The sequence below is a fragment of the Talpa europaea genome, assembly GCF_964194135.1.
Source record: "Talpa europaea genome assembly, chromosome: 4".
In the NCBI taxonomy this organism is placed as follows: domain Eukaryota; kingdom Metazoa; phylum Chordata; class Mammalia; order Eulipotyphla; family Talpidae; genus Talpa; species Talpa europaea.
Window position 1 is genome coordinate 37,876,044 of NC_140070.1, and position 72,089 is coordinate 37,948,132.

Here is a 72,089-nt window from a genome sequence, read left to right on the forward strand (position 1 = left end):
TGACTTAGTACAAAAATAAGGATACAAAATATTGCATTAATTATTTTTAAATTGAAAATATTGAAATGGTATTTTGGATATTGGGGAAAATAAAATATTATTAAAATTAACACCAAAAACTGTTTTAATCAAAACAGCATGGTACTGGAACAAAAACAGACATACAGACAAATGAAATAGCACTGAGAGCCCAGAACATCTAAACCCACACATCTATGAATAGTAAATCTATGATTAAAGAATCCAAAAGTATACATAGGAGAAAGGAGAGTTTCTTTAACACATAGTGTTGGGGAAACTGGACAGCCACATGTGAAAAAAAACAAAACTAAATTACCATCTCACACCTTACACAAAAGTTGACTCAAAAATTAGATTTGGATGTCAAGTATCAATACCAGAAAGTAAACTGAAAGAAACATAGACAAAACACTCTACCACATTGGCTTCCATGATGTCTTTGTGGATTCTTCTTTAAGGGCAAGAGAAGAAAAATAAATATAAAAAATGGGACTACATCAACCTAAATAGTGTCTTCGCAGTGAAAGAATCTCAGTAAGTGGGACAAAATATTTGCACATCATGCATCTGAGGATGGACTGATATCCGAGATCTATAAAGGACTCATGAAACTTAACAGAAAGAAAACAAAGAACCCAATCAAAAAATGGGTAGAAGAGTTAAATAGAAACTTCTTCAATGAAGACATACAGATGGCCAACAATTACATGAAAAAATGTTCATCATCACTTATCATAAGGGAAATGCATATCAAAACCACAAGGAGATACCATCTCACTCCTGCGAGAGTGGACCATATGAAAAAGACCAGAAACCAGAAGTAACAAGTGTTAGTGAGGATGTGGAGAAAATGGAATGCTTATTCATTGTTGGTGGGAATGTAGACTGGTCCAGCCCTATGGAAAACACTATGGAGGTTTCTCAAATTATTGAAAACCGATCTCCAGGGCTTCCCTGGTGGCTCAGCAGTTGAGCGCTGGGTTGTGAAGCTGCCCACAGTCTCTGCAGCGCTGGTTCGATCCCCGGCCAAGGGGTGAGGGTCTCACATGGCGTGCAGACCTCTCCTGTAGCCCGCTGCTCCCCTCAGCAGTGTACTTCATCAGTCTGCCTGTTCTGCTCCCTGCTCTGGCTCTGGTGAATTCGCTCACCCTCCCGTGCTTCTGACTGTACCCAGTGCTTGTATAAATAAATAAATAAATCTTTAAAAAAAAAAAAGATCTCTCATATAATCTAGCAATTCCACCCCTAGGTAACTACCTGCAGAATGTAAAAACATTAATTCAAAAGAATAATGTACACTTCTACATCCATTGATCACTACTTACAATAATGTTATGACAACAACCTAAGTGTCTGATACAGATGAGTGGATAGGAAGACGTGTATATGAACACAATGGTGTATGCAGTCATTGGTGACAGTAATAAGAATAGTTCTGGTGGAATAGGGTGGTGGTAGATGCTAGCTGGAATGGGTTTAAGAGATAACAAGGTGAGAGAAATATGAAACAGTATAGATAATATTTCAAGCAGATTTGCTACAAAGGGTAATAAAGGAATTAGGTATAAGTTGGTGGGGGAAGTGATGTCTAATTGCTTTTCTTCTCTTTTTTATGATGAGGAAGGTATTACATGCTGATTGGAATGAGTCAGTTGAGAATGAAAATGGATGATGTGAAAGAGCAATGGCAATTCAGTAGTGGAGTCTTAGAAGAGAGAGAGAGGATGGGATCTTCTGTCTGGGTAGAGGACATAAGAAGTTGACCCATAAATAGGTTGATCCATAATAGGTGCTATGGAAGTCTATGGAAGTTCAGTTCTGAGTGAAATAAGAAATAGCGTCAACAGCTGGGAGTGAAAATAATGAAGGAGTTGCTGTGGATTTCAGTAGACAAGGGAAGATTTGGAATGATCTTCTAGGAAAATGAGTAAATGAGTGGATTCTATACAGTGATGAGACTCCACAGCGAACAAACCAGATCTTATTGTCAAAGGACAATAAGTGACTGTTTCCATTGTTTTTTTTAACTGGGTGAAATATGTTATCTACTTAATTGAAATATCTTAAACACTGCTTGGTTGGGGCTGTTGGCAAAGGGGAAGGAAGGAGATAGGTTTTCAAAAGCTGAGCCAGAGCTGGGCATCAATGATTAAAATGGGAAGGTAATTCATCTTCTTTATTACACTTTTAGTAAATGCTGGGAAAGAGAGGAGGGGAGGGAGGCAGGGAGGCAGAGGGAGAGAGAGAATGGCACATGGCCATATTAGGATTTGGAGACCTGGAAAGATTCTGCAGAATTTAGCATCCTGGCTGGGGCCTGGCAGATTATAGAAATAGATGAAGAGCTTCCTAACTGATCACAGTGTGAAATGAAAAAGCTCTCCGAATGTTCTGCCTGCAGGTCTGTCATACTAAACTTTATTTCAAAGTTTGAAACTTTTATAACCTCTAAATACGAATGAAAAAGACTAAAAAGAAAGCTGGGATAAAAAATGATGATGACAGCATGATGAGGATAGTGTGTTTGCTCACTATCCACCACGCCTGATAAACCAGGACCTTTCCATTATGATTTCCAGAGGGCTTGACTGTGAGTGTGAGACATAAAGTAATATCAGAGGACTGAATGTTATCAGAAAATCTACTCTAATTCTCTGTAGAGAAGACAGGAGTGATTCTCAAGTTCCATTTACTTTTGGGAATTAGTGAAATTATAAGATCAGGCTTCTGAAATATGGATTCTGGCATATTTCTGGGACTGAATGTTTCATTATATATCTCACACTTAGTTTTCTAGATTTTTAAAATCCTTTTCTTAAAATTAATGAAAATGGATACTATGGATAAGCATTTCTTTATTCTCTTCACCTCTGTTCCTATAATTTTGCTTTTAGACCAAGAACTGTGGAGGACAATTTTCTGGACTATTAGACCCTCAACCAAGAACTGACAGCCTGGTCCACAACCTTTGGAGGAGCTGGTTGTATAGAGGCTCTACAGTCTTAGACAAGCATCTGTGTTTCTTTCTTTCAGAGCAAGAGTATAAGCTGATCTCTGGCCTCAGTCTTTGTCTGTTTTATATCAAAAATATGGAGACATTCAGGTAATCAACAGCATAGAGTATCTACCAGTCTGGAATGTGTTAGAGAACTCAGATTTGACCTGCTGCCCATCACACTGAGATTTTCCAAGCCTGGAAAAAAAAAACAAACAGGGGCAAACATTTTATTCTTCAAGTATGCATAGCACTGCTGGGGTTTATTGAGAACTTAAATTGGAGAGAAAGAAATAAGTAAGGCATAGTTTTCTGACTATATTTTCCCCTCCCCCCCTCAAGAATCCACCCTTCAATTTTAACCGGTGTTTATTTATTTATTTTTTTTATAGAGGCATGTTTTATTTATTTATTTATTTATTTGTTTGTTTTGTTTATACAAGCACTGGGTACAGTCAGAAGCGCGGGAGGGTGAGAGAATTCACCAGAGCCAGAGCGGGGAGCAGAGCAGGCAGAAGGACTGAAGTACACTGCTAAGGGGAGCAGCGGGCGGCAGGAGAGGTCTGCGCGCCATGTGGGACCCTCCTGCGGTGGCCGGGGAGCAGCCGGGGATCGAACCGGCGCCGCAGAGGCCACGGGCAGCTTCGCAACCCAACGCTCAACCGCTGCGCCACCTTAACCGGTGTTTATTGAGTACCCAATAGGTACTCAATAGGTTTATTGAGTACCCAATAGGCACCAAGTACTATTTCTTCAACTTAATCTGGCTCTTAGTAAGGGCTAGTGATAGGGCCATCTATTTGATGGAGTTAGGTTTAACTTGTTTTAAAAGATCGTCTTCCGGGACTGGAAAGAGATTGATACTCATACATTAACTAGTGTCCTCTACCATAAATGGGATAGATGATCATCATGTGGTACTAGAGAAGAAATTCCAAAATTACTTACCCAGTGGTTAAAATTCTACCATCAGGGAAAAAATACATATACTTGAGAAAGTATACTAATTGTCTATGAATCACTTTCAAGTATAAATATCTTTGGAAGAATAGGTAACTCTATTTTCACCATTTAGACTTTGCTGATAGACTACTTTCTCAGACAATTCCTTATAGCTCTGGAATGCAAAGAAAAAAGATCATGAAGGAGTGGAATATCACAAGTGGCAGTCTTTTTAGTGGGTGCAATAGACTGATCAAGGGATGGCATCACGCAAACGGTTTGGAAAAGGCACCTGGTTGCACCGAGGTTGTTTGGGTCAGAGGAAGAGGTTGTTTGGGTCTGAGGTCGTTTGAGCCATGAGGAAGAGGTGTGTGAGTGCATTGATTTTACATATCCTGAAAATCAACTTTTAATTACTCAACAATTTGACTTTCGGCTACTACTTATCTTGAAGCAGATTAGTTTTTCGTAACAGGCTTTAGGATTGTAAAAGGAATGTTCAACACTTAGCTTGTGTTAAAGATCAATAACTCAGGGTCTACAGATCAGTGTCAGGTTCAAGCCCTGATTTCACCACATGATATCTGTCCTTTGACAAATCCCTAACTTTTTAGAGTCTCATCTCCCAAACTGTGATAAGAGATAATTAGTACAATAGAGCCTTAATTAGTATTGCAGATCCTTGCGCTTAAATCTGGAGCAGGAAATTTGATGAAACCTTCACAAACCTCATATTTGGAAATACTGTTATATCATTTACCTCTCAAATTTTAATAAATGTACAGTAAATGTTTAACATTTAATTGACATATAGTTTGATAATTATATCTTTTGATGTATGTATCTACTTGTGGAATCATCATCAGCACAATTAAGATAACGAACATATCCACCATCCTCCAAAGTTTCATCAAATCACTTTGTAATCACTTCCTCCTAACCTTGTCCTAAGCTCCATCCCAACCTCATGTCATTAACATTTAGGTTATCCTTTACATTTTTAATGAGAATAGCCCATATTGGCATCAAGTAGACAACAAATTGCATCAGGATACAGTTGTTGAGCAATTGGTCAAGTTCACTCAGCTTTTAACAGCTGCTTTGCCGTTGTATTGTCATAACACAGGCAACTCAGATATATAACTCAGCAAAATTCAAAATTAATTTCTGTGATGTATCTTCAATGTTTCTTTTTTTTTTTTTGAGAAGGAGAGAGGGTACATTCCTGGTTAAAGTTCCCATTTCTTCTCTTTTCTTTTTTAAAGATTTATTTATTTATGCAAGTACTGGGTATAGTCAGAAGCACAGGAGGGTAAGAGAATTCACCAGAGCCAGAGCGGGGAACAGAACAGGCAGAACAATGAAATACACTGCTGAGGAGAGCAGTGGGAACACCAGGAGAGGTCTGCGTGCCATGTGGGATCCTCCCCCGTGGCTGGGAATCAAATAGGTGCTGCAGAGGCTGCTGGCAGCTTAGCTCAGCACGCAAGCGCTGCGCCACCAGGGGAGGCCCTCTTCAATGTTTCTTGTGACTATGTGGTTGCAACTGACAAAACCATGAAATGCTGATGTTTGATCACTGATTCATGGAATGTTTTCAGAATAAATTCAACAATGTATGTGAAAGTTCCTCATAAACTATAATATGCTAAACTAAGGAAAGGTGTAACTTTCATTATTAAGTTACTACTTTGCCCAAGTGACCCTAGCACTGCCATGCCTACCACTCTTTTGGTAGCAGACACAGTTTGTCTGGGTTTAGTATTAATTAGATATCTCTATCTAATTAATGGATCCAGAAGGTTTATTAACATTATAGAAATGCTTTGCATTGGCTTTCAGAAAATAAAACTAATATCACTATGAGGGAATTGTTTAAGGATTTTGGGACAGAGGGTGCATATATTTTAATTTTTTTAAAAGATTTATTTATTTATTTATACAAGCACTGAGTACAGTCAGAAGCGTGGGAGGGTGAGAGAATTCACCAGAGCCAGAGCAGGGAACAGAACAGGCAGACCGACAAAATACACTGCTGAGGGGAGCAGCGGGTGAGACAGGAGAGGTCTGTCGCACCATGTGGGACCCTTGCTGTAGTGCCTGGGGATCGAACCGGCACTGCAGAGGCTGTGGGCAGCTTCACAGCCCAGCGCTCAACTGCTGTGCCACCAGGGGAGGCCCAAATTTAAACATGACTTGAACTAATAATACCAGGTTAGAATATATAGTAAATTAAATCACCGTTAAGTATTTCCCTACTCTAATCAGACTCTGTTAATCCTCAGGTAGCACATTCAGAATTTATTTATTTATTTTATTATATTTTATTTTTATTTTTTAAAATTTTCTTTCTATTTATTTATTTATACAAGCACTGGGTACAGTCAGAAGCGCGGGAGGGTGAGAGGATTCACCAGAGCCAGAGCGGAGAGCAGAACAGGCAGACTGAGGAAATACACTGCTGAGGGGAGCAGCGGGCGGCAGGAGAGGTCTGTCGCGCTATGTGGGACCCTTGGCCGGTGGCCGGGGATCGAACCGGCGCTGCAGAGGCTGCAGGCAGCTTCGCAACCCAACGCTCAACCACTGCACCACCGGGGAGGCCCACATTCAGAATTTAAAAATCTCTTTTCCCTGTGATACTTATATGGAGAGTGTCGTGGGCCAAGGAGTATGGCATGATCAGAATTCCATGAAAATACCAGGAGTGTTTATCAGCCTTGGTTAAATATGATCTGGGTACCTGCCAGAACCTGTATTATCAATGAGCAAAGTATTATCTACCTTGAAGGTAAAACAAAACCCATTTACATTAATTGCATTTCAAGGCTTTCTCCCTGACCTTAAATAGTAATCTGTATATAGAAATCCTTCACCCATCTGAGTTTAGATTCTGAGGATTCTTGTAGTAGAATAATTCATGGTTGAGAAATCGATGGGGAAAAAGATTAAAGAACTAAAAAAAGTCATCTGAGGACCAATGAATTTTCTAAAATCCTTGTTAATACATTAAAATATTTAAGAAAATTAAAAGAAAAACTAGATAGAATGTCAAAGATCTTTAAAAATAATAAAATAGCTCTTAAAAATATTTACAATGGAAACTGCACAGTGCTTTTCAATTTAGATTCCAGACGGAGATGATTTCTGGAGGAGATGCGTGGAAGAGAGAGGGGAAGGGAGGTGGATTATAACTGGGAAGAGGAATCCTTGGCTCTCGCCTCTCCCATTTTCGGCATGTTCACACTCTGAGGTTTGTTTTGGAAGTGAATTTTGTGTTTGTGGCTTTAGCAGTAGACTGTGCCTCTTCAATAGCAGGAATGTGTGTGTGAAGGGGATTCCTGGGTGAGCTTTCTCCACCTTTGTGAAAAAAACATATTGAGCAAGCTAAGTAGTCTATTTAAAATAGCTTTTTTGTGCCTCTTTAATGGTTTGTCATCAATCCTTTACACTCAATCCTTTTTAAGTGTTGCTTTTACCTATGGTAAAAGTGGAGTCTTTAAGTGCTAAGCTTTAGTACATTGATTTCTTTGCAAAATTTTTGTCTCCTTGCACAGTGCTCCCCACAAGTGCTGGCCACCTGCTTTGTGAGTCACCAGGAAGATCTGGGTGATGGACAAACACCCCTCTAAAATGAGGATATGAAACGGGGCTATTTGGGTGCTATAGCTTCACACAACATCTGTCCTTGTTTTATTTTGCCTTTTGTCTCACTTTTTTCCTTATAAGCCTTGTCATACTTCCATACCATACTGGGTATATGGAATCCATTCTTTTACAAGGTGACTGAATAAATGAACTTCTACTTTCATAGCTCATTTGGAGAATAAACATGAAAATGGTTTTGAAGCAGTGAAATATTCATCTATTATAATTTATTGTTATTCCTCCCCTCCTAGAATGTCCTTTCCTCTAATGTAGACCTATCAGAGTCTGTTTTTTCACATATTCTATTATATTTGCTTAAGTTGTAATTACCAACTTTTTTTTTTTCTGGGCATACATGTTGATAGTTCTATGAACATAAATTAATTATTTCTTGTTTTGTTTTATGTTAATGTGTATGTGTTCTTGACCTCTCAACATTATAAAATTTTTCCTGGGAGTTCTTCCTTCCTTAACTCCTCATCCTATCCTCATTTCCTGACATAGCCTAACTTGTCCTGTGATCGTTCTTCTTTTCCCTCACAAAAGGAGAAAAATCAGAGCTGTTTGGAGATGTTTTCACCATTTCATCTCCATTCACTTTAAAAAAAAAATTATTTATTTATTTATTTATTTATTTATTTATTTATTTATTTATTTATACAAGCACTGGGTACAGTCAGAAGCACGGGAGGGTGAGAGAATTCACCAGAGCCAGGGTGGGGAGCAGAGCAGGCAGAAGGACCGAAGTACACTGCTGAGGGGAGCAGCGGGCGGCAGGAGAGGTCTGCGTGCCATGTGGGACCCTCCTCTGGTGGCAGGGGAGCAGCCGGGGATCGAACCAGCGCTGCACTGCAGAGGCTGCGGGCAGCTTCACAACCCAGCGCTCAACCACTGCGCCACCGGGGAGGCCCACATCTCCATTCACTTACAGAAAAGGAACCGTTACTTATTTTCTGTGATCAGAATAAAATCAGGTTTTCACCCTTTGGCACTTTTATATTGTTGGGAAATCACTCTGTTTATGAGTCTTTCACAGGACACTGCATCTCCATCACTGCAATTTTTTGAGAAAAGAACCTAACAGGACAATATAGGTTGAGAAAGTACCCTCATTGCACATGTTGCTCTTTATCATTCATGATTTTTCAGGGAGAAGTAACATATGTTGTCATTTAAGTCTTAGAGCAAATGTCTCAGAGGAAATGAGCAGAAGGGCCATTCCTCACACAGACTAGCAGATTGGGATTACTCTGTAATGTCCTGTGAGGTAATATTTTTAAAAGCGATGAAGAAATTTATGATTCTATTTTGCATTATTTTAATAAACATGAAGGTACTTAGTATTCTAAAAATTTGAATATGGATAAATATAGATAAAATTAAGCAATAATAAACTACAGTGCTAATGAAATCAAACATACTTGAATTTAGTAAGAAAGCCCAAGTGAGAAGTTTCTAAATGAAATTTTAAGAGATCTATTAAATCATGAATTTATTCCCTTGAAATGACTAAAGCAAAATAAGAAGACAGACAAGCAGGAAAGAACAAAGCCATGAAAATGTTCAAAATTGTAACTGTGGTTGCTCCCAAAGGTAACTGAGCTGCCTTAGTAGTTGACAAATTTGACACTGTATTTTTTGCAGAACACCACATTTGATGTTGGCATAAATCTCTTTTTAATGGAGTGATAGGAATCTGGTTCTCAAGAGTTTAAGAGGATACACTTTTATCATGTGTTCATAGGCACCTAAGTTAATTAATGTTTAGACAAAGTTAATCTCATTAATATAATTGTTCAACTCTATAAAATGAGGACACTGAAGGTGTGTAAAATAGAGTACTTTGGATTTTAAACCACCACTGGCCTCTTGAAAATGCTGGTTTTGGGGGGTGTATTTTACAGAGAGCTGTTTTTGCTCCATCTTACCCTTCTCTCAGATTCTTCTCTCTTCCTTAAGGTAGTAGATGTGGATGGGGCAGGCCACAGGCAGGACGCGAAGATACATCTGCCATAGTGGGTGAAATGCTAGACATCTGCCACATCTGCCTGCCCTTCCAGAATGTCAGGCAGATTCCCTCCACAAGGGAGATGATGGACACTGGGCTAATTTCATGCTGTCCCGATTTGGTGGGTCAGACTTTGTACAAAGGAGGAAGAAAGGCATTATGACTGAAAGCCAAAGGAAGCTGGAAGCCCTCCCACTTACTAGCTCTGTGACCCTCCGTGTAATTTGATCTTTAAACATTAATTTCCTCATCTATAAAATACTAACAGAATCAACTTCTAGGGTTGCAGTGAGGGCAAATGGAAATATTAAGTAATACTTACCTTAGCAGAGTAACTTGTGTTCAGCAAAAATTCAGAAATCATTGGTTATTGTTATCAATAATAACAGATCATTATTTATTATTACAAGTTTTATTATTATTATTGTATTATTGGACCACTTTGTCTCTTTGGCTTCTTTTGGTGTGAGACTCTATTTCTCATATATAATCTACTGCTGTTGATTTAAAAAATGGATAGTGATGGTTTTTTACTTGAGAATAATAGAGCTCATAAAACCAGAATTTTATAAACCTTAATAGAGTACATCCCACATGTATATGTGTTTGATATTCTATCTATCTACCATCTAGCTAGCTTTTTAGCTATCAATGACTCCTGCCCCCCACCCCTTTCTTTCTCATCTAATTTTTTTTCTAATAGTAAGATGTTTGAACTTGACCTCTTTATATATAAACTTGGAGAGGTGCTGACTTGGAACAGAAGTGAATCACCCAAGTGGGACTCAGATTTAGGTCCTTAAGGGTGCCTTGTTTCATTATCATCACTCATTCCTGACAGGTTTCCCCTCTCACCATCCTGGATGTAAGATTATCTCTAGGAAGGGAGCCAGTGCAGGGATTCCTCCAGGGTGGAGTGGGTAAGCACTGAGATGGAACGTGTTAGGATCTGAGAGGAGGAGGAGGCCACAAGGACTATTGATAGAATAGCAGATGGGACAAATGTCTCCAAACTGGACAAAGAGCTCTGGCCAAATTTCTTCACTGAGGTGGCCTTGATATGTGGTAAGGAGGACAGATTTATTAGAGGAAGTCCTATGCCACCCAGTAATGACACAGTGCTCCAAGGGAATTGTGTGCCTTATGGGGTATGTGAGTATGTGAGTCAGAAGGTGGCTGCAGAGTCATAGGTTGGACATGAATAAAGTTGGCAAGAGCAATACACTCTTTTTTTTTTTTTTTTTTAAAGATTTATTTATTTGTTTATACAAGCACTGGGTACAGTCAGAAGCACTGGAGGGTGAGAGAATTCACCAGAGCCAGAGCGGGGAGCAGAGCAGGCAGAAGGACCGAAGTACACTGCTGAGGGGAGCAGCGGGCTGCAGGAGAGGTCTGCGCGCCATGTGGGACCCTCCTCCGGTGGCCGGGGAGCAAACCAGGCGCTGCAGAGGCCGCGGGCGCTTTGCAACCCAGTGCTCAACTGCTGCACCACCCGGGAGGCCCAGAGCAATACACTCTTAAGAGGGTGCAAAAAAGTTCCCTTCTGCCAGGTCCTCAGGGCTGGGGGAATCAGTCATGTGATATGCTGTGCCCTTAGCTTGACCTTGGCAACAAATCACAAGGATGGGATTTTTATTGCTCAGCAATGCCAGCCTCTAGGGGGTTTCCCAGCAAGGACACAATCACCATTTCCCATTCTCTCTCTCTCCCCTTATTCAAAGCTCTTTACTGTATTATATGCTATAAACATTATAATCATATTAAGTATTTGACTTTGGAGACCATGCTATAGTACATATTATAACAATAAATCTGGCTTTATGTTTATTATACCCACAGGGTACCTAATGCCTCGGTAAACCTTTCCTTTTCTATTATGCTTTCTGTTTTGTCCTTCCCTAAATTTTGAAACCAGGTGGCTGTAACAAGGACTCCAATATTAGTTTGAAATTTATTAATTTATTGGTAACGCTGGTTTACAATACTATGATTTAGAGGTACAGGATCACCCACTTCAGGTGTTGTTAACACATCACACCCGCCACCAAAAGATCCATAATCCTCCACCATAGTCCATTGCGTTCCCTCTCCACTTTACTCTCCCCACTCCCTAACACACAGGTAGCCTCAGTTCTATAGTCTGAGTTCTAGTGGTTGTTATTCGTTTGGCTTTATCTGACCCTGTGTTTTGTTTCTCTATATTCCATGCATAAGTGATATCTTCTGGTATTTGTCTTTCTCCTTCTGACTTATTTCACTTAGCATAATCCCCTCCAGTTCCATCCATGCTGTTGCAAATGACAACAGTTTATCTTTTTTTTAACTGAGTAGCATTCCACTGTACATATATGCCACATCTTCCTAATCTACTCCTTTCTTTGGGCACTTAGGTTGATTCCATAAACTGGCTATTGTAAATAGTGCTGCAATGAACATAGGGTAGCATCTATCCCTTCAAATTAGTGGGTTTTTTGCATGCTTTGGGTAAATACCTAGGAGTGGAATTGTTAGATTATATGGGGGATCAATTTTTAATAATTTGAGAAACCTTCATACTGTTTTCCACAGGAACTGCACCAATCTCCATTCTTCTAAATTTCTGGGATGAGTGTAGCAATGTCTCTTTCATTTCTGATTCTATTTACTTGAGTTTTAACCCTTTTTTTTTTGGAAAAAAAAAAAAGCCAGTGAACTAGCTAGAGATTTGTCTGTTTATTCTTTCAACAAAGCAGCTATTGGCTTCATTAATTTTTTTATATAAATTAAAATATCTTTGATTTGGTCTTCACACTGAACTCATTTCCAAAGTTCTCTTTATTTCTCTGGGTTGCCTTTCCCCAAATGCAACTCGCAATTCTTTTATTTTTTTATATTTTATATATTTTTACATCATTTTTCATTTTTGCACAATGTATACATTTTCATCTTGGTTATATTCCCCATGCAATTACCACCCTCCTTATTTTGACTCTAATCCTGCCATCCTTATCCGCCCCCCCCCCCACCTCACCCCATAGTGTGTCTCTGGTCCATAGTTGCTTGTTGATTTTGATTTTTACTTTATTATAATTAGTCTTTTTCCTGGTTCCTTATTTAGGTTTTCTAGATTCCTGCTATGAGTGAGACCATCCGGTATTTTTTTTTTTTTCTTTCTGGCTTATTTCACTGAGCATGATCCCTTCCAGCTCCATCCATGTTGCTGCAAATTGCATGAGTTTATCTTTTTTGATTACTGAGTAATATTCCATTGTGTATATATACCACATCTTCTTGATCCAGTCACTTATTTTTGGGCATTTGGGTTGTTTCCATTGCTTAGCTATTGTAAATAGTGCTGCCATATACATAGGGGTGCTGGTGCCCTTTTGAATTAATGATTCTGTGTCCTCTGGGTAAATACCTAGGAATGGAATTGCTGGATCATATGGAAACTCCATCTTTAGCAGGCAACTTGCAATCCTTAAAACCTATTTTGTTGACATTGCAAGGATCAGTAAAGTAATATTATATGGCAGTTTTAAGATTGGAGCATGAGAGATATTACATTTTGTTTGTAGAAATGACACCACCTTCCCCTTCATATAGTTAGCTTCTACAGGAATACAGTTAATATAGCATCTGTTTCTCTTAATCTCTTCCTCTTCCCCATTCTTTCCCCATCCTATTCTCAATCTCTTGCTCAAAAATAGAGATACTTTCCTAAATCTCGAAGTGCACAATGCAAAATTCCATGTTGTTAAATAATATATATAAATCTTCCATAAATATAAAAAGCATTTGACATTCTAAATAAAATTAATTTCATGAAGTTAGGAAGTACACTATCATTAGACTTTCTGATGTTTTATGTTCTTATTTTTTAAATTATTTATTTTTAATGGAGTAATATTGGGATAACCCCCTCAGGTATTACCACCTGATGTAGTGCACCCACCACCCACTCACCCATAGTCACCCATATTCCACCACCATAGACCACTGTGCTGCTTTCCCTGTTTTTACCCCTTCCCTACTCTTTAATCCCCTTGGTGCTTCAGTTCTGTAGTCAGTTAGCAAGGACTAGTTTTAAAGCTTATCTTTATCTGACTATTAATTTAGTCACTTTATATTCCACATATTAGTGACACTATATGGTATTTATCTTTCTCTCTCTAAGTTAACTACCTTAGCATTATCCCTCCAAGCTCCATCCATGTTGCTACAAATGGCATGAATTCATCTTTTTTGATCACTGAGTAGTATTCCATTGTGTATATACTACATCTTGATCCACTCATCTGTTCTGGGGCACTTAGACTGTTTCCACAATTTATCTAGAGTAAACAGTGCTGCAATAAACATGGGACTGAAAGTTTCCTTTTGAATTTGTGTTTTTAAAGTTTTTGGGTAGTTGCCTAAGACTGAAATTACTGGCTGGAATAGCAGATCCACTTTAAATGTTTTGAGACAGCTCTATCCTGCTTTCCATAAGGACTGGACCAGTTTACATTCCCACCAGCATGAAGGAGTTTCCCTTGTTTCCACATCCACACCAGCACTTGCTGTTTCTGGTCTTTTGGACATGGATCATTCTCACAGGTGTGAGGTGGTATCTCATTGTGGTTTTGATTTGCATTTTTCTGATAATGAGTAATTGTGAACAATTTTTCATGTGCCAGCTGGCTAGTCAAATGTCTTCTTTAGAGAAGTGTCTGCTTAGTTCTTTTACCCATTTTTTGAGTGGGTTATTTGTTTTGTTTTTGTAGTTTTATGAGTTCTTTGCATATCTTTGATGTCAGTTGTCAGATGTATGGTGTGCAAATATTTTCTCCCATTCACTAATGTGTCTTTTTGTTTTAGTTGTGGTTCCTTTCACTGTACCAAAGCTTCTTAGTTTGACGTAGTTTCAGATGTTTATTTATTTTTTTGTTTTCCTTGCTGTTGGGAAATGTATCCTTAAAGTCATCACTAAAGCTTAGGTTTCGATAATCTTTAGGAGGTTTTTTTTTTTTTTTTACTTCTATTTCATTTATTTCTGCTCGAATTTTATTGTTTCTTTCCTTTTACTGGATTTTGGGTTTGTTTGATCATCTTTTGCTAGTTTATTAAGGGGATAGATAAGATTCTTATTTATTTTCTTTCTTGATTTGGCTTGTACTGTATTGATACACTTCCCTTATAGTACTGCTTTTACTCTGTCTCAGAGGTTCTGTTGTCTTCATTTTCATTTGTCTTGAGGTAGTTTTCTGATTTTTTTTTTTTTTAAAGATCTATTCATCCATGCACACAAGAGCTGGGGCACAAGCCAGAGGTGCAGGGGGTGGAGGGTAAAATGATTCACCAGAGACAGAGTGGGGCACAGAACAGGTAGATTGACCGAAGTAGACTGCTGAGGTAAACAGCAGGTGAGTCAGGAGAGGTCTGCCTCGCCATGTGGGCTGCTCCCTGGCCGGCGGGGCTCGAACTCATGCTGGAGAGGCTGTGGATTGCCCCACAGCGTGGTGACAAACCCCTTGTGCCAACAGGGAGGCCCAATTTTTTAATTTCTTATTTGATTTCCTCATTAATCAAATAGCCTTTTAGTAGTATGTTGTTTAGTCTCCACATACTAATGGGTTTTCCTGCTTCCTTTTTTGTGGTTGTTTACTAGTTTGGTGCTGTATAATCAGAAATTATACATGATATGATATCATTCTTGACGAACTTATTGATACTTACTTTGTGACCCAATGTGTGGTCAATCCTGGAGCATGTCCCATATGCATTTGAGATGAAAGTGTATTTAGTTTTTTTTTTTTTTTTAAGTGCACTGCCCTATAGATGTCTATTAAGTATATGTGGTCTAGCTTTTTGGTTTAAGGTTATTATTTCTTTGTCTATGTTCTGTTTTTTGGTGACAGTGAGGTGCTGAATTCTCTTACCATTATTGTGTTGCTACCAATAACTTTTTCAGCTTTCATATTTAATAATCATTTCCTTATATGTTTTTATGCTCCTTTATTTGGTGAATATATGTTGATAAGTGTTATACTTTTCTGATGTATTGTTTTCTGTTTCTTGTTTTCTTTTTTGTAGGGAAATGGATTTTATCTGATACATATATATATATATGTATATATATATATATGGCTGTCCTTGCCTTTCTTTGGGTCACTATTGTTTGTATGATTGTTTTTCAATCCTTTACTCTGAATCTGTGTTTATCTTTGGAGATTAGGTGTGTTTGCTGGAGATAGCAGAAAGTTGGATTTTGTTTTCCAATCCAATCACCCATTTTGTGTCTTTTTTTTGGGAGAGTTCAGTCCATTCACATTTAGGGTGATTATTGATATATGAGGGTCCACTACTGCTATTTTGTCCTCAGTTTTCTGGTTCTTGCTATTTCCTTGTTTAGTTTTTTTGTGGGTTTTCTTCTTTTTGGTTTGGATGAGATCTTTTATTAACATTTCTTAGAGGAGAAGTCTAGTGTTCCCATACTTCTTCAGTTACTTTTTTGTTTGAGAAGACCTTTATTTCTCCCTCAAATCTGAAGGATAGTCTTGAAGGATAGAGTGTTCTTAGCTGGCAGTTATTATCTTTAAGTGTATTGAATACCTCATCCCATTCTCTCCTTGCCCTTAGTGTTTCTTCAGAAAAGTCATATGTAAGCCTGATGGGGGTACCTTTTTAGGTTATCTGCTTCCCACCCCCCCCCAGCCAATTTCAATATTCTTTCTTTGTTTCGAATTCTTGGAAGTTTCACAGTTATGTTTTTTGGTATAGGTTTCTTTATATTTAGGTAGCCAAGTGTTCTTTTAGCTTCATGGACTTGCATATTTAGTTTGGTTTCTATGTGTGGAAGTTTCCCTTTATTGTTTCTTTGGATAAGTTTTCTGTTCCCTTCTCTCTCCCATTTATAGAATACCATTAGTCTTACATTGCCTTTTCTCAAGGAGTCAGAAAACTCTCAAAGTGTTTTTTGATCCCTCCCTGCCTCCATATTACTCTTTATTCTTCCACCTGAATTCTTTATGCATTATGATTTTCAAGGTCACTGATTTGGTCTATTTTGGTTCACTGATTTTGGTCCATTTGGTCTATTCTTCTATATCTTTCTCCACAATTTTTTTTATCTTTTTATATCCTACATCTCTGTTTATATCATACATACCTATTATTTTCTTATTTAAAATTTCAATTTCAATTTCTTTCCTCTGTTCATTAGTTTTATTTTTCAAAACATTCATTTTTTTTCTGAATTCTCTTGTGTATCTTTGATGACATTTTCTTTCCATTTCTTTGAACTTTTTTTATCATTACAGTTTTGAACTCTGTATCTGATAGGAAGAAATGATATTCCCTGTTTTGGTGGTTGACTTCTGGATACTTGTTCTTCCTATGTGGTAAATATTCCCTTGAGGACCCAAGGTGCCATGTGTTACATTTTCCTGTCTGCCTATTTTTTTTCTTTCAAGTCCCAAGGGTGCAGTAGTTCTACTTTTCCAGCAGATGGTGCTGTCGGTTTTTCTCTGACTTGGCCTTTTGGTATGTCGTATGGTGGTGTATGTTGGGGAGAATTAACCTGCTGTTGTTGAGTCAGGGGGTGGAAGAGTCAGGGGAGTGGGGGCGGGGCGCTTGTCACTGGTGAAATTGTTGCGTAGGGATGACTCGTGCCTGTGGTACCACTGATAGCCTTCCAGTTTCCAGGCCTGAGTCTCCAGCGTCTGGAGGCTGAACATTCATCACAGCTTCAGAGGATCAGCTGCAGTACCATTGGTGTGGTTGAGGGAGGTGCCTTCTGTTCCCTGTCCTCTCCTCTAGGGATCCTGCCCAACCTGACTCACCCCAGCACCTTTATAGGTACCACCCCGCAGTAAAGGGTGCGCCTCCACACCAATCAGCGCTCCCTTCCATAGAGCCACCAGACAAACTGGGAACATAGATTTGTAATGCTAGGTCCTGCCCCTGCCACAACCTCTAGGTGCCTCTCTCCACCCACCTTTTGTTGTATAGGGTTGAATTTCTGTAGTTTCTCTTCTGTCAAGTCAGTGCTAGTCTTTGATAATGGCCAAGAGATGCTCAAGTTTTGCCCCAAGTCCACAGGATCCTCTGGGTCCAGCGCTCCTCTAGGCTACCTTAGCTCATTCTTCAAGGTACAAAGCAAGGAACCTTCTCTGATGCCATCTTCCCTATTCTCTTAGAAAATTAAATTCCTCTAATCATTCAGATTTCAGCTGATGACATTTAGTGAATATTTTTGTTTCTTCTAAAAATAATTATCTGCCAAAGTAATAATATATGATTACTAAACTAGCTGTAAGTACAATAGAAATACTAGGGGAGGGGGAATCTGGCTAAATACATAATTGTGCCTTCTCTGATCACTCCTTTTCCAAATGAAGAACCTGGTTCTCTATTTTGTAAAATATGTACCTGACTCTTAAGAAATTGCTTGGAAAGGAGTGGATCTCTGAAATGGGGAATCAGGACATTGATTTAGTGTCTCCAGGGCCTTACTCTTGAGTAAGCTTCCTCATGTTAATTCAAGATCTGAGGTGTGTTGGAAAAGCAAATGAAGCTGGCCAGTAGAAAGAGAATAACATATATTAAGACAAAATGAGGGGAAGAAAGGGTCAAGACTTTCTAATCTCTTGTTCACTAGTCCCTCCTCTCTAAATTGGGCAGCGGTTGAAATTTGCCCTGAGGTTTTGTGATACACAACTGAGTTCGAATAACCAATTTCATTTCTTTGCTAGTTTTAATTATTATTTTTATTTCTGTTATTTGCTGCCAAAGTGACTTTAATGAATTGGGTAAATAGCCAGGTAAACTAAAATGACCACTATTATATGTGTTGGTGGGAGGGAGAGTGGGGAATAGGTCTCTGCTACTCCATTTCAGACTGTTTCTCATAAGACTCAGCTTATCTTACACCTGTACTTCAAAAGTGTGTTTCCCTTGAAGAGGCTTCTCAAGAGAGAAGAAAAGACTTTGACCTTGAATTCTCCTAAGGAATTGGCCCTAGATATGTGAAACCTAAGAAAAACAATGACTTTCTTTCCAGAATGTCAATGTTTCCTTGTGTTGTTAAGGCTAAATTGTGCCTTTGGGGGCTGACAGTTCTTTTGTTTTGGAAAAACACCCTATAGGTTTTGCAAAGTTAAAGCTCAGATCCTATGTTGGAAAGGTGACAAGGGGAAGCTGAGTTATGTCCACATAGTTATGTCAAAGGTTGTATTTCTCATGGGTAAAATAGCATGTTTGAGATTATGTGTGAGGAGAGTCTGGCCTGTGATGATAGGGAAGGAAAAGCTTACTTTACTTTTTGTTTGTATTTTTTCCTACTCATAGTTAAGGACACAGTCTCTGACACCAACCCTCCTGGCTTTGAGTCCCAGCTCTGACATTGTATCAATCACAACCTGGTCAGGAGGCAGAACCATAACTGTTACTTGCTGAAGAGAATTAATAGAAAGGATTATTAATTAGGGATAAATTTGTTAAGTTGGAGACTAAAACGGATTCATGGAGGTAGTAACAGAAAAAAAAGCAACTCTAGAGAAGAGGTTAGAATAATAAAATTTAAATTATTGAAGGAACAGTTCAATGATGATGACCTGAGACCTCTTAGGAGGGTCATTGCCTAACTACTGGTGGTGGGGTCGCTGAGTTGGAAACAGGGTTATAAGGAAGCCATAATTCCAACAAGGACATGTTGTTTGTCTAATGGTAGCATCTTGGGGGACTGGGAACAAAAGGAGAAGGTAATTCTGCTAAACCTGTGTGCACGTATATGTATACACATGTTTGTATGTATATGTATGTGTGCACACATGTGCATGTTGTACCACTCTTAGGCCTTCTCCCAGCTTTCAACCAGAGTCCATAGCATGGTATGTGATAACCTAATCTCAACTGTATTTTGAGAATACATGTCCATGCTTGGGCAACACATGATGGAAATAAAAAATCACCTGCTAAAGCTGCCTTTGAGATGGCTATAAGTGAACTGCAGAAGAATGTAGTTGAGAACCAGGTGTACACACAGATCTTACAGACAGCATGAGATCCATTTGTGAAACAATCATGTAAGAGGGGTTCCCAGAAGTATGTTGGGGAGGAGAACTGCATCAAATGGAATTGAATGGGGGAGGATTTAGACTTCTGTTTTTATTAAATCATTTATTATTTAATGAGAGAGTCAGTAAGACATTATGGCCACTTTGAAGAGCATTTAATAAATGAGGGTATTTATGCACAATTTAACAAGAAAATGTTAGGATAAGATTACAGAGTTAAATATAAATCTGTTTGATGTCTAACAAGCCATAATTTGCTGTGCTTCTCTCTTCCATCAGACAAAATTTGTTTGCATTTGTAACCAACAAAAATTAAGGGCTAACAAGTAATTTTACTAAGTCTGGAAATTTTAATTTCCAGATTAATGATAAATAATGAGATTATTTATCAAATCTATGATAAATAATGAGATACATTTAATATATTCCCTCTGGCAAACTTTGTGTGTCGATTGCCCCCATATGATACAGAAAAAATAAGCTACCCACCTTTTTGCCTTTATTTCAACTTATGGGGCCTCCCTGGTGGCCCAAGGGTTTAGCACCACACTATGAAGCAATCAGCAGCCTCTGCAGCACAAATTCGATCCCAAGCCAGGGTGAAACCCACATGGCGAGGCAGACCTCTCGGTTTACCCACTGCTCCCCTCAGTAGTGTATTTCAGTCAATCTGCCTGTTCTGTTCCCCACTCTGTCTCTGGTGGATCCTTTCACCCCCTCACATTTCGGCCTGTACCCCAGCTCTTGTATGCATAAATAAATAAATCTTTAAAAAAATAATTTCAACTCATAGATAAATTTCCTGACATTTTTTAGCCATGAAAAGAGGTAAAAAATTGATACCACAGATAACATTCATGTTTCACATGTTAGACATCTCCTAAAAGTCTGTCGTGCATTCTAAGCCAACTTCTCTTGTCTATCCTGTTACTCATGGAATTTTCTAGGTGCTTGCAGTTCACTCACTCCTCAGAACCATGTACTTGCTTTATCCCCAAACTGATTAGCTTGAAAAAGACCAGCTGTTTTGACATTGATCTTAAATAAACTGATAGGTAAAGACTTTAAGTTGTTGCCTTTGAGCATTATGTATAAATGTAATACAAATGGCATGCATATTAATTTAAGCAATAGGTGAATATGGTATATAAATCAATTAGTTATATACATCATATGAAACATATACACATATGTATATGTTTGTGTGTGTGTATGTCTAGATGAAAAGCTTTTAAGGGCAAAAGTTGGACTTAGATATATAAATTCAAGCTTCTAATCACTGAAATGAGATCACAATGGTGTAGTAGTATCCTTAGATAAACTTACAGCCATTCTACTGCCATTTCTCTTGGTGCTCCCAGCTGTTTGCATGTTGCTGCTGTTTGTTTAGCTCTCAAGCCCATTTCTGTAATCCTTATGGAGATTCTAAATACTCCTTTCAATAAATTCAATCAGTAAGATCCCTTTAATAAATTTTCAGCCAAGTGAGATAGAATGAGTTTTGTTTTTTTAAATAAGAAATGTGATTGTTATAGAGACAATGAAAAAGCTTGATTTTGTGATTACACAACCACTCTTACTGATCTTTGAGGAAATTAAATCACAGGAGATGCACTAAAAGAGTAAAGATAAACAAGAGGAAGGAAAGGGAGATTTCTGAGGTCATATACCAGAGAAAACATTTCTACTTCAGGATATTAAATAATTGATTTGTAATACTTAGAAAGTGGTTATCCTGAGGAACCCCTATGCGTTCAATAAGTCCAATCAAATGAATCTTTCTTCTTTTCTTTATGTGTTTTTAAACATATTCCTCACTGGTCAGGTTGTTTATTATGTACTTAAAAAAGAAAAAAAAAAAACAACTATGTGTGAGTACTTAAAGTACAGATGATCGACTTAATAATGGTTTTTAGTGATCGACTTAATAATGGTTTTTCAGGCCTCCCTAGTGGCGCAATGGTTGAGCGCTGGGCTGCAAAGCTTCCCGCAGCCTCTGCAGTGCTGGTTCGATCCCCGGCCGCCGGCGATGGTCCCACATGGTGTGCAGACCTCTCCTGCCACCCGCTGCTCCCCTCGGCAGTGTATATCGTCAGTCTGCCTGCTCTGCTCTCTGCTCTGACTCTGGTGAATTCTCTCACCCTCCCGCACTTCTGACTGTACCCAGTGCTTGTATAAATAAATAAATAAATCTAAAAAAAAAAAGAAATTAAAGAAAATAATGTTTTTTCAACTTTATAGTAGTATAAAAGTTATAAACATATGATTGAAACTGTACTGCAAATTTGAAGTAAAACATTCCATTTTTCATTTCAGTACAGTATTCAACAAATTGCATGAGACATGAAGGATCCTAATACACCTCCAACAAAAGATGTCTAAAGTAGTACTAGGAATATAGAAAGGAGGAAAGACTATAATTCTTAAAATGGAGGCTAATTTAATATTATTGTTTTGATTATACATTAATTTGGATTTCATTAATAATAATAATGAAAAATTTGAAGCAATTTTGATTGTTTCAAATAATGATATAAAAAATGCTAATATCATGTTATGTAAAAAAGGGGACACACAAAATTGCATGTGTAAAAAATGGCAAAATCAGCTGGGTAAAAATTATCCAGCAAATTGCTTCAGGGTCTTATGTCAAAATGTTGAAATGATTAATTTTGGGTTAAAGAATTTTTTATATATATGTGTGTGTACATGTATTCACACATATAATGCATATATAATTAATATATACAATATAATTATATATAATAAAGATTTCAAAAGTAGAGTTAAAGTCAAAAAAAGAAAAAGAAACTTTGGACATTCTCATAGCAGGAAAAATATGAAACACATTAATGTATAACTGCTGTGATTAGTTTGGGAAAGATGAGACAATTTTCCTGGAATTAAATTCTATGAGATTCTTTCCATGTGGAATTTCATAACAATGAAATAAATAATATTCCCAGTGCATCTTCATGTAAAGATTTATGTTTTTGTTGATAGTAGAATATTTCACATTATTAGAATAATTCATATTAAAAGAATATAATAATTCATATTATGAGAATATGGTTTTAGATTGCTCCTAGTAAAAATTAGAATATTTTATGTTATTGTTTCTTAAAATAGTTTTTCATAAAAATCAAGGGCATTGCATTAAAAGCAAAGTCAGTGAAGGTTAACGTTGGGAGGAACCACACTGCAATAAATAGGTAGGTTTTGAGTGGCTAACCTGGTCCAAGAATAGATCTTAGGGAATAATTGACTTAATCAAGGTCAATGAATATGTTAATGGCAGAGCCAGAATTAGACCTTATACTTGATGTTACCCACCCCCTTGCCTGGCCCAGAGGAAGAAATGTGGAATCTACATCATGGACTTTTGTTTTTTTTTTGTTTTTTTTTTTTAGATAATAAATTTTATTGTTATATTCCCCATACAATTGCAGCCCCCCCATTCTGACCCCAATCCCTCCCCTCCCGCCCCCGCCCCCCTAAAAGTGTCTCTGGTTCATAGTTTTTTGTTGATTTTGATTTTCACTTTCTTATAGTTATTCATTTTCCTGGTCCCTTATTTAAGTTTTCTAGATTCCTGCTATGAGTGAGACCATCCGGTATTTTTCTTTTTCTTTTTGGCTTATTTCGCTGAGCATGATCCCTTTCAGCACCATCCATGTTGCTGCAAATTGCATGTGTTTATCTTTTTTGAATGCTGAGTAATATTCCATGGTATATATGTACCACATCTTCTTTTTTTTTTTTTTTATAAATTTTATTGTTATATTCCCCATACAATTGCAGCCCCCCATTCTGACCCCAATCCCTCCCCTCCCGCCCCCGCCCCCCTAAAAGTGTCTCTGGTTCATAGTTTTTTGATGATTTTGATTTTCACTTTCTTATAGTTATTCATTTTCCTGGTCCATTATTTAAGTTTTCTAGATTCCTGCTATGAGTGAGACCATCCGGTATTTTTCTTTTTCTTTTTGGCTTATTTCGCTGAGCATGATCCCTTCCAGCGCCATCCATGTTGCAGCAAATTGCATGTGTTTATCTTTTTTGAATGCTGAGTAATATTCCATGGTATATATGTACCACATCTTCTTGATCCAGTCATCTATTTTTGGGCATTTGGGTTGTTTCCAAAGCTTAGCTATTGTAAACAGTGCTGCTATAAACATAGGGGTGCAGGTGTTCTTTGGAATTGATGTTTCTGTGTCCTTTGGGTAAATACCTAGGAGTGGAATTACTGGATCATATGGAAGCTCTATGTTTAGTAGGTCCAGAAATCTCCACACAGCTTTCCACAGTGGTTGGACCAGTTTGCACTCCCACCAACAGTGCAGAAGAGTTCCTTTTTCTCCACACCCTCGCCAACATTTGTTGTTGCTAGTTTTTTTAATATGTGCCATTCTCACTGGTGTAAGATGGTATCTCATAGTAGTTTTGATTTGCATTTCCCTGATTACAAGTGATGTTGAACATTTTTTCATATGCCTGTTGGCCATTTGCATTTCCTCTTCAGAGAAGTTTCTTTTTAGCTCTTCTGCCCATTTTTTGACTGGATTATTTTCTTTGTTGTTGTTGAGTCTCATCAGCTCTTTGCAGATTTTTGTGATCAGTCCTTTATCATTAGTGTTGGGTGCAAAAATGTTCTCCCAGTTGGTGGGGTTTCTCTTTGTTTTTGTTATTGTCTTTTTTGCTGTGCAGAAGCTCTTTAATTTGTACATCATGGACTTTTGAATCACTTACCCCTACATGTCTTTTGAATGTGTACTCATTCACCATTCCTCCATCTTACACCAAACTAATTTTTACAATTTCAAGCCCTGTCTTTCTTTGGGGGAAGGAAAGAAAGAAAGTGAGAGAGCAAAAGAGACTTGCTTGTTTATGTACGTGTCTTATATTGACAAATGTTTGAGGAGATTAAGACAGTCTATATGCAGACTTTAGTCATAATAGATCAAGCACTTAACCTTCAATGATTAATGGAGAGAAATTTGGTATAAATGGTGGGAAATTTATAAGATGCTTTTAATATAATTAAAAATAATGTCTCTATTGGCTCTAACTCTTCTCCAAGACTAATATTGTCTTCTTTCCAGAACTAGCACATTTCTAACAACTGGAGAATACATTTTAAGAAAAAGAAAAAAATCTTTCCATATTTGAATTCACCCTGATTGATCAGGACATAGTTTTTAATTAATTAGTTAATTAATTTTTATATTTTAAAAAGACAGGTTTCTTAGGAAAAGGAGAAAGAGAAGCACCTGTATAGTCACAGGTAGTCAGAAGAACTACAACTTTAGTTTATGAAATTTAATATTAGGTTATTAAGTCATGAAAGAGTCACTGGATTGCTCCTATTAAAAATCTTCCTAAAATCATGGAATATTTTAGAGCAAGAAGAAACACACAAGCCTCAGCTAAACTTGCCTCATCTTACAGACGAGGAAACTGAATCCAGGGAAGTTACACCATAGTTACCTGTTAATCCTGTGATTTTCCTTTTTTTTTCATGCTTTTATTTTTGAACATCAATTATGTGTCAAATGATGCAGTTCTTCGTGAAGACTTAGAAATCAAAATTCTTTGCTCATAACATTAAGAAAAAGGTAGGGGATGCACAACAAATATTAATAAATATTAAACTATCGTAGCACATTTTGAATTGTATTACAGTTATGTTCAAAAGAGGAGGAAATAGTGAGATTTGCCTGGTGGTCAGGAAAGCTTCTTTAGAATGGATGATGCTTAATTGGGCCCTGAAAGATGAATGAGAATAGACCAGCTTTAGAAACAGGAGAAGGAAAGTATTCAAGGAAGATGGAAATGAGAAATACAGGATAAAAGGATTAGGTTAATCTTTAGGGAGTAATAAAGATAAGATTGAATATTATTTAGATGGGAAAGTCTTTATAGAGTCAGTTAAGTTGTATAAAGCTTATTCTTCAGGTAATGGGAAATTATTGCATAATGTTAATCAATGAAATTATTTTTTACACCTTCTCATGGGTCTATATCTGAGAGGAATAACCATGAGCACTGTGGGGGAATGGCCTGGAAGGAGTGAGGGACTAGTCATGAGGCAAGTTTAGATGCAAATGATAGGTAATTATTGAGGCAAATGAGGGCTGTTTAACAATGAGGGCAGAGGTATTTCTGAGGTTAGCATTGACTTGTCCTGAGGATTATGAAGGACAAGAGACAGGGAGCAGTCAAAGAGGAAATGAAGTTTTGCGTTTGGAGGTTTAAGCTATGGGGATCCCATGTAACTAGGATATGAAGCATATGGAAAGAACAGGAGGGAAAGTGTGCATGCAGAATTAGGAATATTAATTTACCTATGGATAAATATTTGAAGAGAAGATGCACAAGAAATGATAAAAATCTGTGTTTTAAACTCAGAAAAGTCTGGCCTGGTGTTATTGATTTTGGAGTATTTAAGTAGGTGAAAGTTGAAGCTAAGGATAGGGATTAGAGAAAGAAAAGAAGCCTGACCATACCATCTTTAAGGAATGGATGAGAAAGTTGCACCTGCATTATGGACGCTAGAAAAGTGTGTGTTGTAAAAAAATAAGGAGAACAATTGTGGAAATCACTTTAGTATTATACTTTCAGCTGCAAGTAACAGATAATCTCTAGATAACTAATGATAAAGGTTTTTTTTTTTTAAAGGTTTATTTATTTTTATACAAGAGCTGGGCAACAGGCCAGAGGTGCTGGAGGGTGAGAAAATTCACCAGAGACAGAGCAGGGAGCAGAACAGGCAGACAACTGAAATACACTCTGAGGGGAGCAGCGGGCACAACAGGAGAAGTCTGCTGCGCCATTTAGGAATCTCTCTGGCCGGCTGGGATCCAACTTGCACACTGCAGAGGCCGCAGACAGTTTCACAGCATGGCTCTCAACCCTCTGAGCCACAGGGGAGGCCCTGGTAAAGTTTTTTTTGTATCAAAAAACTCCAGGGGTAAGTAGAGAAGAAAAAGTGGTTTGGCCATAACTATAGGTCCATTTCCTTCTGATTCTCTAAAAAATGTCCACTGGATGTTGGATTCATCCCTAGACTGCTGGGAAAATGATTATAGAAATTACAACCTCCGATTTCACACACAGCCAAGGCCTCTGTTCTGTGGTTCTGTCTCAATCATTCAGTTCCTATCAGTCTTACTCTTCCATTTCATTGGCTTGACATATCCATTCACAAATCAATCCTGTGACCAACAGAATTTCATATACTGGTTGCATCAGGTTTGGGTTTCTGAACAGATAGATCACTGGCACAGAAAGTAGAGATTGGACTTCACTGATCGCTCTTTTGTCTCATAAAGTGCAAGGCTGCTAACCAGAGAGTGAGTAGAATGGGTTTTAGATAGTGGAATGTGTGTTACAAAAGCCATAGCAGGAAAGAGTTTCAGAATGAAGGTGTGGTCACTTATACCAAAATGGCAGATCAAATAGGAATGTATTGTAAAGGGATCATTAAATCTGTCAATGATGTGGTCACTGGTGACCTTTGGAAGAGACTTTTCCAAGAGGTACTTGGAAAGCACTTGGGCAGCTCTTGCAGAATTCTTTTTGGACTCTGGCAGCAAAAAAGAGGAGAGAGACAGGGAATGTTAAATGAATTGAAATCCAATGAAGCATTGAATTTTGCTTGAAAATATTTTATTTCATTGATGTTTACATCAACTCAATCTCTCTCAGATTGAGGGAAAAAAACAAATCCTACAATGTGAAGAGTGTGATAAGATTGTGAACAAAGGAAGAGGATGTAAACAAAGTGATAAATGTCAATGTGGTAAGAGGTGATCACTAAAATTGTGGATGGAGAAAGAGGTGATACTCCATTTCCCTGGGATCAGAACCATGCTGTGGTTCTGGCATTTCTTGTTTAGTTTGTTTCTTTGCTGTGATGGATAAGCTTAATTTAAAAGGTTACCCTTAGCAATATCACGTGCACTTTGTAATTGAACTGTAACTATATTAAAAGGTAGAGGCAATTTTCTTCAAATGTGGCCAGTCACTGGTATAGGAAAGCAATAAGGCACAGTTGGTCAATGTCAATGTCAAGTTGGTCATTGAGTTTCTAAATTTTCAATGTTCAAAGTATAAAGTAATTTTAAAAACTCTAAGATCAATAAGAATTTAATGTTATTAATTATGTGATAATTTTTTTAAGATAGTAGTATATTCATTTTTTTAAAGATTTATTTATTTATACAAGAACCGGGGTATAGGCCAGATGTGCGGGAGGGTGAGAGGATTCACCAGAGACAGAGCGGGAAACAGAACAGGCAGACTGACGAAATACACTGCTGAGGGGAGCAGCGGGTGAGTCAGGAGAGGTCTATTTTGCCATGTGGGTTGCTCCACGGCCAGCGGGAATCGATCCGGCACTGCAGAGGCTGTAGACAGCTTCACAGCGTGTGCTCAACAGCCTGTGCCACCAGGGAGGCCCTATGTGATAATAATTTTAAGGCTCTGTTCATGTGGCTGGTTGATGTCTTTCTGTTTTTAGGAAGAAATAATTCTAGCAGTAGCCTCATTTCATTTTCATTTACATAACATTTTTCACAATTCATTCAATTTTCTCCTGAAGTCATGATAATCCTGTGAATTAAGAATAGGTGATATTATCTTTATTTCCAGGTAGGAAAACAGAGTCCTAAAAGAGTTCTAAATGACCAGCTGAAAGTTAGGCAGCTGTCTTGAGCAGTGACTTAGTGTCTGGGTCACAGCTGTCCCAGTGAGCGAGAGATATTAAGATATGTAGGCTGGGGCTCAAGGGACTATCATATTAGGATTGTGATGAGGCTGCAAGAGGTGAATTTTTGGGTAGATTTTCACTCAAATTGGACCAAGCAGACTGAGGGGAGGAAAAGCCTCACAAAGTAAATAGTTGGATTAATGATTGACCCACCCCCAGGCCAAGCACAAACATGCTTAAAAAGTTAATTTCACAGAATGCCAAATTTGGAAATGACTTTAGGTATTGTAATATTCCCACTCATTTTACCATGAAGATGACAAGGCCCAGAGAATTATGAGCTGGTGGTGTCTTCCCCACCAGCTCAGTGACTCCCAGCCCACTTCTCTCTAAGTCACAACTTGGAGTCCTCAACAGAAGGTGCATAAACCTCATGTAGAGGTAAAGAAAGAGAGATCATGCTCAGCGAAATAAGCCAGAAAGAAAAAGAAAAATACCGTATGGTCTCACTCTTAGCAGGAATTTAGAAAACCTAAATAAGGGATCAGGAAAAAGACTAATTAATACAAAGTTAAAATCAAAATCAACAAGCAACTATAAACCAGAGACACAATACGGGGGGAGGGGAGAGAAGGGAAGAGGAAGGACTAGGGTCAAAACAAGGGGAGGGGGTGCAATTGTATGGGGAATATAACCAAAATGAAAATACATACATTGTGCAAAAATGAAAAATGATGTAAGAATTATATAAAATAAAATATTAATTAAAAAAGTAAAAAAAATCAACACACACAAAAAAGAAAGATAGATAATGGGGTTCAGAGGTTCATCATCCATCAAAATTCAGAGCATAGGGGAGAGTCATTTCCCAAATGCCAAGGGAAAGATTGGTGTGTTTAGGTAACTGTGTGAAGGAACTGAAGTAGGATGAAGGACATTCAAAGCCGGCCGGGCTTCCCATGGTGTTCCTTGCTATGAACATATCTAAGGAATTACAAAACTAGACATATCCTATTTTGTTTGCAAAGATACTGAAATATTTGGGAATTTTCTGTAGTGTTGATGTAATTTGTCTTGATTTTTGGGAGACACAGTCAAATTTTTTAAATTGCAGATACTTTCCAGTAATAGATAACTCTCTTTTGGGGGTTAGGGGTGGAGAAGGGAATGCAACTTCTGGCTGATCTATTTCCTTTAGAGCAGGAAGCAAATAGCTTTGTTTATTATTAGTCATAGTTATCATACTATTTGTAATCTGTTTTCCTATAAGAGTAGTATTGCAATGATAAATGACAACGACACACACCCAGAAACACACACAAACACACACAGAACAAAGAGAATTTATTGCAGGATGCATTTCCAGTGACATGAACAAGAAATTAGGTCTGCAATATGTTTAAGCAGTGCTGGGCTACTCTGACTTTGTCCAAGAACTCACCTTTGAAGGATAAGAATGAACAGATACATTCCTAACTGATAATAGATTGCAAGCTCTCCCATCCAAAGATGGGGCCATGTTTATTCATGTTTTTAATATGGCTCAAAGACTTATTTGAATTGCACAATTAAGTGTAGAGTAGGATATGTTCAAGTGAAAGTGACTTTTTTTAATGATTTTTTTCTCTATCATGATGATTAACATATATTGAGTGCTAACTGTGTGTTAGAAACTGTTGTAAGTGCTTTATATGTTTTAATTCACTCGATCCTCAAAACAACCCCATAAAGTAAATACCACCGCTACCCCACTGTATATATAAGGGAAACACGACACAAAGAGATTGCATAACTTGCAAGATTAAATAACACAGCTAACTAAATAAATTGTAGCTCTGGGATTTAATCCCAGGAATCCTGGCTATGGAGGCTGCTGCCTTAATCACTGCTCTCTCTCTCTCTCTCTCTCTCTCTCTCTGTGTGTGTGTGTGTGTGTGTGTGAGAGAGAGAGAGAGAGAGAGAGAGAGAGAGTGTGTGTGTGTGTGTGAGTGTGTGTATGCTTGTCTATGGTGTGAGGGTGTGTTTTCCTCCAAATTGCTCATGATTTATACCAATATTATTTAACTTCCTTTCATTGTTGAATTACATTGCAAATGCTAAATTCTTACATTTATATTTTATTCCATTGATGTCCATCTAGTCTTGGCTCAGTACCATGACATAACGCCTTAAATTCTTTTAATATCTCTTTGTCCCAGACCGTCTCATTTCTCTTATTTTTAAAAAAAATTTGCTACTTTGCCACACTAGTCCATCTTATCCTTTTTGTTCTTAATGTGTGTTCCTGATTCATGAAAAACTTTTCCTCAGAGTCTGGAGATCTCAGGCCAGTAGTATTCTTTTGAAATGATGGACAGCAAAGTTCAAGAGGGAGCCTGAGGCAGACAAAGAAATATTAGGATGGGGACAGAAGTGTAGGAAATTAGAGGCATAGGGTGTGAATATCTGGGGTCTTATCATTCGAGCCTTATTCTACTCAGTGGTTATGTGTGTGTATACATACCTATACATATGTATACATATACATATACACATACACATACACATAATTTTTTCTGGGCTTCAATTGACATGTTCTCTGGGTGAAGGACTTAGCAAAGCACTTATTTTCACAAAATGGTTAGATTCTGTTTGTTCTCTAGGTGAACATGTCCAAGAAAAGACGCAAAAGCCAGTGGAATGGTAGCAACATGATTCAGAATACTTCGATTTCTCTCTCTTTCTTTCTTTCTCTCTTTCTTTGCTTTCCTTTCTTTCTTTCCTTCCTTCCTTCCTTCCTTCCTTCCTTCCTTCCTTCCTTCCTTCCTTCCTTCCTTCCTTCCTTCCTTCCTTCTTCCTTCCTTCCTTCCTTCCTTCCTTCCTTCCTTCCTTCCTTCCTTCCTTCCTTCCTTCCTTCTTTCTTCTTTCTTTCTTTCTTTCCTTCTTTCTTTCTTTCTTTCCTTTCTTTCTTTCTTTTCTTTCTTTCTTTCTTTCTTTCTTTCTTTCTTTCTTTCTTTCTTTCTTTTCTTTCTTTCTTTCTTTCTTTCTTTCTTTCTTTCTTTCTTTCTTTCTTTCTTTCTTTCTTTCTTTCTTTCTTTCTTTCTTTCTTTCTTTCTTTCTTTCTTTCTTTCTTTCTTTCTTTCTTTCCTTCCTTCTTTCCTTCTTTCCTTCCTTCCTTCCTTCCTTCCTTCCTTCCTTCCTTCCTTCCTTCCTTCCTTCCTTCCTTCCTTCCTTCCTTCCTTCCTTCCTTCCTTCCTTCCTTCCTTCCTTCCTTCCTTCCTTCCTTCCTTCCTTCCTTCCTTCCTTCCTTCCTTCCTTCTTTCTTTCTTTCTTTCTTTCTTTCTTTCTTTCTTTCTTTCTTTCTTTCTTTCTTTCTTTCTTTCCTCTGTACTTCTTAGAAAGATTGTATTATTTTTTATTGAGGTAACAGTGGTTTGCAATACTGTATATGACTTGGGTGTATTGAATCACACCCCTTCAGGTAAATGTTACCACATGATGCCTTCCACCAAAGCACCCATAGTGCTCTACTATAGTCCATTGGGTCCCTTTCCCCTATTTAGTTCACACCCTGACCCTTTAACTGTTAGGTTAAGGATCTGTGATACTCAGCAAAAAAACTTCTAGAGTTTGGGGACTGGGATTAGAAAAGATTGGATGGGGGAAGGGAGGTGGGAGTTTCCTCTGCTTTGAATATAATAACTACAATTCATTTCTAAAACCTCCACTTACCTTTCTATTTGAGCTCACTCAATGAAAGCACTGTCTTCCTTTCACAGATGAAGAATAGAGGATAAGATAAACTGGGTTACCTAACTCATCAGTGTAATACAATTGGTGACTCAGACCTGGTTACCATCTGAATCTTTGACGTGGTTTACAAGGTCACTACAATCTGGCCTTTCCCTACCTATCAGCCTCATCTCGTGCTACTTAAATTCACCACCAGCAGTTTTTCAGTTCTTCGTGTGTTGTTTGCTATGTCTTCCCCTAGCATTTCTTGTTCTTCCCAAGCATGCAGAAAACTTCCTTTCAGACCTTTCTCCTGACCCCTATGACCAATGGGATGAGGGTAAAAGTAACCTACAAGACTTCCAATCCCCGCCAGCTACAGAGCAACTCACATGGCGCAGCAGACCTCTCCTGTCTCGCCTCTGCTCCCCTCAGCATTGTATTCTGTTCCCCACTCTGTCTCTGGTGAACCCTCTTACCCCCTGCACCTCTGGCCTGCACCCCTGTTCTTGTATAAATAAATAAATCTTTAAAAAAAAGAGATTTTCAGACCTGGCCCCTAAGGAATTTCACAACTCTGATTATATTTTCTCTTTCTCTTCAGTACGGTTGGCTGTGCAGGACCCTGAGGGCACAGATGGCAGAACCTCAAAAGAGCCTCTGCTCTGTGACTTAAACAAGAGCTACCCAGATCAGCTCCTCAAAGAGGTGTGATATGAAAGAGAAACTTCCATTGAGTAAGTGCCTGAGACTTGAGGTGTCTAATGTTACTAACCATGTTAGTAACATGGTTAGTTATCACATGTTCTATCACATGTTCTAAAGGTTGGAGAAACTTTTTTTTAAGCCAGATTGTAAATATTTCAGGTTTTGCAGGCCATACAGTCTCTTTTGTAATTACCCCTCACATCTGGCATTGTAATGTGAAAATGGCCTCAGATCTTATGTAAGTGATTAGACATGATTGTGTTCTAATTATGCTTTATTCACAAAGCTAGATGTTGGCCAGATTTGCCAGCAGACCACAGTATACCCACTCCTGTTCTAGACTAAAGGACTAGAATAATATGCCGTTCTTTGTATTTTGACTTACCTGTCTTTCTCCATCACTCCCAGATATAACCCCTCTCTCCCCTCCTCTGCCTTGTCCCCCAACTTTGTCGAGCTCAACTGCTACTTATTCTTCACACCTTTGCTGTAATTTTAATTCCATAAAAAGATGCTTCTTATCAATCCTTTTTTCTTGGCCTCACTCATTCTTATTAGGTTAAGGCCTAATTATATGTTCAGGACCCATTATATGTTGGCTGAGTAGACATCTATACTTTCTTTTTCATAATTAGCCTCCCATTTACAATGAATTGTTCTTCCTCTCTATTCTGAGAAATTCATGTGACAAAGGAGCTATGTCTTTTTCATTCACTATATTATCTTTAGCACTTAGCAGAGGACCTGGCATGGAGTAGATGCTATAAATACCTATTGGGTCCATGGGTAACTTGAAGGCATATACTATCAACCACTGTCTTCAATATATAGAACTTGTGGAAACTTACCCTTTCTTCCCCTTCCCTCTCCATTTCCTCCTTGTCCTTTAGAAATTGGGCTCAATATAGCCAGAAGGAAATCAAACCCACAATGATGGTATTATAGTCATTCTTGAATGGAAAAAATACCACAAAGATATTCACTCTCAAGCATATTTCTTTGGTGTGAACACTGACCTTGTCTTAACCTCAGTCAATATATTTTCTTCAACATAATAAATCATGGGGTGTCTTCTCATAAAAGCTGATCTCTGTCACAGCTCTGAAAGTTAATTCTATCTTGAGTTCCATAAATGGAGAGAGCTATTTCTGAAGTTCTATAATCATATTGCTTTAACATCTATAAATCTGAAAAGCTTTCCAACTTTCTTCAGTTGTTTAGATATTAGGTAAGTGGACCACTCCAAATGGTTAAATATAATTCTACCATATGCAAAAATGAAATGAAGAAGAAATGATATTCCCTTTTCAGCATAAAGAACAAATGATATCACATTAATGATGTCTATATTTTAATAATACTGTATTGCATATTTGAAAGTTGCTAAGAGAGTAGATCTTAAAAGTTCTTATCACAAGAAAAATAATTGTAACTATACATGGTGATGGATGTTAACTAGACTCATTGTGGAGATCATTTTTTTAATATATGCAAATATTGAATTATTATGTTGTTCACTTCAAAATCACATATTGTCACAAGTTAAATTTACCTCAGTGGGAAAAAAAAAAGAAATAATGGCAACTTGGAACAGCATAAGAGCAAAAAGATATGCAAAGTTGGTAACAGAGCAAGTGATAAAGCCAGAAACTCCATTAAAATCAACTTGTAGTTTTGTTAAGTGTTTGGTTTGATTTTGGTAAAATGTGAGGGCAGGAGAACTCAAATACTGTCATAGGCACTTTCACAATGCAGTCAAAATAACTGGAGTTAGAAGCTGAGTAGAGAGCAGTGCTTGTAAGTTCCCCCTGCATCCCCAATGACATTTGTGAACCTAAGGCAGGAAATTCTGACAGTTTTGCTGATCTGGAAAAATCCAAAAGCATTTCACTCAAAAGGCAGCCTTAGCTTGCCTCCTCCCTTGTCATGTGGTCATGGAGAGTCAACAGATTTTGCAGGTCAGTGAGAGAAGCGGTTGGAGTGGGAAGTGTCAGTTCCTGAGGAACTGCAGTGCCAATTTAGTATCAAATGCAGAACTTATAGTCACAACTTTCCTTCTAAGATATAGTCTAAGAAGTAGTTTAAACATAATATACTTTGGGGAATAAAACTAAATTACTAACATTTTTCATATAGGAAAGTCTCACATGTCCTAGATTAGGAGTTCATGAAAAAAATATCTTTATATATAGAAATGAATCATCTCTGCAAACCTGATTTCTTAATAACAACCATAATATTTACTGCCACAAAGGAAGGTAAGCAATGTCTTCTAACTGCACTGTCATCATTTTTTTAAAAAGATTTATTTATTTATACATACAAGAGCTGGGGTACAGGCTAGAGATGCAGGGGGTGAGAGGATCCACCAGAGACAGAGTGGGGAACAGAACAGGCAGACTGACAGAAATACACTGCTGAGGGGAGCAGTGGGCATGACAGGAGAGGTCTGCTGAGCCATGTGGATTGCTCCCTGGCCGGGGACCAAACTCCTGCTGCAGAGGCTATGGATAGCTTCATAGTGTGGTGCTTAACCCCTTGCACGACCAGAGAGGCCCCTGCACTGTCATCATTCTGTCCCAAGAACCCAGCTTCTTGTAGTGTGCCATAAATATTTGCAGAATGTATGTCTGAATGACATGATGGACTGAATGAATGGATGAATGAATAATCAGAGCTGTCAGAGAGAACTCAGTTAACATTTGTTCCCAGGTCTATCTTTTAAACTTTTTCTAGTATTAAAATGATCATTTGTCAAATAATTTTATAATGATAACACAAAAGCTAACACTTACATAGCACATTTACATATCTAATTTTAAATGCTATAAAGCATTGACCTCAGTTTTCTGGCTGTATTTCATTTTCTCATTGTTCGCCCGGGGGTCAATCAACAAGTAATCACTACCTTTAGCTTCATATGAGTACGGGCCCTTGTGTGACCAGTGTCCTGCTCAGCTCTCAGCAGACAGTCATTATGAACACAGATAACTGGGTTAAAAAACCTTGGTCAGTTATATATAAATGCAGAACTTCGAATTAGGACTTATGATAGAATTCCTTGTAGTCATTAGGGTAAGTAAACACATTAACCATTCAGTATACATGCTGATCTAATTTTAATATAGAAAGAAAGAAACTTCCCTTCTGCTGTGCCATTTCATTTTGCAGCTCTTAATATTGGGGCATGTTATAATTCTCCAGAATAACACTTAATTTTTCAGCTATAATGTTGTATCAGACAAATTTCAGGCTAATTATTTGGCATTGCAAAATCATATTTTGTTCTCTAATAGCTTTGTAACATACTTTTTCATGAGCACATCAGTGATTTTCTTTTTTTTTTTTTTTTTTTTTTTTTTTATAGAGGCATGTTTTATCTATTTTATTCGTTTGTTTGTTTATCCATACATGCACTGGGCACAGTCAGAAGCGCGGGAGGGCGAGAGAACTCACCAGAGTCAGAGCGGGGAGCAGAGCAGGCAGAAGGACCGAGGCACACTGCTGAGGGGAGCAGCGGGCGGCAGGAGAGGTCCGCGCGCCATGCGGGACCCTCCTCCAGTGGCCGGGGAGCAGCCGGGGATCGAACCGGCGCCGCAGAGGCCGCAGGCAGCCTCGCAACCCAGCGCTCAACCGCTGAGCCACCGGGGAGGCCCACATCAGTGATTTTCAAAGATTAAAAATGATGACAAAAGACAATACTTATCTGGCTGGGTTGCCTGGGCTCATTGCTATAAGGGGCTGAGACTGCTTTGGGAAAATCATCTTTTGCCCTGCTGCTCTGATTCTGGGTTCTCCTGCTAATTAAGTGGCCATGATATCTTCTTTCTTGCTTGCTTTTTAAAAGCAAAGTTTATTATTTTTCTGTTATGGCAAATGGAGAGAGCATAAAATAGTAAATATAAGAATTAAAAGTCCACTCTCTCTCATCCTGCCCCCAGTCACCCATATTGTCGATATTTATTGAGTACCTGCTATGTATCAGGCACTGCTTTAGGCACTGATATGCTCATGAGTGTCTAAGTACTTATTTCAACTGAAATGAATAGGACTAATATGTAAAATATCCTTTAATGAAAGTATGACTAGGTAAGATATGTCTTTAGTTCTCTGGCCTTTTATTTTCTGCCTTAGTCTTTAGCAACTCACTTCCTTTCCTGCTTTTCAGAATTTCCCTTCCAGCACATTTGGACCCTGGAGTCTGCAGGCTGTCACAAAACTTGTTTTCAGGAAAGGTTCTGATAAGAGTTCATAACAAGCTAGAAATGATACTCGGTGTTGATAGCAGCCTGGAATTCTTAGGCTTCTTGAGCATTATGAAGGCAGTTTTTAAATCGAAAGACAAAAGAGACGCTATGTTTACCTCTGATAATGCTACTTGAACTAAACAAAACAGAAGACTTGCTTGGAATTTCTATTCTTTTTGATGTATAAAAGGAGGAGACATTATTATACAACTACAGTTTGGTAAATGAAATCTTTGAAGATAATGTGACCAAGTGGTAAAAATAAAAACTCATTCTCTTTATTGGTGAAATTTCCAGCTCAGAACTGAAGGCGGATATAAGGAAGTCTGTTAGTCAGGTTCCTACTGCTGCTGATGGTTGATATAGGCCTGGCCCAAACATTTCCTTTTTTCTAGAGCAGTGCAAAGAGGGGAGAGCAAGCTGAGTGTAGCGAGGGGAACTGTCACTTGCTTCTCTGGACACTGTACCCAATCCTCTGACAACATGGAAATTGGTCCAGCTTGTTTCATGGATACCACCGTGTTGGGCGAGTCAGGTAGGATGCCCATCATCTTGCTCGAAAACCTTCTGCACTTTGGGAATTGGAGTCTTGAGTTGCTTAGAGATCAAAGAGATCAAAAATTCCTTCAGATTTTGAATAGCAACATTTTGCTCTAAAGAGATTTGTCTTCGAGTCTTCTCTGGCCTGTTATTAATTTGCAACCCAAATGAGTGGGTTAAAAATGTCTTTTGGTCACATACCAACAAGTGGTCATCAGAACACTGGTGACATTCAACCATAGAGGAAAAAAAAACCATTAACAAGCCAGGGAAGGGGGGGTTCAAAGTGACATTGGTGGCAAAAGGGACTTCCGCAGTGAAGCAAGTATCTCAGGCGAGGGTAGCGCACAATGACCGAACTGTGACCGGCTGACATTTCATCAGTGAGTCGCTGCTGAAGTATTTGGAGAGGATGCATTGATCCCACTCTCCTGGAAACCCCCATAAGCTCTTATAAAATGCCTGCTTTCATTTAGTTTTTGTTAAAACAACTAAAATTCCCTTCTCATAATTGTTGGGACATCTCAACAACACAATCCTTTCTTTCCTAGCTTGCAACTCAAACATACATTGTTGCGTTTATTTCTTGTGGGTTTCCCAGCCTCATACCAATGTAAACAATTTTTCACATTGAAGGCATTCCCAGGACTCCCTGAGGGTGGCAGTATTGTTTGTGAGCCAATGACTAGTACAAGAAATTAGAAACCTGCTAGGGAAATGACTTAAGGGGTATGGTTTTACACTAGCAAATGAGCAAGGTGAAAATTGAGGGATGAGGATTAATTTGAGCACGCAATAAAACAAGTGCCCCCCCAAACCATTCACTGCAATGTGCTTATGAAGTGCAAAAATAAAAGATAAAACTGAAAGTGCTCATGTCAACAGAAATATATGGATAAAAGAGGCAATGCAAATATGATTCCCAATAGGTTCAATTTCAGATAGTTACTTAATACAAGCTTAATACTCACAATGCTCCAGGGTCTATGAGTTATCCACAGACAGACAGTTAGCCGGGCAAATTTAGATGAAATTAATTCCCCAGGAATTTTCTAAGAGGATACAGGTTGCTGTTGCTCTCATCCAACTTAAATTTCCAAGAATTTGCAATCAGTGTTACTTATTAATAAACACACTTCTATCCTTTGACCTGTCATTTAGTCATATAGCAAGACTGTTCTAACAATCTATTTCATACCTACACATATATAAATAAAACTTCTCAGAATGAGCCAAAGTGGAACTGAAATGCTAGAATTCAGTGAAACTCACTGGTAATTTTAAATGGGAAAAAAATCATTAAAATCAATCACTTCCTGTAACTATGATGTCTGTGATGGTGGTTGTGCATAGCTAGTGATGACATCATAATCTCACCTAGGAACTCGGTAAATGATTGATGTTAGACTTCAAGTAGAAATCTCAATGGGACACACTGATAGAGCCGAGAAGGCAAAGCGGCAGTTTAGTTTCTACAAACGGGACAGCGATGTGTGGAAAACCCCTGCCTGGGTATGGAAAGCTGGGAATATTCAGGTCTTTCCAGAAGATATCAGACTGAGAAAATTCCCAGACTTCAAACTGAGTCACTTCTACCTTTTGTTATGTATGGTCACTGGGGTTTTCCAGATGGTTAGAACTCTGAGAGAAAGGACACACAGGCAATTCTACTTGTATTTAAGCATGAAGTGGAGTAACTTTTGTACTTTGTATTGCTTGATATAGTAGTGAGTTGCCTGATATTATGTAACACTGAATCACTCAAGAGCTCTCCTACCAGGGGGCCACTAGTATTAATTTAGGGAGTTTTCTGGAAAGAAATACATTTATATATTCAAATTAATAATAAATTTACTAAGTGATTTACTAAATACCAGGCACTAATATAGGTGCTTTACGTGTATCATCTCTTGCAACCCTCACAACATCCTATGACAGTTTTTATTTGTTAGGCAATGAGATTGAAGTTCAAAGACACTCAGCTTACCCACAGTCATGCCTCATAAATGGCAAAGATGAGATTCATTATGTATGCTCTCCTCTTGGAGGTGAGAGCAAGTAAATTTGTAAAATCATTGAATGGGTTTGTGAATCTACTACTATACATGTTCTTTATCTTGTGATTTTAGTTGGTAAAGAGAAGTCATTTAACTGGTTATATGACTTCAGAAGAAATTCACTTACTTTGTAAATGCATCCTGTTGTCCAAAAGGGATCAGGTAGTAAGACTGTTGATGGATTGCCCTGAGTCAAATTATAAATGGAAAAGCAATAGCATCTTTTTTACCTTAGAGAACAATGTAGGAAGGTCTTCACATAGAGATGATCAATTGATGTAATGGCTGTCACTCAGCAACTCAACTTCCCACCAACGAACCCATCACCCAAAGCTGTCCCTGTTCAGTGCCAGAGTTACTTCTTCTTCCATTACTAGAGCCTCTACACTCCCTAGCAGAGTTCCCTCAATCAGATTTCTGTTTTTTTCCCCAAATGAGGATGGAATATGCACATTTGTCTAACCAGGGACCACATAGAAATGAGAAAATACCTGCCAACCACCTGATATGTAAACAAGAAAAGACCTTGTTACTCTTTTTTTTTTTTAAAGATTTATTTACTTATACAAGCACTGGGGTACATTCAGAAGCAGGGGAGGGTGAGAGAATTCACCAGAGCCAGAGTGGAGTGCAGAATAGGCAGACCGACGAGGCACACTGCTGAGAGGAGCAGCAGGCAGCAGGAGAGGTCTGCAAGCCAGGTGGGACCCTCGCCTCGTGGCTGGGGACCAAACCAGTGCTGCAGAGGCTGCTGGCAGCTTCGCAACCCAGCACTCAACTGCTGCGCCACCGGGGAGGCCCAGACCTTGTAACTCTTAAAGAGATAATCTTTAGGTCCACTGAAGTTAAGTCCCACGCAGCTTAGTAGATTGTACTTCCTGAGTATTCTCATCTCTGTGATATCCAGTGACCACCGGCCTGCCAATAATATTCAAGGGTCAATTCTGTAATCAATGATGGTGCTATCCCATTAGAGACTTCAACTGCCACTGGACACTCCAACTGATATTTTTTAAACTTAGATTTAGTTATTCTACAGTAACTGAAATTGGGGGACTCTCACTTAAAATCATTGTTAAGTCTAGGCATGGAATATGCAATTGCAAGCACCCGGGTCAGGAAGAAGGGATGGTGGGATCAGATTTTAGTGGAGCTTTAGATAGTAGGGACAGTCTGGAACAGGCCTTTGCTTTGCAACCACTTTGACATCACAAATATGTGCAGGCTTAGCAGGAAGCTAATATTATAAATATAATCAAAGAACAAAAGGCCCAAATTGGCAGTTAGCAATGTAATACGTGTATAGGAAACACCTGGGAAATTTGTTACAAATCCAAATTGAGTGGCACCTTTTGAGTTGGGGACTTAATCCCTTAGCACACAGGCAGAAATTAGAGGACTGGGTCACAATTTAAATGGAGCTGCGGTTCTGACAATATAGACCTCAGAGCAACATTATGGGTATCACCTGGGACCTTATTAGAATGAGAAATTCTTAAGTCCTAATCCCAGACCTACTTCCAGAAACTGGAGATTGGGCCCAGCAAGTTGTGTTTGACACGTCTTCTGGGTGATTCTGGTACATGCTAATGTTTGGGAATCACTGGGATAGAGTTCCTTATAGGCCTATAATGATACAAAGAAGCTGTTGAATCAGAAATATGTGGGAATGGGGCTCTGAGATCTGTAATTTTACTATGCTGTGCCAATGATTCTGTTGTACACTGGTTTGAGAACAATTGATCCAGAAGAACAAACTCTTTTTCCCCTGTCTTTTGCCAAGGAACTTCCTATTATCTCCAGGGCTGAGAATTAGGATTATTCCTCTGGTTACTGAAAGCATGCTTACTTGCACAAAGAACAGGATAGTAACAGAATCCTGTATATCCATTACAAACTTGGTGTAGATATACCTACATATGTGTATGTAAACATCTGAAGTAATGATCAACCTCTGCCCAAAAGATTATTCTACTATACCTAAAAAATAATTCTTCCTTTACATTATTACAAATATGAAATTTTATATTAGAGATATATTTGGGTTAATAACTATCTTTTTGGGCCTTCCTGTTGGCACAAGGTGATTAAGCACTGCGCTATGAAGCAATCCGCAGCCTCTGCAGCACGAGTTTGATCCCCAGCCAGGAAGCAACCCACATGGCTCAGCAGACCTCTCCTGACTCTCCTGCTGCTCCCCTTAGCAGTGTATTTCAGTCAATCTGCCTGTTCTGCTCCCCACTCTGTCTCTGGTGAATCCTCTCACCCCCCTGCGTCTCTGGTCTTTGGCCTGTACCCCAGCTTTTGTATGCATAAATAAATAAATCTTTAAAAAGGGCCTTTCCTGGTGGTGCAGTGCAGTGGTTGAGCACTGGGCTGCGAGGCTGCCCTCAGCCTCTGCAGCGCCGGTTTGTTCCCTGGCCACCGGTGGGGGTCCCACACAAAAACAAAAAACCAAAAAACCAAAAAAAAAAACAAACCAAAAAAAAAGTATCTTTTCAAGTTCAGATATGAAAGTAAACAGATTAACTTTAGAATTTTTAGTGCTCACCATTCTTACACATTTCTTGTGATGATGCCTGTTAAACATTCCAGCACTTTTTCTGTCTGTAACATTCTTATAAGTAAATTACTCCCAAATAAGGACTGCCTACCACCTTTGTACAGAAATTGACCACCAAAATGAGGTCCACACTGCCACTCATTGACTCCAGTAAGATTCTTTTGGAAGACAACAGCCCATTGTTATAACTCTGAGTTGAATAAACAGGCATGTCTTGTGGTGTTAACTTTTCAAGAACCACGGGGTACAGTATTACAAACTACCAGTGCTCTGTACCTCCAGTCTCGCTGAGTGGGGCTGTGGCATGTCTCTGTGGACCTAACGTGGTATATTTTGACAGAGCAAGCCATCTTGCTCTTAAGCATCTGAGATGTTTGGGCCAAGTGTAGCTGCTGGACTGTAGCCAGACAGCAAAAAGATTCAACCCATATCCCAAGCACCTTGCTCTCTGCAGGAACGTGAGAGGAGTATGCTTTATCTCTCCAGAATTGACACTGATATTCCAGTCAAGCATGAAAATCATGGGGTTTCTCGTGAAATCCAAGGGTCAATTCTTGGTCTGGCAGGCCCAGAAGCTTGCTTAATCCAAGGGCATGCCTGTGAATGAAATTTGCAGGTAGAGCAGCCATTCCTGGGGGAGGCATAGACCACTTTCAATAAATCATGTACAGAGGACATTCTAGAGCCTGCTGCTGCTTTTTATAATCCACGCTCTTCCCATTCCATGTTCTCCTCTGACAGGAAACTAAGACCCCTGTCTTAGCAATATCCATGCTAAACACTGAACCCCAGAACTCTACCACTAGCACTGCCCCTGTCCCTTTTAGGGGACCCCTCTCCTAGTCCATTGCACAACCTACTAGCAGATGTTTTCTTATCAGGAAGCAGTGGAGGTACATCTGTGAGACATTAGTGATACTTGTGTTCCTTCCAAATGTATAATCAACTTCTCTATGCTCTGAAGAGTTCCCTATAAATGAATATCTCCCAACCATTTGCATTTGCTACCTTCTTTTGCTGCTCCCTCATCTTCTGGAGTAGCATCAGGATGGACAGACCTTAATAAAGCCGGTGCATTAGGTTCCCACCAACTTATATGAATTAAGGGGAATGATGGGGAAAAAGTGACCTTCCTGAAGCACAAACACTGATAACAGTGCTCTCCAGCTTGCGTTGTGCTCTTACAGCTTTCTGGGCACAAAGATCCTTATCTATTTGGATATATTAAAGCATTACTTGAACAAATATTGAAGCTTGCACAGCAGTCTCTCTGGGAAAACCCCAAGGAATGTGAATTTGGGAGTTCATAAACACGACATTGTGTACAGGAAGGGCAATTTCTTGAGATAAGATGTCAGTGATTTCACTGTGAGACTCGGCCTCCTTCTTTATGTCATTAGACTTCACCAAGCTGTGTCCATCATCTACAGCTGTAGGGTTTGATGTGGTTGTAGGGTGTTTCCAAAGGTGAGTCTCTGCAGGAAAAATCTCTATCCTGAACATTTCGGTCCTTTTAAATGCATATAATATTTCCATCCAAACGACAGAGAAGTTATATTAAAAACTACTATTGAAATCAATTTTGGGTATTGGGTGAGTCTTCCAAGCTCTTCTCCCTTTATGCTGTCTGCTTACTGTCATCTTCTGCTCATTGCCTCCTCTGCTTTCTCCTCCCATTTTGGTTCTGAATCTTGGTTTCTATTTTTCTTTTGGCTACTTGAATTTGATTCTCTGGGGTTTTTTGTTTTGTTTTTGTAGTGCCAAAATATTCTGAATTGAACATTGATTTCCTTTTGGGACAAGACTTCAAAATTTCCTTATCTGTTCTACATGTTGAAACTATGTAGGGAGCAAGGGCTGTTTAGTGTTTTCATTTTCAGGCCCTTCAAATACACAGGGCAGAGTCATGAGTGCGGAGCAGGAGATTCCCAAGGAAAATCACTGCCACCTGCTGGCTCCCAAATTCCGTTGACTTGTCTCACCCCGTCTTCCTACTTCCGACTGCTTTGCTGTCCCTTGCTTGTTGGCTTTCTGGTTCTCTCTGATTACTTTGGCTTTGTGCCTTGGCTCCACCACCTCCTTCCTTTAAAAAAATTGCAACCTTGGACTTTGAAAACTTTAAAAAACTTTCTGTGCTGGCTCTGATAGTGATCATCCTTGAGATTATTTTGCCTTGGCTCTGGGCCTCACTCAGCACTGGCCTATCCCAGCCCCACTGGTTTCATCGACATTTGTCCACTTTAAGAGTAAAAATAGTGCTGATCTCTTTTCTGTAAGTTTAGCTTTCAAGTAATTGAAGGCAATGACCTTCCTGAACCTACTCTTTTCCTGGTAACCAACTCCAGTTCATTTGTTCCTTGTATGAACTAATCATTAAGTCTCTTGACTACGCTGAACCTTCTCTACTGGATTCGCTGTAGTTTGTCCATACCCATCCTTAGCGTGGTTCTCAGAACAAAACAAATCAGCATAGACTTGAGGGTAAAATGAAACCCTTTGTTTCATGTACTAATATATTTCATTAACAGAATGTAAATTCATATTTGAAATTCTGGCATCTTTCTCACATTAACATTAATGTTTAACATTTGGTTAGTGAAAAGCCAGAAGCTTTGCTGTACTGCTGTTTGGACATACTTCGGTCTCTTCTTTTTTTTTTTTTTGAGAAATGTCTTTAAACTCTTTATGCTAAAGAAAAAAAGACAAAAACAACTTGATACTAAGGACTGTTAAAATATAAATGAGGCATAGCAACAATTTTAAGAGTTTATTTGAGCAAAGCTGTATTTGAATCAGGCAGTATGTGATCTAGTGGATAGAAAGGAGTTTTGAGGGGCTGTGAAAATGAAAGACTTCATAGGCAGAAGAGAACAGGTGCAAGTTAAAAAATGTGGCTTGGTTACTGCAAAGTTTACTTTCAGTTAGAGGATTATAGGGGCCTACCAGGAAGATTACCTAACTGGTTCTGATCAGGTTATTTCTTTTTTTTTTCTTTTTAAAGATTTATTTATTTATGTATACAAGAACCAGGGTACAGGGCAGAGGTGTGGGGGGTGAGAGGATTCACCAGAGACAGAGTGGGAAACAGAACAGGCAGGTTGACTGAAGTACACTGCTGAGGGGAGCAGTGGGTGAGACAGGAGAGGTCTGCTGCGCCATGTGGGTAGCTCCCTGGCCAGGGATCAAACTCATGCTGCAGAGGCTGCGGATAGCTTCATAGGTTGCATCTTAAACCCCTTGCACCACCAGGGAGGCCCTGATCACATTATTTCTAATGGACTGCTGAAGCTATAAGTTGGTTTGGTGACTTGGGGCTTAGCATAACTAGCTCCATTTTTGGTTTGTTGTCTTGTTTTTAACAATGCAATATAATGCTTTTTAGATTATGCTCCAATTAAACCTGGAGTTCTCCATGCTACTAAACTTAATCCATATGATTTCATCAATTTACAGAATAAGTTAAAATAATACTCTTATAAAAGTTTAACTCATATTTTTTCCTAACATATTTACGTCTGATGCCATCTGTCAAATAGTGCTCAATTGACCAAGTAAAATAGTTAAGTTTTACTCTTTTCAAAAAGCAGCTTGACTTACAGGTGCTTCCCCCAAGACAATTTTAAGAATCTGCCGTTTGATGTACGAGGTCTCCCTCCTCTTTTCATATAGTTCATGCATCTAATCAAAATACCATTTGTTATTGATTAAACTGCTGAAAAGACCTCCCCAATGCAGACAAAATGCATTAATTTATATTCTTTTGGTGATGTCAGTCAGAGTTTACCCTCCTTGTCTCTCTCTAGACATTTCTATTCCTTATAAGGATATCATGAGAGACCTTGTCAAAGGATTTCCTGAAATTCAGATTCATCTGAAGCACTTATATCATCAGCCAATTCAGAAAAGAATGTGTGTGTGTACGTGTGAAACCAGTTGGGCACAATTTGTGCTTGATGTGTCTTCTGGTGTGTCCTAGTGTTCTCCATGTCCCCTTATGTGCTCGCAATTCAACCTATTAATATTCCATTCCAGAAACTTGCCTGGGTTTGATGTCAAGCTCACTAGTCTGTAAATGACAAGCTCCATCTGCATCCTTTTTCAGATAAGTGGGAACACATTTATCCAGTCTCCATAATTCCACAAAATGCTGCACATTCTTGAAGAATACTATACACGATATGTATTTTTACAGTCAGGGAACTGAGCCATTTCAGAGATACAGGTGTTGCTTTATCATTCCTTACCAATCTATCAATATATATTGTAGCTTTTTCAGAATAAAAACCATGCTTGCTGACAAAGCAGACCAATGCAAATTGAGTCCCTTTCTTTTTCAACTGTTATCTGTTAACAATACCTCAGTAGCTTAGGCAGCTGATAAACACATTTCTTGTTACTTTATTTACTTTCAACATAACAAAAAATGTGCGTTTGCTCACTTGACATGCTTGATATTTCTCAGCTATTTGAGAATTTGATATATTTTAATGTTCTCAGATGCAAGTCAATTTATTCTTTTTCACTCTTTTTATGCTCTCTTCCCTCTACTCTGCTCTTTTACATGCGCATCCTGAAATGAATTTCTAGGGACTTCATTTTTCAAGAACATAAGCTCTTTAGCTATATCCTCTCTTTGTTTCTTATTGGGATCATTTGTAAGGTTGTTGGGACACCAATTTTGAAAGATTTCCCAACTCTCATGAATCATCTTCATGTTTGTCACCTCAGGCATGACCAAAGGAGGGAGACTTAGAAGCTCTTCTGTACTCAACTTGGATTTTCAGATACATGAAAGTGAAGGTAATTAGGAAACATATCCTTTTACCCAAAAATGAAATATTAGTAGAAATGGACTTTACAGTTCTCCCACACATTAGTTAGTTGATTAAAAAGAACTAATGACATTAAAATTTAGTTTTTATGAAAACCTTTTGAAAACATAAAATTACCTGGTTTAAAGATTACCTGATTCCATAATACCAGCCCCCACCCTCCCCAACCCTGTTTGCTGCCAGCAGTAATAACCTGGTCTCACCTGGGTCAGTTCTGCCCAGATTGAAAAGCAGTGGTAGCCCCTTTTCAGCAACTACTTGCCCAGTAGCAGGTGAATGGCTATTATTTTTCTGCTTCCATTTTTGATGTTGGGGAAATTTTCTCTGTCATTGGGGCTAGTTTTCTTGACTTTTTCTCTTTTCTGATTCCCACTCTAGTTTTTTACTGGAACTGCAGAAAGTCCCTCATTGTGGATTAATCACTGGGGCCATGCCACCCCTCATATAATTTCTGAAAGCTTCTTTCTGAGCTGAACATTCCTCCCACTATCTCTCACATTGTCACATTGACCCAAAGGATTTGCTGTTTTTTTTTTTTTTTTTTTTTTTTTTTTTTTACAAAAGACATATGTATCTGCCAAAACTGTTTGTGGGTGGGCCATAGTTCTTCCTGCCCCATTGCAGGTTTTGGATATTGACAATAATCTATATTTGTCTTTATTTCACTATGATCAAAGATGGTGAATGTTATAATATCAGCCTCCTTCAGACTCACTGAAGAGTTCTCAGAATGCATGAAGTTTCAGAAAGAGGGAAAACTTATTCAGCTGTGGGAATTGACATAAAATCAATTTTCTAAAGAAGTATAAAAGAAATCAATGACTATATTCAAATTCAAGATCTTTGGCAGGATTTATAGTTTTTCACTACACCTTACTGAATTGAAAAACATTGAAATGTGAAGTATATACTTGACTACATGAGAAACAATAGAGAAAAATAACACAATTTTCTTCTTAGATAGATTAGAAAAATCAAATATTATAAACTTCGAGTGAGATTTTGGTTTTCTTGATGAATATTTCTAACAGCAAATCTGTCAAAGAAACACAATTTGAATGTCCCAACAATTAAAAGTCTTGCAACAATCCATTGTGCTCACATGTTGCTTAATGATAAGAGTGTGTTCTGAGAAATGCATTGTTAAACAGTTTTCTCATTGTGGGAATGTCTTAGAGTATAATTACACAAAGCTAGATGATATAAATTACTGCACGCATAGGTTATATGGCATAGTCTGTTGGAAACACCATCAGATATGTGGTCTGTCATTGAGCAAAACATCACTAAACGGTATATGACTGTGTTTCCATTTTATATAAGAAGAAACTGAAGCTTGTGGAAATAATTTGAATGAGGTCCTATAACTCCAGAATTAGAAAGCATGGTGACCATCTATCCCATCTACCAAGATTGTCCTCTGATTCCTGCAACCCAATGCCTATGAAACCTATTAGTTACATACAAAGCAGGACAACTGGTCACCCTGCAATAAACTCAAACTGGCAAAGATCTGAAGAGCATGTGTTTTGCTTTTAATTTTCCAGCTTGTATTGGTTCCTCTGACATTTGCAATATTCCTATAAAATACCTTGTTTGAAGAAATATTAAAATACTTTTGATCATATGTTGGAAAGAAAAACTATAACTAGTCTTTTACCTTTTTCATGGTTAGCAGCCAATTTCAAGACCACTTAGTTTTGATATATGAGGATTTTTTTTAAAGATTTATTTATTTATACATGCAAGAACTGGGGTATAGGCCAGAGGTTCAGGAGGGCGAGAGGATTCACCAGAGACAGAGCAGGGAGCAGAACAGACAGATGGACTGAAAACACTGCTGAGGGGAGCAGCAGGTGAAGCAGGAGAGGTCTACCTCACCATGTGGGTCCCTCCCTGGCCGGGAATCGAACCTGTGCTGCAGAGGCTGCGGACAGCTTCACAGCACTGAGCTCAACCCGCTGCTCCACCAGGGAGGCCCAATATATGAGTATTTTTTTTTCATATTTCACTACCTTCTTCTTTTCTAGTTCCACCTGAGTCAAAATTTTATTTCTAAAATACTGTCTTTAATATTAGTGACCTAAGACTGGTAAGATTCATAAACAAAGTGGAATGATTGTTATCCTGAAAAGAGTTAAAAATCATGGTCTTAAATCTCATTATAAAATTTCCAAGTGTATAAATAACATTTCTTTGGTGGTATCAGAGTCTGGTTGGAGGAATTTTAGATTCCTTAATGTGTAGTTCCATATTTTCAGATTTCATTAACTCAACATGAAAAGCAGAGAGAAGCCTTTTCTCATTAGATTCTTAAATCTTAAACTGGATTTATCACTACAAAAATTTTCATGATTCCAGGATCTCCCCGGTGGTGCAGTGGGTTGAGCACAGCATTGTGAGGCTGTCTGCAGCCTCGGCAGCATGGGTTTGATTCCCAGCTGGTTAGGGAGATACCCACATGGTGAGGTAGACCTCTCCTGTCTTGCCTGCTGCTCCCCTTAGCAGTGCTTTTGGTCCGTCTGCCTGTTCTGATCCCAGCTCTGTCTCTGGTCACTCCTCTCACCCTCCCATGCCTCTGGCCTGTACCCCACCTCTTGTATAAATAAATAAAAAATCTTAAAAAAATTTTTTTTTCATGATTCCAGAAGAAAACATTGCATTTTCAAGTACTAGATAAGAATTTTCCATTTCAAGTAGGAAAACAAAGTCTTGACGGGTATGATGGTCACACGGAGAGTGCAGTTTCAGGCTTATGTTTAATCTTCCCAATCTGTTTTAGCTAATAGTAAATATCTCCATCTGGTTTGGTGTAAAGCTATCAGATTTAGTAACACCAGTTGCTATCTTCTTTAGTGTCAGACCCATATCTCACTGTAGAGCCTTCCAGATGTGTTCATACCTCCAAATACTGTGTTATCCTGTGTTTGCTATCCAAATCCCGCAGTAAACCAAATCAAGTCAGAGAGTAATTAAGTCAGATTATGTCTTATAGCCCTCCTCTCCTTCACTAGGTATTGCTGGAGAAATATCCATGCAGAGGATGTTCTTCAGTGTTGAATATCTTTTCTCATGAGCTTTCCACACTAGAGGAGAGCACTCCTGTTTTCTCTATGTTAGCAAGTCAATACTAATGCTTCCTGGATGCTACATACCTTACCCGGCATTGTGCATATAGAAGTTCATATGAAAAGATTACGGAAATACTAAAAGCATAATAGAGAGAACCAGCATAGTAAATAATTACTAGAATGTATGATAAGTGGCAATATAGGGGAAGAAGAGAGTGCCACAGAAAACAAAGAAGGGAATTCTGATTTGGGCAATTATCTCTGACATAGGGCCAGACCAGAAAAGAGGACTGCAAGTAGGAAGGGGAAGGATGTTGGGAAGGGATTTAAGAAGTTTTCTGGGGCCAAAATCTGCCCTGGCCAGCCTGGAACTAGTGCTGAGTGGGAGACCACAGAGAAGACAGCTCTCCTGTGCAAATCTTGCTCTTGTGGGCACGACCTCACAGTATGTTCCATGCATCTGTCAGCTGTGCTTCATTTGTTCCTGTCCCCCATCTGGGAGATGAGTTTTAGGGTCAAATTCCCCAGTAAAAAATTCATTAATCTCATCCACTGGCTGCTTACATTTTTTCAGTCTTCACTTCCCCCCAGCAAGAATACCTACAGTTTGTTCAGCTGTCACCCTCTGTTCTTCTGTCTAACTCACTCCCAATGTGGATTTTCCTCCTTTGTCTTAGCGGCTGGCCTGATGTTGCATTAACTCCATGAGCTTTTTGCAAAGCTTGGAGCCAGGAGTTCGGACTTAAGGAAAGTTCCCTTCACAAATTAGGAAGCCCAAGCAAGGGCTGGGTGCATGTATGGTGACTGCTCCTTGCCTCTTTGCATTTTCCAGAGAACAGAGCTGTTGGGATAGAGATGGCTAGGGCAGGGATGAACAAACAAACTTTTTTTTGAGAGAAGAAATGGTTTAAAGTAAGAAATATGTGAAATGTGCATTAATTTGCATCCTACAGTTATTGAGTGCTTTTCATATATGTGCTTTCCTTGTATATTTCAAAAAGATGAAAAAAAAAACAGCTAAAAGTTGACTCCATTGAAATACCTTCTTGAGCATGACAGGAATGCAAATTCCACATTCACAATTTTTAAAAAGAGAATTAGATTAATCTTTTCAAATGATCTAAGTACATAGATTTTCCACTTAGCCCTCTAAAACAGTGTCACATTAACTGGGATCATCGGAGGGAGGGAGCCTAGGAGTATTTCGATTTGGGAGTCTGAGTTACTAAGGGAGACAACAACACCATCAGAATGAAAAATGCTTTGAATCTTAAAAGACTCAAAATAAAGCAAGGACATATGGAAGCAACAGCAGGACTTGTGCTCAGATTCTGAATCAGTGCAGACCATGGGGTGTCTGGAGTTAGACACCTCTCAGCTCTGCCAGGCTTCCCTCTGCTCTCCACTGGGGTGATTCCCACTGAGGGCACAGAGGGGCAGGAAAACTCTCCTGTGATATCATTAAGTAGGGAGGGCAAAGGCTAAGTCTATCATTTGGACATAGAGTGATTTTAATTAAACAATACAAAATTTGTTTTAAACCAAGTATTGTACTACTCTACCCCAATAATTGCTTTCCTTTCCTTAAGTTTAATCCATATCTGTATTCCCACATGTACTTTTAAAATATGTTGTTGCCATATTACATATGTAATTTTGTGATTTGCTTTTAGGAAACAAAAACTTCAGTAATATTATGTCAGGGACATGTTCCATGTTGTTACAAAGACTTCATGTTTATCATGTTTAATGACTGAATAATATAGTTCATTGACCAGATGCTTCATAATTTATATACCAATTCCCTGGCTGTTGGACATTTAGGAAGACTATTGTTTTTGGCAGATTTCTGATTCTATAGAACTCCCAGCTGTGTGGGCTGAGATGGAAAAGAAAAGATCAATCCAGGGCAAGCCAAGAGTAGATGCTGGGGAGCATGTAGACAGGATGCCAGAATTTAGTACATGGAGCAGCAGTGGAGTTGGGAGCGGATCTAGGTACGCAGGCTAACACAGGAATTTATTCCCCCACTCCTTTTGTTTATTCCCTTTTATCTCCACTCTCCAATCTTTTCCCTCTCCCTCTTCCATAAATAGTGATTTCAGTGTTTTCTAGAAGCAACTATCCAGAATTACTTATAATTCCAGACAGGCTTTCTGTTGCCCCAGAAAGCCTAGGATGGGGTGGTCTGAGAAGTGGGAAAAAGAATGGGGGAATCCCTGATTAGGAGTGTTGGGTGGATAAGGCTGCTTGATGCTGTAATTTACCTACATATAGAGAAAGGTTAGTTTTTAAAATGAGTTTTATTGGGCCTCCTTGGTGGCTCAGGGGTTAAAGACAGGGCTATCAAGCTACTGCCAGCCATTGAAGCAAGACTTGATCCCTGGCTGGCCAGGGAGCAACCCACATGGCACAGCAGACCTCTCTTGTCTCGCCCACTGCTCCGCAGTGTATTTGAGTACATCTGCTTATTCTGCTCCCAACTCTCTCTGGTGAATACTCTCATTTCCCTTACCTCTGGCTTATACCCCAGTTCTTGTATGCATAAATAAATAAATCCTTAAAAACAAATAAACATAAATAAAATTAGCTTTATCATGAGTTAAAATAGACTAACCTACAGAAATAAAAGACACCAAACATTTAAGGACCAAACGACAAATAGTTCATGTCCTTGCCTCTTAACAGTACAAGGCTAGAACTTAGGTGAGCTGGATGGGCTACTCCAAGCAGTCATTCTCCTCTGCTCTCTTCAATATATGGCTTCTAGCATCTCACTATTTCCATTTCTACCCATACCGAAGGGCCAAAGAGAATAGAGGAGCATAAATGGGAAGTCATACAATCGGTCTGCAAGAAGAGATATCATCACATTCCACTGCAGAAAGCCCAGTCATGTGGCTTCACCTAACTTCAAGGAGCCTGGGAAATGTGACCTCAAAATGAGAATGGACTTGGGGGCAGTTATTGATATCAGTACAACTAATAGTACAGGTGGCATTTTGGACTTCCATCTGCCTTTCTTCTTTGTCTTATTTCTCAATTGGCTCAGAATTTTTTGGAAGAGTACTATTTGGTAACCCCTTAAAAGACTCCAACAAAAATTATTTTGGCAGTATGATCGATGTGAGTTACTCTCTTAGTGATGTTTGTTGGAGTGAAGGCAGGGGGTTAGACAAAGTTTGGGAAAAAGAGAGCTAGAGAGTATTTCTGCACAGTGGGATCTGCATAAATTCACAAGGTCACACCTACCTGAGACCACATTTATTGTTCTGAAAAGTATAATTCTCTAACTTTCTTAAGAACTCACAGATATTTCACTTAGCATGGTCCCTTTAAGTTCCATCGATGTTGCCACAAATGACAAGAGTTCATCTTTTTTTTTTTTTTAATCCTATGTGGTAACATACATCTTCAGAGCTATGTACTATAGCTCTGAATTGAATCATATGTAGTTTTGTTAACCACAGTTACCTCAAGAAAAGAACAATCCTATTTTAAAAAAACCCTCACAGCATTTTAATTGCACAGGCCAAAACATATTCTTTAGCAATACTTTTATTTTTTTTTATTTTTTATTTTATTTTATTTTTTTATTTTTTTTTTTTAGAGGCATGTTTTTCTTTATTTGTTTGCTTGTTTGTTTTTGTTTTGTTTATACATGCACTGGGTACAGTCAGAGGCGCGGGAGGGTGAGAGAATTCACCAGAGCCAGAGCCGGGAGCAGAGCAGGCAGAAGGACCGAAGTACACTGCTGAGGGGAGCAGCGGGCGGCAGGAGAGGTCTGCGCACCATGTGGGACCCTCCTCTGGTGGCCGGGGAGCAGCCGGGGATTGAACCGGCGCCGCAGAGGCCGCGGGCAGCTTCGCAACCCAGCGCTCTACCGCTGCGCCACTGGGGAGGCCCTTTAGCAATACTTTTAAATTCATATTTTCTTACACCTTTATGTACTTCACATTTAGTCAATGAATCAACTTTGAATTCATGAATCAGCTTCTATTCTAGTATAATTAGTACATATAAAATAAAGGTTACCAAGGTTTCAAAATAAAATGAATTTGAAACTCTTAGAATTAAAAAGAAAGTATGTTGATAAAATACTCATCGGAGAGGTGATTGAGAAAATTCATGACACAAAATGTGATTAAAAAGAAACTTAAAAAAATGCTTAAATGCTAAAAGGAGAATGGACAGCTAAGTGGCTAAAGGAAAAATAGTTTCTTCTTATAGAGTATTTCACTAATGTTTAGCCACAGAGAAATAATCAGGTGGAATTCTTTATGAGGCAGTTTGCCAGCAGCAATCTTTACAGAAAAGCAGAACTCCTTTCTGCATTTCTTTTTAATTTATTTTAATTTTTTAATTATTTATTTTTTTATTTTAACATTTATCATTTTTAAATTTTTTTAAAACAATATTTGCTTCCCTCCACTCCCTCAGATTGAGTCCCCATAGAATTTCCTTCCCCGAGGCACCCGTGCACCATCACCACAGTCCCCTGAACTCCTGCTTCTCTTCTTCTGATCCCTCTCCCTCCTCCTCCCCTGCAGGATGTCTCTGGTTTATAATTGTCTATTTTTGCTTTGTTGTGTTTTGTACTGTTATTATTTTTTTACACTGATGTCTTATTTGGTTCCCCTATCTGATATTTTTCTATTTCCTTCTGGCTTATTTCACTGAGCATAATTCCTTCTAGCTCCATTCACATTGCTGTGAATGGCATGAATTTATCTTTTTTGATTGCTGAATAATATTCCATTGTGTGTATATACCACTCTTTTTTATTTTTAAGATTTATTTATTATGCATACAAGAGCTGGGGTACAGGCCAGAGGTGGGGGCAGGTGAGAGGATTCACCAGAGACAGAGTGGGGAACAGAACAGGAGGATTGACTGAAATACACTGCTGAGGGGAGCAGCGGGCAAGTCAGGAGAGGTCTGCTGTGTCATGTGGGTAGCTCCCTGGCTGGGGACGGAACTCGTGCTTCAGTGGTGTGAATAGCTTCATAGGTTGCGTCTTAACCCCTTGAGCCACCAGGGAGGCCCCCTTTCTGCATTTCTCCAATCTGTCCTAACCTGCTTCTTGCCATGACCATGTTCTGAGTTCTAAGCCCCTTATGTCTATTAAGCCACAAAGAGTAGCTCCTCTATGTTCAAATGTGGCAGCGCCATTTGTTCAGTTAACTCCTCATCCCATAAACTTTTGGGAGCTCTAGAGGGGAATTACCAAGAGTCATCACAATAGCCACCTCTCATAGGGTGCATCTGTGTGCAAGGGCCTGGGTGAACCACTTTCTGTGTAGGATTGTCTCTGAGACGCTATTATTTTTCCCACATGTCATATCAGTGAAACTGATGCTTGGGGAATTGAGTTTCCCTGGGGTTACCTGGCATATCAAGGACAGGTCTCAGTTAAGAAGCCAAGGCCATCTAATCAAATACCTGAGTTTGAGCATAAATCATTACACTATGGTGCTTTCCTGAGGGCCACATGTGCAGCTACCACATTCTCAAGTTACAATATACACACCCTTATTTTAATTTTTTTCATAAAAATGTCTTTAAAGTTCTTTCCATATCCTTAAAACTGAAACAAAATCATTTACATGTGCATCTTCTGAGATTCTGGCTGCCCAAAGTCTTGAAGACAGAGGAATATGACTTGAGTAAGACAGCTGATTTTTTCACTCCTAGAAATTGGGGTCACTTACCTCATAGATGTCTTTACTACTTTAAAAGAGATGTTGTGTAAAGAAATCACTCCATAAACTAAACTCTTAAATGTAAATGATTATTGTCACTGCCATGTGAACAAACCTGGAAACATATGACTGTGGTATGAAGTAATTTAAGTAAAACAAGCACTTTGGTGAGGAAATGTTTCCAGAAAGCCTCATAGCCCCCTATCTCCCAGGTTTTTTTTTTCCTCATTGCTTTATATTTTGGTAATGTCCACTTTTTGGGTTAGAGTTTCCTGCCTGTTAGCTCTCATCTGAGTCTCTGGGATCGTGTACAATGTAACTGGAGGTAATTTTCAGTAGATAATCAGCAGGAGGATTTTGTAGGTTTTAGTTCAAAGAGTCTCCAAGAGAGTGGAATAGTAATGCCTTGCTAATTGGCTAGCAGGGAATAAGACTGTCTTATATTTCGTCAAGGCTTAGCTTCTTTAGCTGCCTGTATTGTACTCTTAGTGTGAAGTAGATGACTGTGTTAAAATAAACACACTCTTCTAACTGAGGTATTTTATTTAACCCAGTAATTTTATTTATTTATTTATTTATTTTAAATAATAAATTTTATTTTTATATTTCCCATACAATTGCAACCCCCCCATTCTGACCCCAATGTCTCCCCTCCCGCCCCCCATGCCCCAAAAAGTGTCTCTGGTTCATAGTTTTTTGTTGATTTTGATTTTCACTTTCTTATAGTTATTCATTTTCCTGGTCCCTTATTTAAGTTTTCTAGATTCCTGCTATGAGTGAGACCATCCGGTATTTTTCTTTTTCTTTTTGGCTTATTTCGCTGAGCATGATCCCTTCCAGTGCCATCCATGTTGCTGCAAATTGCATGTGTTTATCTTTTTTGAATGCTGAGTAATATTCCATGGTATATATGTACCACATTTTCTTGATCCAGTCATCTATTTTTGGGCATTTGGGTTGTTTCCAAAGTTTAGCTATTGTAAATAGTGCTGCTATAAACATAGGGGTGCAGGTGTTCTTTGGAATTGATGTTTCTGTGTCCTTTGGGTAAATACCTAGGAGTGGAATTGCTGGATCATATGGAAGCTCTATGTTTAGTAGGTCCAGAAATCTCCACACAGCTCTCCATAGTGGTTGGACCAGCTTGCACTCCCACCAAAAGTGCAGAAGAGTTCCTTTTTCTCCACACCCTCGCCAACATTTGTTGTTGCTAGTTTTTTTAATATGTGCCATTCTCACTGGTGTAAGATGGTATCTCATGGTAGTTTTGATTTGCATTTCCCTGATGACAAGTGATGTTGAACATTTTTTCATATGCCTGTTGGCCATTTGCATTTCCTCTTCAGAGAAGTTTCTTTTTAGCTCTTCTGCCCATTTTTTGACTGGGTTATTTTCTTTGTTGTTGTTGAGTCTCATCAGCTCTTTGCAGATTTTTGTGATCAGTCCTTTATCATTAGTGTTGTGTGCAAAAATGTTCTCCCAGTTGGTGGGGTTTCTCTTTGTTTTTGTTATTGTCTCTTTTGCTGTGCAGAAGCTCTTTAATTTGATGCAGTCCCAGCTGTTTATCTTTGCATTCACTATCACTGCTTTGTAACCCAGTAATTTTATTTTATTTTATTTTATTTTTCTATTTCAACTTAATTTTTATTTATTTATTTTTTTTAATAATAAATTTTATTTTTATATTCCCCATACAATTGCAGCCCCCCCATTCTGACCCCAATCCCTCCCCTCCCACCCCTGCCCCCTAAAAGTGTTTCTGGTTCGTAGTTTTTTGTTGATTTTGATTTTCACTTTCTTATAGTTATTCGTTTTCCTGGTCCCTTATTTAAGTTTTCTAGATTCCTGCTATGAGTGAGACCATCCGGTATTTTTCTTTTTCTTTTTGGCTTATTTCGCTGAGCATGATCCCTTCCAGTGCCATCCATGTTGCTGCAAATTGCATGTGTTTATCTTTTTTGAATGCTGAGTAATATTCCATGGTATATATGTACCACATCTTCTTGATCCAGTCATCTATTTTTGGGCATTTGTAACCCAGTAATTTTAAATGAAATGCTTGTCATTTTAAAAGTTCAAGAACTCAGGGCCTCCCTGGTGGTGCAAGGGGTTAAGCACCATACTATGAAGCAATCCGCAGCCTCTGCAGCACAAGTTTGATCCCCGGCCAGCCAGGGAGCTACCCTCATGGTGCAGCAGACCTCTCCTGACTCACCTGCTGCTCCCCTCAGCAGTGTACTTTGGTCAATCTGCCTGTTCTGTTCTCCACTCTGTCTCTGGTGATCCTCTCACCCCACCCCCGCATCTCTGGCTTGTAACCCAGCTCTTGTATGCATAAATAAATAAATCTTAAAAAAAAAAAAAGTTCAAGAACTCTTCAGGTCCCAGGAATGATTTGTAGATCATATTCTAAAATGGTGAAACAGAAGCCATTTATTAAATGTCATTAACAACAGTTTTGATGGATATTTAGATGAAAAAGAGCAAGAAGTGTGCTGGTTTTCATCAGAAATAAAATAACTGAACGTTGTTAGGAACAACTGTGAGACTGGGGAATCACAGCTTCCTGTTTCTGCAAATCCTTCTGGGTCTCTGTGCCTAAACACAAATAAGAAGTAGCAGTTTTCTTTTAAATAGAGCAAAACTGCATTCCTTAGTCTGGCTCTGAAGTCATACTTACTGAAAAGAGGAATAACTGAATCCGTGAATACCGGCCCTTTTCTGGGCTTCTTGGTCTCCCATCTTCCTGTGGGCATTGGTTTCCAAAAGAGGCGCCTGCCTCATTCCCACTTCTTTAGCTGGATATTTGTGTATGAGGCGATGTGGGTAATGTCAGTCATACTTCAGCCTCAGGGAAAATTCAGCAGTTTTCCCATAACGACTGTTGGCTGAGCAGGGAGTGTGAATTGAATCATCTAGTTATCCCCAGACTTTGCTCTACTGTGGTTGTTGTGAAACTGACAGGCTGTACCAAGGCCAGCATCACCATGACAGGTGCCACCATCAGTTCTCTGAGGACCATTCCGCAAGCACGGCCCCCTCCTCCCTGGTGACCCAGGTCAGTATGGCACCGTGATGGGCATTTCACTGACACTCCCCTACTGGAATAGCACTTTAGCTAATCCCATTCTTATTCTCCTACCATCTATTTTCCACTCAGCAGCCAGAGTGATTCTTCAAAAACTTAAACCCAATAATGTAAAATAATGTAGTTACTGTATATGGAAATTCCAAAGGGGGGAAAAAGTAGACTATTTGCCAATCATATACATAATCAATCTTGAAGACTCTAGTAAAAAAAAAAAACTTAGAAATGATAAACAAATATTAGTAAAGTGGCAGGACACAAAGTTAATATACAAAAATCTGTTATATTTCTGTATAAAAGTAACAAACGAGTGTAAAGAGAAATTAGGAAAACTGTCCTTTACAATTGCATCAAAAAGAATTAAATACTTCAGAAGAAATTTAACCAAGGAGATGAAAGATCTGTGCACTGAAAACTATATTTTTAAAAAATTATGGACACAAAGAAATAAAAGGATATTCCACTCATGGATGGAAGACTTAGAATAAAATATTCTATTATAATTACCTACAGCAATATACAGAGTCACTGTTATCCCTATCAAAAGCACAAGTAAAACAACAAACCATAACATTTATTTGGAACTATAAAAGACCCTGAGAGGCAAAACAATTCTGAGAAAAAAAGAACAAAAATAGGGGCATCATGCTCCCTTGCTTCAAACTATGTTCAAATATGTTATTGGAATGAAAACATACATCTAGATCAATGGGACAAAACTGAGAACCTAGAAGTAAACCCACACATACATGGGCCCCAATTTACACCAAGGAGCCCAGAAGATACAATGGAGGAGGCACAGCATCTTCAATAAATGACATTAGGAAAACTGGACAAGCACATGCAAAACAATGAAAGTATACCACTATCTATTACCATACACAAAAATTAAGTCAAAAGGAGTTAAAGACTTACATGTAAGACCTAAAGTCATAAAATACATAGAAGAAAACATAGACAATGTGCTCCTGGACAAAAACCTTAGAGATATATTTGGGGACATAACTCTAATGACAAAGGAAACAAACAAAAACAAAAAGAAGCAAATGGAACTTCAGACTAAAAAGCTTCTGCACAACAAAAGAAACTATTATCAAATTGAAAAGACATCCTATTGAATGAGAGAAAACATTTGCAAATTATACATTCAGTAAGAGGTTAGTATCCAAAATATAACAATGGTCCTCCCCTGGGTGGCACAGCCATTGAGCGCTGGGCTGCGAAGCTGCCCGCAGCCTCTGCAGCACCGGTTTGATCTCTGGCCACCTGGCCAGGGTCCCACATGGCGTGCAGACCTCGCTGCTCCCCTCAGCACTTCTTTGTCAGTCTGCCTGTTCTGTTCCCTGCTCTGGCTCTGGTGAATTCTCTCACCCTCTCGCGCTTCTGACTGTACCCAGTGCTTGTATAAATAAATAAATAAATCTTTAAAACAAACAAACAAACAACCCAAAATATATCAAGAATTCATCCAACTCAACAACAAATAAGCAACCTGCATAAATAACAGGTAGAAGGTTTAAATAGATATCTCTTCAGAGAAGACATATAGATGGCCAACAGGTACCTGCCAAGATGTTCATCATCTCTTGTTATTACGGAGATGCAAGTCAAAATAACAATATCACTTCACATTATGAGAGTGACTATTAATTCAAAGGCAATAAACAAGTGAGTGTTAGAGAGGATGTGGAGAAAAGGGCACCCTTGTACACTATGGTGAGACTGTAAATTGGTGCAACTATTATAAAAAATTAAAATATAAAGATTTTTCAAAAATTGAAATTTAGAAATCCATCCATTACCCAGCTGATTGGTATTTCACCTGAAGATTACAAAGCACTAATTAGAAGAGACATGCATGCATATATATATTATAGATTATTCACAATAATCCAGAGTTGGTGACAACCTAGGTGCCCATTGACAAATGACTGGACAAAGAAGATAAGGTATACTATTCAGCTATTAAAAAAATGAAAGCCTTCCATTTGTGAGAACATGGAGTATAGAGTAATGTGCTTAGTGAAATAAGTGAGATGAAGAAAGGCTAACACTGTATAATTTCACTCACATGTGTGGTACATAAACAAAAAAGTGAATGAACTAAGGAAAACAAAAGTAAGTATTTAGACTATAAGGCCAAATTAGTGGTTATGAGAAGGGATGGGGAAGGAGAGTGAATAAATCAGGTGAAAGGAGTCATTTGTATGATAAAGAGGGAATTAGACTTTTAGTGGTGAACTTAATGTAGTATACACAGATGTTGATTTATAATGATGCACACCTGAAACCTATATAATATTATAAACCGATGCTATTTCATAAAAGTGTAAAAGAATATAAACAGAATTATCATATGAAAATTACAAGGGCTTTAAAGGGCATTTATGAGGCAATCTATTATTTATTTATTTATTTGCTTTTCTGTTCTTTTTTTATTTTTATTTATTTTATTATTTATTTATTTAAAATAAATTTTATTTTTATATTCTCCATACAATTGCAACCCCCTTATTTTGACCCCAGTCCCTCCCCTCCCCGCCCCCCCATCCCCCATAGAGTGTCTCTGGTTCATAGTTGTTTGTTGATTTTGATTTTCACTTTCTTATAGTTATTCATTTTCCTGGTCCCTTATTTAAGTTTTCTAGATTCCTGCGATGAGTGAGACCATCTGATATTTTTCTTTCTCTTTCTGGCTTATTTCGCTGAGCATGATCCCTTCCAGTGCCATCCATGTTGCTGCAAATTGCATGTGTTTATCTTTTTTGAATGCTGAGTAATATTCCATGGTGTATATGTACCACATCTTCTTGATCCAGTCATCTATTTTTGGGCATTTGGGTTGTTTCCAAAGCTTAGCTATTGTAAACAGTGCTGCTATAAACATAGGGGTGCAGGTGCTCTTTGGAATTGATGTTTCTGTGTCCTTTGGGTAAATACCTAGGAGTGGAATTGCTGGATCATATGGAAGCTCTATGTTTAGTAGTTCAAGAAATCTCCACACAGCTCTCCATAGTGGTTGGACCAGATTGCACTCCCACCAACAGTGCAAAGAGTTCCTTTTTCTCCACACCCTCGCCAACATTTGTTGTTGCCAGTTTTTTTAATATGTGCCATTCTCACTGGTGTAAGATGGTATCTCATGGTAGTTTTGATTTGCATTTCCCTGATGACAAGTGATGTTGAACATTTTTTCATATGCCTGTTGGCCATTTGCATTTCCTCTTCAGAGAAGTTTCTTTTTAGCTCTTCTGCCCATTTTTTGACTGGATTATTTTCTTTGTTGTTGTTGAGTCTCATCAGCTCTTTGCAGATTTTTGTGATCAGTCCTTTATCATTAGTGTTGTGTGCAAAAATGTTCTCCCAGTTGGTGGGGTTTCTCTTTGTTTTTGTTATTGTCTCTTTTGCTGTGCAGAAGCTCTTTAATTTGATGTAGTCCCAGCTGTTTATCTTTGATGAGGCACTCAATCTAAAACAGCACCTTTGTCCCTCTCTTCTTTTATTCTAGCTTTTTTTCTTCATAGCACTCATCTCTCCCTGACATTATCCTGTACATGTATTTGTTTATCTATTTAATGTTTCTGTCCCCAACTAGAATGTTAGTTCAGTAAGATCAAGGATAGTGTTTGTCCTATTTATCACTGTATCTTTAATACCTGGACCCACTAAATATTTGTTGAATGAAAAATGAATGAATGAATGAGTGAATTAGTACTCCAAGGAAGATGCTCTAATAGTATTAAAGTATTAAAGGGTCTAATGCAGAGATCAGTTGACTTACTGTGCAGGCAGTTATAGAAGTGAATAGTGGCTATGGTTCCTTCTATTTCTAGGTCAGCAGCCCCCTGCCATAACCTATCTTCAGGCCACCGGAATGTTTGGGAAGACTGAGTAGTAGGACTTCTTTTGTTGCCTACAGTGTGTGACATTTCAGTTAATAATTTCCCCTTTCCACACTTGCCTCGTTCTCTCCCTATCAACGTGGATTTCAAAGAATTAAAATCTTAGCCTAACATTTACACATTTTTCATACAGGCAGGCCCACTTGTATATATCTGATCAATGCAATTACCACCCCCTCTAATAGAGGTAGCAGCAACTTCATTGAATTTTGTTCAAAAACCAGAAGAAAATAAATTTCTATCCTTTCCATTTTCAGCTCCAGTGTTTGATAAAATATCTGCCTCTTTTCCTCTCTCCAGTTCTTGAGGGCCCAGCATATTCTTAAATCAGATCTTAACCTTGACTTTGACCCTTCACCTATCCCTGTCAGGCCCAAATGACTCTTAATGTGGAGTGGAATTATTGTTAATATCTATTTAGTATTCCAGAGTTATAGTCACAGTCACTATCACATAGAGCAATCTGCCCATGACCATACCAGAGCAGCTGTGATGACCTGTCAAATTTCCCAGGGGTCATTTAAACTTAATTTTGGTTGAGACATGGGATCTGGGGGTCTGGGAGTCTTCACTGGGATCCAGGCTGATATCCAGTCCAGATATCCAGATATGTTAACACTTGGAAAGCTGATCACAGGCTTTTGGCTGAATGACTTTTTCCCCTTCCTTCAGATGCTTTTGTTCTACCCATCAAAGCCAAACTCAAGCATTTCTCAGGCTCCACTAAAATGTAATAGGGCGAATTACCAGGTGTATAAATTGGAAATTCATAAAAATTCTGTTTCTAAACTTGGTCATTGCCAATTTTTGGCCAAACTGGGCTAGTTACCTAGAGTAAAAGATATTTAAAATGAGCCCAAGGAAGGAGTAGGTGTCACCTGAGCAAAGGATTGGGGAAGGGAAAGGCAAAGAGGAGAGAAAACAAGGTGAGTTTGAGAAACTCCAAGTGGCCCAGGAGAACTGGTGTCTGGTGGTTTTGTGGGGAGGGTTAAGGGGAAAAGCACAGATGAGTCCTGAGGGTTTAAGGGCCCCTCAAGGGGATTTAGAACTGTAGTTTTAAAAAAAAGATTTATATATATATATTTTTTTTTAAAAAAATATTTATTTATTTATTTATACAAGCACTGGGTACAGTCAGAAGCAGGGGAGGGTGAGAGAGTTCACCGAGCCAGAGCGGGGAGCAGAGCAGGCAGAAGGACCGAAGTACACTGCTGAGGGGCGCAGCGGGCGGCAGGAGAGGTCTGCGCGCCATGTGGGACCCTCCTCCAGTGGCCGGGGAGCAGCCGGGGATCGAACCAGCACTGCAGAGGCTGCGGGCAGCTTCGCAACCCAGCGCTCAAATGCTGCACCACTGGGGAGGCCCAAGATTTATGTATTTGTGCATACAAGAACTGGGGTACAGGCAGAGATGCGGGGGGTGAGTGGATTCACCAGAGACAGAGTGGGGAACAGAACAGGCAGATTGACCAAAGTACACTGCTGAGGGGAGCAGCAGGAGAGTCAGGAGAGGTCTGCTTTGCCATGTGGGTAGTTCCCTGGCCGGCTGGGGATCAAACTCAGGCTGCAGAGGTTGTGGATTGCTTCATAGTGCGGTGCTTAACCACTTGCACCACCAGGCAGGGCCTAGAATTGTATTTTGAAGGCAAGTGAGCAATTGAAGCATTTAAAGTGAAAGAGAAAAGGATTAGTTTTATATTAATAAAAAATCACCCTTGCTACAGTGGGTACTCTGGTTCAGAGAGGGACAGAAGTGGGCAAGAGGGGATATCAGTACATAAGGTAGAAGACAGAGGTTCATGTGAGCAAGAGTATGAAAATGACAGTGAAGAAAAGTAGATAATTTTTATACAATCTTTATCATTTTTAATAGACTTTTTAAAAAAAAATTCTTGCAAAGCAAGATATTGGTTTTATTTTTTCCCCTAAATTGTCTTAATTGGTCAGTTGTTTGCAAAACTACATCTTTTGGGGGGACATTTTCACTACATCTTTTGGGGCCATTGTGTACATGCTTTTTTTTTTTCTCTTGGTTTTGTTGATTTTCTCTATTACTCCCCTGTTTTAAATCTTGCTGAGTTCTGCTCTATACTTTATTATTTCATTTGTTGTTTAATTTGGATTTAATTTGCTCTTGTTTTTCTGTTTTCCCAAGTTAGAGGCTTAGATTACTAAATTTAGATCTGCATTCTTTTCTAATATATGCAAACAATGTTATAAGTTTTTCTGTAAATGCTGATTTTGCTACATTCCAAAAGTTTGGTAAGTTTTATCTTTGTTATTTAAAAATATCTTAAAGTTTCTCTTATTGTTTTGAAGTATGTTGTTTAATTTCTAGTTTGAGATCTTCCAGCCATCTTTCTGCCATTGATTTCTAATAATTGCATGTGGTCTGAGTGTATATTTTCTATGATTTCTAAATTGTAAATTTGTTAAGGTGTTTGTTAAACTATATTGGTGAATGTTCTATACAAGCTTGAGAAGAATATATATTCTACTCTTGTTGGTGAAGTAATCTGTATAATCTGTAAATGTCAAATAGATCCAATTGAATATGGTGTTGTTCAAGTATGTCTTTACAGACTTTCTCTCCATCAGATCTACTAGTTACTGATCGAAAGAGGATAGGTTTTAAAATGTATGGTCCTTTGAATTTTAGCCATTCTGATAGGTGTGTAGTGGTGTCTCCCTGTTGATCTAATTTGTTTGATCTTTATCTTGAAACAAACTTCAACCTCAAACTTACAAAAAGTTTACAAGTAGAGTACACAGAATTTTTTTCTCTTCAACAATTTGAGAATTAGTTGCTTTTCTAATGCTCTATCATCTTGAACACTTTAGGGTGACTTTTTACACATTAACATAATAAAATAATCTATATCTTGCTCCAAAACTCAGTCAACAGTGCTAAGGATATATAAATGGTATATAAATATATTTGTATACATACATTACATCTATATTTATCTCTCTCTATTTTTGTGTATTAAAGATCCTAAACCGCATATCTGTACCTCCAGTTCCTAATCCAGCACATCAGGCTTCAATATAGTTTTGCCCCTTCCCATGTGGGTAACTCACTGCCACTCACATCCCACTCTCACTCTGATGCCCTGGCCACTGCAGCAACCTGCTGTCCCAAAACATTGATGTTGGTGCCTACCTGCCTTGGTCCTACCTGGTAGATTTTGTATTTAATATTATGGAAGGAAAAGGGAGATAAAAGCAAGGTGGGAACTTATAGAGGAAATGTAACAGGGTAATACTCAGGGAAAGGGGAGGTTCCAGGTTCCCTGCCCCACCCAAAGGAAGGGAAGAGCTGGGCTGGGAGGAGAAGTAAGAGAAGACAGGGAGGAGGAAGGAAAGGGATCAAGGCCGCGAGGAGGGACAGGGAGCAAAGAGCCCTGTGAGGAAGCTGCACTTGCTTATTGGTGTTGGACTTGTGCCAGGGACTTGGGGGACATGGGTGGAGACACTTGAAAAGACAGAAACATGAATGAGAGACCGTGGGGAGGCTGGCAGTGGCAGCCTTTACCTTGACTTGGGTTTTGATTTTGCTCTTTTCCTCCCAGGCTTGCCTGGCCCCTTTTTTGCCCCTTTCCTTTGGGTCCCCATCAGAAGTTGCCTTAGACTTGTGGCAGGCTTTTGGGACTCTGGTCCTGCTTTGGGCCAACATTGGTTGGCTGGGCATTTACCCATGAGGGGTTGGGTAATTTGGGATGTTTAATTGGAAAATATTTTAGCTGTATTCTTTCTCTTCTCTATATTGCACATGAATTGTATTATTTTCTGTTGAAGGTCTTAGGCACTAGAATATGTTTTGTCTTGATGTGGTGGATGGCAGAACCCATTTAGAGCAGACAGGTTTGGGGGCCCTGGGGTACCCCTCCTTCTGCCCACTAACAGAACAAGTGAATAGATTAGGAGACAAAGTTAAGTAGCATGTGGTGACCTATGAGATGTGGAGGTAAAGGAGGAGCATGAGTCAAAGATGCTGCTGAAGCACAACTAGGTAGAGTGTTGGACCAGGAACAGGCTTGGGGAGTACATTGGGTAGGACAGAAATGGGGGGATGGAGTTCAAGAGAGAAGGCAGATTTTGTATTCATTTGATTACATAGACTTTAAAGAAAAGACCTTGACATGCATGATATTTCCCCATGTCTCTGAAACGTGCCCCTGTCTTCATTGAAGCATGTTTTCATTTTAACAAAACTGGGTTCCTTTCTTACATAAATGCTAATGCAGAGAATATAGATACCAAGAAAGTGACTTCTTGCTTCTTACCCTGAGGAATACAGACTATTCCCCAGGGAATTTCAAACAAATATTTCTACAAAATTTGCCTTTCTTTGGTTTACAAAGCGCTACCTACCCCCAGCAAGGGCATAATCTTTGAACTTTAAAAAATAAATATTACTGTCACTGATTTTTTTAAATAAAGGAGAATGTTAGTTAAGAGTGAAATGGTAAAGAATTTCAGGTTTTCAAATGTCAAACAAAAACAAAAACAAATCAATACTGCAAACTGCTTATGAAGAAACCAAATGTTCTAATCAACATTTTCATATTTGGCATTTCTTGACTGCCTTCATATGTCCCCTGGGCTATTGTAGTTTAACTTTTAAAAATAAAAATCCAATGTTCACTATTACCCCCATTTTTATAGTTCAGTGAATCCCATATAGTTCATCTGCTCCATTGATTTGCATTGCTAATGCCACTTATGGAAGACAATCAAGGATGCTTAGAGCACTTTTGTCGGTTTAGTTCAATGCTGCAATCACCTGAGGTAAAAGTACCAGTTATTCTGCTCCAATAACAAACTTAATAAATTTTTCTTTGGGGTTAATGTGTTCCCTTATTTCAATTTTTCTTCCTCTTTTCTTCTTCATTTCTAAAATGCATCATGTTTATTTCTATGCTTCATTTCCCATTCAGCCTTTGCATGTAACTGTAGATCTATCAGGCTCTGCACAACCTATTGCATTCTCCAGCTCTGCCTGCCTCTGTTATTTTTAAAAGGATTCACAGAAAATTCTCTAAAGATGAAGTTTAGCCAGTTTACATTTTGCAGCTGATTTGGACTTTATAGAGCAAGTAGTGGAGTGATAATGATAGAAAAAGAAGGTGGTCTCTTATTGAGCAATATTTATGGTTGAATATTGCTAAACAGGCTATATCTTATTTTATTTAATCTTTAGCAGAAATTTTGCAACTGGGATTATGATTGCTACTTTTACAGATTAAGAAATAGATGAGGCTGCAAGAAGTAAAATAATTTGTCTAAACTCTACATTCTTTGTTTTTGCTTCTTCACTTCTTCTAGTTCTCCTGTAACCTATAGCAATCTGGCTCCAACATCACTGTTTATAGTTCAGCACCTGCATTAGCACAAAACCGCACTCTGGTTCTCATCTTGCAAACACATTCACTGCTGACCATGCCCTCATCAAAGAGTTTCACTTGTGATCACGGTTGTTTTCAGACTGAGTTAATTCAAAAAGTTCAGAAGTGTTCATGGCACACAGGAAGCTGTAGTGTGTGTGTGTGTGTGTGTGTGTGTGTGTGTGTGTATAATACATGTGAAACATTCTGTATATTATGCTTTTTTGACATCTTAAAAAATTCTTTTCTGATTAGAATTTGCCCCTTCTTGGACTGACCAATATTTAGAGATAGCTGAGGGCCCAGCTGGGAGAATGGCCATGTGTAAACCAATCATTTGACACCCAGACACCCCTATCTAGCCTTTCTACCCCAGAAGGATATATTCCTCTGCCTTCATTTCCCAGGACCAGGAGCCAGACAAATAGAGACTACCCATAAAGCCCAAGGACTGTTAAAATGATTCAAATCAGCCAATTCTACTCTGTTTACCCTGTCTTTCCTGCAGAAACCCCCAAAAGTCCATGACCTAATGGCTCCCATGCCCCCCGTATTCTTCCTCCTAACTTCTCTGGGTGGTGTGCTGTGTTTCTACTCTAAACCTGTCTCTTGTGACCAGACCTGACTGACAATAAAAGAATATACAGAAGCCTTCATTAAGTGTTAGATGTTACTGATGTGTGTGATGATTGTTATTCCAAGACTTTTCTGTTAGTACAATGATCAGGGTCTCTAGCCATCTTACAAATTATATATTCCTAGTTCCTTGTAGTAGTTTTTGTTTTCATTATTATACTTACCCTCAGGTGAGAAGGATCTTTGCTCTGGATTTTTCACTTTTTTTTTTTGAGCATTTATAATATTTATTCAGTATATATCATCTAAACTATTTTGGAAGGTTTTTTCCATTATGATACTTTTTAAAATTTTTTTTATTTTTATATTCCCCATACAATTGCACCCGCTTATTTTGACCCCAATCCCTCCTTTCCCTGCCCCCTCCATAGTGTGTCTCTGGTTTATAGTTTGTTGATTTTGATTTTTTCTTTCTTACAGTTATTCTTTTTCCTGGTCCCTTATTTAGGTTTTCTAGATTCCTGCTATGAGTGAGACCATCTGGTATTTTTCTTTTTCTTTCTGGCTTATTTTGCTGAGCATGGGCCTTCCAGCTCCATCCATGTTGCTGCAAATTGCATGAGTTTATCTTTTTTGATTGCTGAGTAATATTCCATCTTCTTGATCCAGTCATCTATTTTTGGGTTGTTTCCAAAGCTTAGCTATTGTGAATAGTGCTTCTATAAACCACAGGGGTGCAGGTGCCCTTGGAATTAACGTTTCTGTGTCCTTTGGGTAAATACCTAGGTGTGGAATTGCTGCATCATATGGAAGCTCTATCTTTAGTAGGTTGAGGAATCTCCACACAGTTTTCCATAGTGTTTGGACCAGTTTGCACTCCCACCAGCAGTGCAGGAGAGTTCCTTTTTCTACATATCCTCGCCAGCATTTGTTGTTGCTAGTTTTTTTTTTTTTTTAATATGTGCCATTCTCACTGGTGTAAGATGGTATCTCATTGTAGTTTTGATTTGCATTTCCCTGATTACAAGTGACTACTACCTCACACCATGCACAAAAACCAACTCAAAATGGATTAAAGAACTGGATATAAGACCTGAAACCATAAAATATATAGAAGGAAATATAGGTGAAACACTACATGACATGCACATCAAAGACATCTTTACAGATACATCACCCAAAGCAGTAATAGTGAAGGGAAAGATAAGCAGCTGGGACTGCATCAAATTAAAGAGCTTCTGCACAGCAAAAGAGACAATAACCAAAACAAAGAGAAATCCCACCGACTGGGAGAAAATTTTTGCACACAACACTAATAATAAAGGACTGATCACAAAAATCTGCAAAGAGCTAATGAGATTCAACAAAAACAAAGAAAACAATCCAGTCAAAAAATGGGCAGAAGAGCTAAAAAGAAACTTCTCCAAAGAGGAAATGTAAATGGCCAACAGGCATATGAAAAAATGTTCAACATCACTTGGATTTTTCACTTTCACATTTAAAAAATCTGTGATATTGAGATATATGTACAATAACATTAATTATAATGTACAGTTTGATTAGGATTTAAAAGATCTGTAGAATCATGCAATAATCATGACACAAAACATTTCTATCACCCCACAAATATCCTTGTGTCTTTTGGAATCAATTTTCCCCTCGACTCTTGGTCCTTGGCAACCATGAATCTTCTTTCTGTGGTTACAGTTTTGTCTATTCTAAAATTGTATATAAATGGAAGATATGCAATTTTTAGGTTTTTTTTGCATCTGCGTCTTCCACTTAGCATAGTGATTTTGAGATTTATCTGTGTGGTGCCAATACCAGTAGTTTGTTCTTTTTTTTTTTTTTTTGTACTTGAGTAGTATATGGTTAAATTATCTAAAAACCATGCATTCAACATTTGTGTTATTTCTAGTTTTGAGCTACTATGAATAAAATTGCTATAGACATTAGGATTTAGTCTTTGTGTGGACATATGTTTTTATTTCTCTGGAGTAAACACCTCAAAGTAGTGGGTCTAATGATGAGAGGATGGCTAACATTATTAGAAAATTCTCAAGCATTCCATAAGAGTTCCCATACCTCCACATTCTTTCCATAACTGTCTAGTAATTTTAGCTCTTCTTGAAGAGGTGTAGAGGTGACTTTTTGTGGTGTCTAATGGAACTAATTATCCATTCATGTGCATATGTTACTTTTCTTTGATCATGTTCTGTTCAAATTTTTTATAGTGTTTTAAGAGAGGGGTTTTGTTGTTGTTGTTGTTTTGTGATTTGTAGGAGTTCTTAAGCATTTCAGGTACAATATTTTCAGCTGTGGTTTCTCCTAGAATTTTTATAGGTTTAGGTCTTATTTCAGGTCTGTGATTCACGTCATTGGGAGTTAAGGCTCAAGGTTATTATTTTTGCTATATGGCTAGTGCATTGTTTCAGGCCATTTTGGTGAAATGTCTATCTTTTTGTGAATCAAATTAATTACTTTCTCATTTTGTCAAAAATCAATTAGCCAATAATATGTGGGTCTAGTTCTGGTTTTTCTTCCTTTCCATTGAACTATCTTTTCCTAGTTTTTAAAAGTACAATCTTAGAACATTGATTTGACAAATATTCTATTCTTGTACATTGTCTCTAAAGTTTGCTTTAGTGGCTTCTCATAAATTATCACATATTGTATTTGCATTTTCATTCTGTTTAAAATATTTTTTAATTTCCCTTGTGATATTTTTCTTGACCCATGTGTGATTTAGAGATGTGTTGTTTAATTTCTTTGTCGTTGGGGGGATTTTCCAGATCTTGTTATTAATGGGTTTTAGTTTAATTCTGTTATGGTCAGAGAATATTGTACAATTTTAATCCCTTTAATTTTTTTGAGACTTATTTTATAACCTAGAATATGTCTTTTTTTGGTAATGCTCATGTTTGCTGGAAAGGCATGTGTGTCCTGCAGCCTGGTGAACGGTTTCTTACATGTCAATTAGATCAAGTTGGTTGAAATGATTATTCAAGTATTTTGTATTCTTGCTGATTTTCCATTCATTTGCCTGTCAGTTACTGAGGGAGGAGTGCTGCAATCTGATATTATAATTGTGATTTTATTTCCCTTTTCATTTATATTAGTGTGATTTTTTTGTTTCTCATTTAATTCTATGAATTTTGTTTGATATATATTGAAGTTCTGTTGATTAGGTCCATTAAAGTTTAGAATTGCTATGTCCTCTGCATCAATTAGTGTTTTATTTTAATGAAATGTTTCTCTTTATTGGTGACAATATTTGCGTTATTTTTGAAATCTTTGTTTTGATAGTAACATAGCCCCCAGTTTTTTGTAGATTGGTATTTTCATTGTGT